This window comes from Lygodium microphyllum, chromosome 28 (assembly GCF_053477565.2).
Source record: "Lygodium microphyllum isolate KBCC chromosome 28, Lygodium_microphyllum_v1.1.10, whole genome shotgun sequence".
NCBI lineage: Eukaryota > Viridiplantae > Streptophyta > Polypodiopsida > Schizaeales > Lygodiaceae > Lygodium > Lygodium microphyllum.
The window spans coordinates 99,457,816-99,515,397 of record NC_141162.1 but is presented as its reverse complement, the minus strand read 5'-3'; the positions used below and the strand labels follow the sequence as shown (position 1 = coordinate 99,515,397).

The window sequence follows — 57,582 nt, the reverse complement described above, 5'->3', positions numbered from 1 at the left end:
AAGGACGCCAAAGATATGAGTGTTAATACTCGTATTGATGATGGTTATTTGCAAAGTCTTAAAGACTACCTTATTGGCCATGCCATTGATGAATTGTAGGCAGGTCTAGAGTATGACAATAAAGTTTATGCCTTCCATATGCATTTGAACCCAATTTAGGTACTCAAGCCTCCATACTATTGGGTTTTCCTTTCAGTTGTAACCAAGAATCCTCACTATGTTAAATGTGTCTTACAAGCTCAAGCTATTTGCCTTTGCTCAAGGATGTTGACTATGAATAGGAATCTTTTGAGAGCTATGGTTTTGAGGAAGTTTGGACTACAAAGGATATTTTACTACATCCTAGCAAGATATGCATCTATGGTGTTATGTAAGAGTCCTTTACTCAGATATTCAAGAAAATTGTGCTATTTTGTTTGAAGGAGTTACACATAGTTATAAGGTCGCATTTAGATTAATTTCAAAAGTTTTCTAAGGTTTTATTAGCTTTTGTTATCATGATCAGTCATGCCAAGCTAGTCTATGGGAGTGCAAATATTACCATCTTTTCACCATCTAAAAAAGCATGACTCGAATGATATTGCTTTCCCATTTTGAGTTAACTAGAAACGACTGAAGAGTTTTGCATAAGAACATGAAGCAAGTGAGCGTAGCCTTGTGAGTATTGCATAATGATGCCAACCATGGGGTCTATGTTTGGTGGGCTTGGTTAGCAACCTCCATAAAGAAAACTAGTTTAACTTATGGGGGATAATGTGGGGTACACTGGTACACTGCCAAACCCTAATGACATTCTAATTATGTAGATTGAATTTGACATTCTACTAAATTTTGGTTTTGTGGAGTTGCCTAATGTATTTTGTAAATAGTTCACAAAGTGCTTCTAGTCCCATATAAGTTATATATCCCTTTTATTTGGTAAACACACAATTATTTAATACAATTTAATTGTTGCATTAGAAAAAGGAGCTTGACCCACTTTAGAGTTGATGCTCATGGGATGCTCATGCAAGGGTATACATGAAGTCTTCATTGAGTTTATCATTGATGTCCCAAATCCCTTGTATTTAAGGGGTGATGTTTTCACTTGGTAGTTTCTATATAGAGGATCCATGTCCCTCCATGTACAATGATGTTATTTTTTGTTCATTCTCAAGGAGAAATGGGACAATCAATGTTAGGAGATCACCTATATCACATGCTCTCAAGCCTCTAATGCAAATGCCTCTATGTACTTTCAAAGTAATTATTAGACCCCCCCCCCCCCCCCTAAAGTAGGAGATTCCCTTGTTATTGATGGGCCTATATAGCTATACTGTTTATCCTTACCATCCATCCCTTTAGAGAGGAATGCATTACAATGCATTCCCTATGTAGGATTACAATGCATTCCTTATGTAGGCCACATTCTAAAAGACAAAATGTTGCCTTTAGGGGCACACTGAAGGATTGGGGCCACTTGTAACCTTTAAAGGAGAAGGAAACCACACTTCTCATTGAAGTTGGGTTAACACGACTATAGCGATATTATTTCTTTAAAAAATCGATAAAATTTAAAGCCAAATCTTTTGAACATTTCACAACTCTCGATTTTTAAAATTTCAAAAAGTTTTATGAATACACATTGCTTTAAAAAATGGCCATGATATTTAGAGTGTGATGTATTGTTTGGTTATCGTGAAGAAAATGAAAGAAGTGCACATGATTAAAGCAAGTGGCCACCACATGAAATGTATAACTAGAACATCGTAAATTGAATATAACGTGCACCTTTTTGCATTTAATACTCTGAGTAAGTCTCTTTTTGGTTTGAACTTTTAATGAGATTATAACATGGAGTACTTTGAATTGATTACCAATCACTTTTCAAGTCACACTAGTGGTCTAACAAAGATGAAACTGGTATATGCTTCTTAAATGTTTCCCACAACTAAGGATATGATCCACTTTCTCATTAGGAGGAGAATGGGAGCACTATGATTACCAATGTCATGTGATTTCAAGTGGGCGAACATATTTAGCCGCCTTCAATTGCTTACTTTGTTATTCGGTTTGTAGTAGAAACATATTTCTAGAAAAGAATATTTGGTAATTCCATGCTCCACAAGTTCATGGATCTCCTTTTATTGCGACTTTGTCCAATTGTTAGCTTACACCTCATCTTCTTGTTTGTTATCAATTAGCAAACCCCTAATTCTCATGATAGTAAGAAAGTGTCAATGCTTCATATATGGAGAAGCTTTGGGGTCTCATACCCCCCTCTATCATTAAGTAAGAATTGCTATAGCCCACTAGCTAAAACAATTTGGAATACAATGTGGATGAAAGACATACACACCTTGCCACTAGTGTAAGACCTTGTATACTCAATTTGCTTTTTGACAAGAGACTGTTTCCTAATTTGTGAACTTTTATAATTCTAATGTAGATGATGAATATCATTGTCAACAAGTCATCTAATCGCTCTAGCCTAGTTAGAATGTTCCATCTCCCAATTCATAATGTGTTGCTTTTATAACCATGTTTCTTTCTTACATTTGGTTTGAGACTCTACAACTACTCCCCCATTACTTGTCCAACGCTAAATGTTGGCATGCCTTTGCACTGAATTAAATGCTCATTGGATTGTGGACAAAATGAATAACAAGGCTACAAGTTATTACAATGGCTAGCTTCTAACTTGAAAATTCAGGGCACAATTACCTACATAGATTCTCTTGTCCTCCACCCAATGTGTTGGAGCGATGGCTTAAGTAATGACATCTTCACCAAACCCTCTTTGAGAATGCCTTCTTAGGTTTCGTCCATAACATTATGAACTTATGAACAATCACTTTTATCCAACTCATCATACCTATTTAGTTTGAATCTTGGTGATGTATATGCAAACATAAAAGTTTAAACAAAGCTAGAGGCAAGCTCCATGCTTCTTGAGTGATGATATGCAAGCAACGACACCCTTTGACATTCTACAAAAGTGGGATGCTGGGGAGCATGTTATATTAGGTTGAAAAACTTTATACAGATGAATTAAATAGAAAGCTTGTTATATTAGCTTGAGAAACTTTATATTGATGAACTTCAATAAAAAGAGAGACGATGGGCAACTTGTCCATTTAGATCGAAGAACTTTCTAACAATGCAATTCTTTAAAGAAAACAGAGCAGATCAAGTCCTTTTTCTATTGTGAACCCCTCGCGCACGGAGAAATACCACATGGTGAATAGATTATTATTATTTGGTAATGTGCATCATCATATTAAGATAAAAGTAAGTAAAAGTTACAACACCAAACGATGTGATGTGATGATGCTCACGCCTTACATTCGAGCTTCCTATGAAATAGCCAAAAAAATATCCAATTTTTAGCTTACTCTAAAAATACCACAAGGTGAATAGCTTTAGGAAAGATGGTTTTTAATACAATATTAAAGCATTTCTAAAAAAAAAAAAACAAGAGTACTGCCTTTCTCAAAAATATAATTTTTACTAAAATATTACAGCCTTTCTAGAAAAAAGAAAGATGGTTTTTTAATAAGGGGAGTGCTGATAGTACGAAAAAAGAAGTATATTTACGTGTGAACAGGGTTCGTAGTTTTTTTTTTTTTGTAAAGATGGGGTTTACCATGACGCAGACAAGAGATTGGGGGGGGGGGGGGGGGGTTGGGTGTGAGGATGGCTGCGTTTGGAGAGGCCGTCTGGTCGTACGCAGGATAAAAGAGGAAAAAGAGACAAAATCTATATAAACTAAAATCTAGATTTATCGGAATTGGAAGAATAACAAGGAGATAGGCTCTCTGTGTAGTATGTGTAGTGAGTGCTGCTGCCACATGCACAAAAAAGAAAAAAGAAAAAAAAGATTTGTGGTAAAATGCAGGAGAAATAGATTCTGTCTCTCGGCCACCAATTTTTCAACGCTTTTCTCTCTCTTTCCCGCGTCCATCGTACACTCTCTCTCAACACGTCATCACCTCTCACGAGTCACAAGGCCCCCCCTCTCTCTCTCCCCTTCACATTCCCCTCTTCTCTCTCTCATCAATAGCTTCTCTCACATCGGCTCCTCTCTCTCTCTCTCTCTCTCTCTCCCTCCGCCTTTCATCTTCATTCTTGCGCTTTTTGCTGCAGCACCTCCTCCCACTGATCCGCCCTTCCATCTCAGCCATCTCCTCGCCATTCACCACCATTCTCTCTCCTCCCTTCTTCTGGCACAAATCTCTCTCTCTCTCTCTCTCTCTCTCTCTCTCTCTGTGTCTGTGATCCTTACATTGTTCCATATCCCTCTCTTCCGTTTCCAGCCTCACGATCCCTCCTCCTCCGATCTCAAGCTTTCCTTCCATCCTCCTCGCAATCAACATTCGTCGGAGCCGTCTACCATTATGCCTCCCGGAAGATCGGATACCTTCATGTTGAACGAAGGTCAGTTTCTTAGCAGATCGCTCCACCACCTCCATCGCAGCGCGACCAATTGCGCCCTAGCCATTTCCGTGACTTCTCCATCCAGGTGAAACCGGCACGTCAGGAATTACCTCGCCGATTGCTCCCCCGCGCTTGGAAAATATGAAGGGGGATACACCGCTGGATTGCGCGGAGTTCCAGCTTACTCATTCACGAACTAGGTATGGTGCTCGTTATGCTTTCGACAGCAGCTTGTGAGGCTGTATATTGCACTGCATTGATCAGGGAGATTGAGCGACTGTTGCAAGAACGTGACGCCACTTGATCATTCTTTACCTTTTTCATTCTGACGATTGAGCGAGGCTTGTGGAATCAGTGGGTCATTGACTTGTAACCTCGATTGATGATTGGCTACTTTTGACATTGTGCACCGTTTCGGTTGGGGGGATCTGGAGGGATCTGCCTGCCATTTTTGCTTAGTCACCTAACAATAGTTTCTGTGAGCTTATTACTGGATTTATCCATCTGATTAGGTGCGAGCTCTACATATCAGCAAATGGCAAGTGTGAAAAGCTGGCGTCTGGCTCTCTCAAGCCTTTCATTGCTCACTTGCGAGCTGTAGAAATGCAAGTGGCTCGAGGAAATCCTGTCATCAGGTTGGAATGGCATCCTAATTCACTAAAGCATACTGGCGACACTTGGTTCACCAAGGGTACTCTTGAAAGGTTGGTGTTACTGCTATTTTGCATGCTATATATTTTTTGGCCAACCTTTTGAAATAAGCAATTGGCCAACCTTTTGAACATAATGCTTATTTTAACCAGCGTTGATAAAAGTTGTTTGGCTACACGGTTAACCAGGATCAGTTTCATGGTGTGAGTGCTCTATTCTTGTGTTTAGATTTGTACGCTTTGTGAGCACTCCTGAGGTGCTTGAACGGGTCAGGATAATTGAAGATGAACTATCTCAATTGGAACAAGTTCGCAGTACACTTGCCAAGACATTTTCACAGGTATTATCAAAGGATTTATGTACCTGCTCACTGTCATTTTGTTTAGGGAACTTATGAAGAGGTTGGCTTTGTATATAGAGTGTGGAGCAGTTCCCCACTGTCGATACTGTGCTTTCTCCAACTGGTATGCACTCCATCTTTTGTGCAAGGTGTTCCATTTTAAGAACTATAAGTTTGAGTTCAAGTGCCCCTTAAAAGGTTGCCTATGGTTTTTGTATTAAGACACAGATTTTGAGCCTTAGTTTTGCTCCTGTATGTATCTTGAACTTACAAACATCTGGAAATACCGAGTTGACATAATAGAGTGATAGCAGCACTTATGAACATTTGGAAATATCTAGTTGACATAATAGAGTGATAGCGGCACATTACATGGCTGCATTATCGTGTTGAAGAGGCAAGGGATGAGTGCTTTGATTTTCTGATGGCATGCCTTATATGGGATGATTTTCATTATTAAGAATGGTGATTGCTCAGTCATTGCCATGATATTGTTTCACAAAGCTTGTGCTTATTACAAGCTCCTTGAAACAATCGGTTCAATAAGTAACATAAACTTATTCAGGCATTTCACTCAAAAGCTGTGGATCCTTGGAACTCTTGCTACGATTACAGGTCTCGGATCTCCAATCCTTGACAGTGGTTGTCAAGCAGTTTATTGAGTTGTCTATTGACAATGGAGCTAGCCAACAGTATGAGCTTTTTTCCTTACTATGCAGCTGGCTTAGTTGCATTCAGGCTGACTTATGCATTGAAGGTGACAGTGTGTGCATGCATTTCTGCGTTTTTCCAATAGATGTAGATTCTCTGTAGAAATATATGGAAGTCTGCCTGATGCTCTGATGTACTACATTACATTGATGGTATTATTGAGGTCCCTTTTGTAAAATTACATCATGCAGCAAACAAAAACTAAGTAAAGAAAAGAGAGTACACAGCAAATTAGAGAAGAACCGAGATTTCTTTGATTCCAAGCAAAGTGATACAATGATGGCTCTGTCCACTTGTGTGCTTCCATGGCGAAGCTTAGATGGCGATCTAGATAGATTCTAGGTTAAGAGATTAGGCTTTTTGGATGAACTTTGACTAGGTAAATGGATAATCATTGTTCTGAGAGGGCTTCCTTTTATAGCCCACAAAATGCAAAGAAATAGTCAAACGAAGAAGATAAACACAGAGTGTAGACAATAACACAATGATAAACAGTAGAACTCAAAAGGTGACGAGTAACTTAGAGAGAATGTAAATGAATGATCAAACACACTATGTTAATGTCGAATACAGTGACCTTGAACCTCTAGGTCTTAGTTGGACCAGGCCAGAGATGAGTTACAGAGTGTGTTGTACTCTGAACACATCCTAAAATGGAGTAGGCAGCCTTAGGAAGCGATCAACTGCTGTAAATGCAGACAATGAAGTTTGGACAAGTTGAATCTGGCAATAGGCAGCAGGGCAGCCTGTTTGCGGTTGAAAATGCAGGGTGTGATTTCCTTTTATAGCCCACAATGAAATGTGGACAGGCTGAATTTGGCAATAGGCAGTAGGTGGCCTGCTTAGGGCTGAAAATGCAGTGTGTGACAGACAGAGCTGCCTCCTTGAGTGGCTGAATGAACCTTTTAGCTTAACACCCCCCGTTTCAAGTCCAAAATTAACCTAGGAGGGGCTGCAAGCATAGCTCAACATAGATTACCTCAAGGCATCCCAGCCAATGCAGCTAGGGCATTGGTCTAGGGGTGCACGATGGTTGCCCAAGAACTACCAAGAGCGATGGTTACCTTACTTTGGGAGTCCTAAGGGCAACCCCAAAAAGGCCAAGGCATTAGACAAAGGGTGCTTGGTGGTTGTTGACTGGCCTGTTAGGACTTGCAAAGGCGATGAAATTGCTTTGAGCTCTCTCTCACTTTTTTTTTTGGGTTAGGAAGAAGTTTTAAGGTGGGATAAATCTATGTCGATGGGGGGAAAACAATTGACAGTGAGAAGAGTGTGAGAATGTGATAGCACGACACCCAATGCAATAGTTTGAAGTGTAAGGTGCAAGTACAAAGTAGAACCCTTAAACCTTAGGGTTGTAAGAGGGTGTTCACACCTGAAGAGTGTAAAACACGATAAGAGCCCAAAACTGTGTGCCATAGACACATAAAATAAAATAAATAAAATTGGAGGGAAAAACCTATTGTACGGAGAGTAAAAAGAGCCCTAGTATCCTACTGAAGATAATTGATACTCCTTTGTGAGCGTAGGCATGAGTCAAACCCAACAAGCCCCCCTGGAGTGAAGAGTGATCAAGATACAAGGGCCATCCACCAAAGGAGATCAAATTTAAAGCATTGCGAAAGCTTCCAATTTGTCGCGAGGAAGAGCTTTGGTGAAGATGCCTGCCACATTACTGGTGGTAGGATAGTAGACAAGGCTAATATCACTTGCATGTAGCCTCTCTCTGACAAAATGATAGTGGATCTCAATGTGTTTCATGCGTGCATGAAACACTAGGTTCTGTGCCACTATAATGGCATTGTGACTGTCAATGAACAAAGGAGTAGGCTTTGTGACATATACATCCAAATTAGCCAACAAGTGTCTAAGCCATACGCATTCAACTGTGGTAGTGAAAGCTACCTTGTATTTAACTTCACATGACGATGTAGCAATAGTGGATTGTCTCTTTCTAAGCCAAGAGATACAAGATGAGCCAAGAAAGAAACAATTGCCACTAGTGGAGTGACGATAATCATAATCACTAGCCTAATCAAAATCACTATAAGCATGTAAGTGCAGTGGTCTGTAAGTATCGGAAAACACGCTTGGCAACTTGCCAATGTGACATGTGTGACTGATGCATGTATCTGCTTAGGGCTGAAACTGCAAACTGTATGTTTGGCCTTGTGTTGCATAAGTAAATAAGACATGCAACTGCTGGAGCATATGTATGGATATCAAACAAATCATTGTTATCATGCAATGACAGCTTCAGTCCAGGTACCATTGGTGTACGAATTGGCTTGCAATCCTATAAGCTAAACCTCTCAAGAAGTTTACCAATGTATCTAGACTGTGACAATCCAATGCCTCTAGCAGCATCATGAATGAACTGAATGCCCAAGTAATAGTGCAAAGGCCCCAAATCTGACATCTCAAAAGTTTGCTGCAAATTTTGTTTGAATGCTGAAATCTGATCAGCATGTGTCACTGTAAGCAAAATATTATCAACATATAGACATATGACCATAAAGGATCCCCCCTTTTTACATACGTAAAGGTTAGACTCTGATGAGCTATTTATGAACCCTTGGTTGAGTAAAAATGCATCAATTTTTGCATACCAAGCTCAAGGAGCTTGCTTCAAATCATATAAAGCCTTTTTTAGCTTATACACCAAGTGTTCAGATCCCACAACCGCAAAACCAATGGGCTGCTGTACATACACTTCTTCTTGAAGTTCCCCATGTAAAAATGCAGTCTTTATATCAAGTTGGTGCATAGTCCATCCATAATGGGCAGCCCAAAGCAACCATAGACCTAATGGTAGTCATGTGGGATGTAGAAGCAAATGTCTCCTCATGGTCAATGCCTTTCTTCTGTGCGTAGCCCTTGGTCACAAGCTTGGCCTTATATTTGTCAATGGTTCCATTTGAATTCCTTTTCAGCTTATAGACCCACTTTGTACCAATGGCTTTCTTCCCAACAGGCAAGGACACTAAATCCATGTTTAATTCTTTACGATGGAATCAAACTCAGCTTGCATTGCTGCTATCCAATGCACACCATGTTGTGCATCCTCAAAACATTCAAGCTCCTCATCATTAATTGTGTCTGTTGCCATACAAACTCCATGGTATGTGCACCATCATGCATATGAGCTTGCCTTCTAGTATGACCAGCAATAGGAGCATCCAAATGACTATCTTCCATAGTTTGCAAATACTATCTAGGCATTTGCCTGTCCTCTTGATTGTGTACAAGCTCTTGCTGAATTTCAAATTCAGCACCTTGTTGAGTATTCAGATCAGCCATGGGCTGGTTTTTTGCATTATCCAATGGAGTAGCTGGCTGAACATTAAGTTCACTTGCTGAAGCTCCAGCTATATCACCGAAAGAAATGGGCAACATCCCTTCGAATACATCATTGGCAGCTTGATATGTCTTAAAACCAGCAAGGGATAATTCTAATTTTTCATCAAAAACCACATCCCTACTGACAAATACCTTTTGAAATAGAATCATATAATCTATATCCTTTGCTCTCACTGTTGTACCCCACAAAAATGCATTTAACAACCTTGTTATCCGACTTCTTCTTGAATACCTTGGAAATGTGTGCATATGCAAGACACCCAAAAGTATGAAAATATCCAGCAAAGGGTTTCTGGCTGTTCCAAGCCTCAAAAGGTGTGACATTCTTTAATGCCTTGGTGGGGCACCTATTCAAGACATAGCAAGCACACGTAGTTGCTTCCATCCAAAAACTGTGTGGCAAGCTCTTTGCTTTCAGCATACATTTGGCTATCTCCATGAGTGACCGATTTTTCCTCTCTATAACCCCATTTTGCTGTGGAGTATAAGCAGTAGTATACTGATGAACAATGCCTTTCTATTTCAAAAAGGAATTCAGCATAGAAGGCATGTATTCCCTCCCTTTGCCTGAACGGAGAGTCTTTACCTTGCAGCTAGATTGATTTTCAGCAAGTGCTACAAAAGCCAAAAATGCATCATACACTTGTGACTTTTTCACCAAAGAGTAGACCCAACAAAAACGAGTAATGTCATCAATGAAAGTGACAAAATAGTAACAGCTACTTAATGACTTTGTTTGCATGGGGCCACATACATCTGAGTGTATAATTTGTAATGTGGCAGTTGCTTTAAAAGCAACATCACGGAGAAACGAAAAACGATGCATTTTTCCCAAAATACATTCCTCGCATGTATGCTCAAGAGGTCTCTCCAAGAGAGATAAACCATCAAGCATCTGTGTACGTTGCATAAGCATAAACCTACCATAGTTCAAACTTTACATTTCCTCTCCCTGCAAGCATGCCATAACTCCGCCTGTGACATAGTTGGAGTAAGAGTAGATGCTAGATAGACCGACTGATCAACTAAAAAAGAAGAAATAGATAACAAATTCTTCTTTATGCCTGCCACAAACAAGGCATCTTGCAAGCGGAGAATAGAGCCATCAATGGCTCTCAAGACAATCTCCCCAATGCCTCTAACAGGGTATGATGCATTATTGGCACACTATACAGACTTGCCAACCGGGGCTACAATAATAGAAGCAAAAAAATCTTTGCAAGATGTGATGTGCCTGGAAGCACCACTGTGAATAAACTGTATGCTCGCATCCTTAGTAGAGCTAAATGCTCTATCAGCCCAAGAAGAGTCATAATTGCATGTGTAAAAACAATAGTCCCTGTCAACAAAGGATATAGACTCAGTGGCAATAGAAGGTGCATCAGAAACAGACATCCTTGACTCCTCCTTCTCCTTGGCTATGTGCTTTCTACATTCAGTGATGCATCTTGGCTTTTTGCAATAGTGGCACTTGCCCTTTTTGGCTTGTGTGCCCCTGTGTTTCTTGCTACTCTATGAAGCACCTGATGTCCCAGCGCTTTGCGGAGCACTTTTAGCTTGGCTGCCCTTGCCCTTTTGCTGTGTCATAAAAGCTCTATTTTGGTCTATTTTACTGAAATTGCTCTATTTTGGCAAAATTGGCTTGTTCTATGCATAACAGAGAAAATACAGATGTGTGGTTGATGCTTTGAGCACAAAATTTTGGGGCTTTTGACTGTTCGTGTCAAATTTTATGCCCGTGGGTACATGTACAATAGAAATTGCAGCTAAAATTTGGGATTTCTCATGTAATGTGATGCATATGCCCTTGGAATAGCTGTAATCAGTTGGATAATGCTGTAGCACATGGTTTGGTGCTTCTGAAAATTTAATTACAGATCTGAAATCTGTGCTTCTACGTGGTCATTTATTGCTGGTTGGTACTTGTTTGTACCTTGGTTACTAGGGTGATAGTTTTGGGCCTGCATTTGTTGATTTTTTTTTTTGGTCACATTTGGGCTAAAAATCATGGCTAGCAACAATGATAGTAGTAATCTGATGCACATAAAGAAGCTTGAAGGAGCACATAACTTTGTAGTTTGGCAAAAGCAGTGCTACAATATCCTATTGCAAAAGAAGCAGGCAAAGCCTATCAAAACCAAAGGGGCAAAGTCAGCGGACATGGAATAGGAAGATTGGGATGAGTTAAATGAGCTTGCACGCTCAACCATCAAGCTATCGATTTCTGATGCCTTGCTGTTTAACATTGAAGGTTTGGATTCTGCATATGCTATATGGACTAGACTAGAAGAATTGTATGCACAAAAGAGTGCTGCAAGCAAAGTGTATTGGCTGAAAAAGCTTATGGATTTGTGTATGAAAGAGGGTACAGCAATGTCTACTCAGCTGAGTGAGTTTAACTTTATTTTTAGCCAGCTGGTTGCCTTGAAATTCATGATTGATGAGGAATTTAAGGCTACTTTCTTGCTTTGCACTCTACCAGAGAGTTGGGATACATTTAGGACTGCTATGAGCAATTCTAATGTGATCCTTTTGTACGCTAATGTAGAGAGTGCTCTACTCATGGAAGAAATGAATTGGTAGAACAATGCATCCAGTAAGTCTTCTAGTGCTTTGCATACTAGGGGCAGATCACAGCAGAAAGGCAAATATGATAGCAAGGGATGCAGTAAACCACGTGGCAAAGATTTTGAATGCCATCATTGTGGCAAGAAGGGTCACTTTAAACGTGACTGCTACAAATGGAAGAAAAATAATGGAAAAGGCAAGAAGATAGATGATAGCAAGGAAGAGAAGAAGGACAGTCAGCCTAAGAAGAGCAGTGTAAAAATTGAAGAGGTGAATGTAGTCACTCATGACAGTGATAGTGGGAGTGACGTACTCTTTGTCTCTTCACACTTTGGTACACATGCTTTACTTGCAGATACAGATGATGATATGCATACCTGGATTTTAGATTCAGGTGCTTCCTTTCATGTCACCTCTTATCGTGAGTGGTTCTCTGCCTATATAGGGGGTCGATATGGTGTTGTCCATCTTGGGGACAACCATGCATGTGAGATTGCAGGTATCGATAGTGTGCAGTTACAGTTTCAGCATGGCTCTGTCTTTATGTTTCAGCATGTACGGCATGTACCTCAGGTCAAGAAGAGCTTGATTAGCACATGGCAACTAGATGATGATGGTTTTCATACCACCTTTGGTGATGGAAAATGGAAGATCTGTAAGGGAGCTAGGGTTATTGCCAGAGGTTGCAAGAGTGATACTTTGTATCCACTTCATGTATCTAGTGTGCGTGACCATGTTGTTACCGTGACCGAGCAGCTAGGTGTTTCTTTGTGGCATGGCCGGTTGGGACACATGAGTCAAACATGAATGAAAGTGCTTTCTCGTTTGGATTACTTGCCTTGTCTTCATTATGCTGATTTTGAGCACTGTGATCATTGTATTTATGGCAAACATGCACAGACGTCTCATAAAAAGTCTCTTTCTTTGAAATCTTCTCCTCTAGAGTTAGTACATTTGGATGCATGTCAAATGCCGGATTATCTTTAGGAAGAAATATTTTGTCACCTTTGTCGATGATGCTACACGGAAGGTATGGGTTTACCCTATTCGTAGCAAGGATGAAGTGCTTAACAAGTTTAAAAAATTCTTGGCATTGGCTGAAAATCAGACAGATAAGATACTTAAGTGTCTTCTCTGATAATGGTGGGGAATATGTGTCCAAGGCCTTTCAGGCATTTTGTGACAGCAAAGGGATAAAGAGGAAGCTCACTGCCCCTCATAATCCGCCCCAAAATGGAGTTGCAGAGTGTATGAATCGGACCATATAGGATAAGGTCTGTACAATGTTGTCTCATGCTACATTACCCCATGGTCTTTGGGCAGAGGCTGTTATGACATTTGTTCACTTAATTAATCGGTTACCAACTAGGTCTTTGGGGGGGGGGGGGAGTTCCGCAAGAAGCGTGGTTGGGCAAGGCACCTTCATATGCTCATATGAAAGTGTTTGGCTGCGAGGCTTTTGTGCACATTCGTAAAGAAAAACACAACAAACTTGAGCCAAAGTCCTGTAAATGCATTTTCCTAGGATATGATGACGAGGTGAAATGGGGTATAAATTGTGGGATCCCGAGAAAAGGAAAGTAGTATGCAGCAATGACGTTATCTTCCGGGAAGATCGCATGCATAAACAGGCCGAAAAGGCTAAGGAGGTTTGTAGGGTTGTATTCCGGAAAGAAATACCTTTTGGACAACAAAATGTGCCTGTTGTACAGCAGCAAATACCTACTGTAAATGAACTTGTAAATGCAAAAAATAATGTTGGAAATGATCAGCTAGCTATTGCCCATGATAATGAGCCACTACATGTGCAGGAACAGGCAAGACAACAAGCTATTAATGTTGATTTGCAGGCTGAAATGCCAGGACAGCATGCTGAAAATGGAAATTTGCAGGAACAGGCAGCAAACAATGATCATTGGGTTAGGAGATCGTCTAGGTCTACTAGACAACATGATAGATTTGTTCTTGGTACAAATAATGTGGTTGAATATGTCATGTTGACACGCTGTGTTGAACCGTCTTGCTTTAAGGAAGCAATGGACAGACAGGACAGCAAGAAATGGTATAAAGCCATGTTGTGAGAAATGGAATCTCTTGAGAAAAATGACACTTGGGACTTGGTGTAGTTGCCTAAAGGGCAGAAAACACTTCCATGCAAATGGGTTTACAATATGAAGGTCACTTCTGGTTCCTCACCAAAGTACAAAGCAAGATTGGTTGCAAAGGGGTACAAGCAAGAGCATGGAATTGACTTTGATGAGATTTTCTCTCCTGTAGTCAAGATGACTACATTGAGAATCATTTTGGGCTTGGTTATAGTTGAAGATATGGAGCTCATACAGATGGATGAAAAGACTGCATTTTTACATGGTGATTTGCATGAGGACATATATATGAAGTAGCCTGAAGGGTTTGTTGAACAAGGGAAAGAAAAGATGGTACGTAAACTCAAAAGGAGTTTGTATGGGGTGAAACAAGCACCAAGAGAATGGTATCATAAGTTTGATAGAGCTGTCCACAAACTCAATGTAAAAAACTATCAAGTGGAGGTGATTGCTTGCATAAATAGTGCAGTAAATTGCAATTATAGCATGCTGAAAATGAAGTACAATAGTAAGAGATCAATGCCAAAGAGGGGCAATCACTGATACAAGACAAGCTGCAATTGCCAGGGAATAGCTCCAACTAGTAGTGGGGGAATGTGATTGGCACCAAGAGCTCTCAAAGGATCAATGTGTTAGACTGAGATACATCCCATAGGTATAACCATCATGCATAGAGTAGGTCTCAAGGATAATAGAAGAGATTAACCAAAGACAAAATGGACTGAGCAATGTAACGGAAGCTCAATACATAGCTAACCAAGATGCATATATCATTGACAACATTGTGACAGAGATAGGTGATGGTCTAAAATCAATGTGAGATTATCCCACTAAGCATCAATGGTGTATATAAAGCATAACGAGAGCATGTACATGCTACCAAGTCCCATGGTCTCATTGTAAGACCCTCAAGCTCAACTGCGTAACCAAATGCTCAATGTAACATCCAAGTGTCAAGCAATGATTCCTAGTGGAACAAAAGTCAAATGCTAGATGAGCAAACAAGGCTTAAAACATTGTGTGAAAGGCATCCATACATCTAAGATCCAAGTAGCATATATCCGGGAGTATCTGACCCAAGTAACTTGCAAAGCTTTTATTGTAGCATCCAATGACTATACATACTAATGAATGATGACCAATGTCAAGAGTCAAAGCTCCAATCTTAGCTTAAGAGCATGTAAAGAGCATAACCAAGCATGTAAGATCAATGGTATACCCGAGTGTAGCATCCAAAGTGCTCGGGAAACATCAACAAGCAATAGGCATGAAGTTTCTCTAATAAAATAGCATCCAACCCTGCTTATTACAACAATAAAAAACCTTTGTAAAATTGAGAAAATAAGTGCTCAAATCAGTCTCATAGCATTCCAATACATTGGCATCGCATCCGCAAATGAGCCGGCGTCAAATAGACATCTGGGGAAGCATAAGTGACCTCCAAACAATGAGGTAAGTGCTGTTTTGAACTATATCACTTCAAACTATCACAAACTATGAGTCAATGGCTGATCCTGGGAGCTTCATTAGAATCACAAGACCAATGTCGGGGAAGAGTCCACAAGGTTTCCAAGTGCCGGGAGCAGTGCCATCAGCTCAAGGATGGGCCTAAGAGTGTCAAGAAGTGGGCGGCAACAACATGCTCAATTCACGCTATTGCTGTTGCTCTTTTTGCTACTCTTGTTGATGGGAATGGGTTTGGGGACGCACCTCAGGGGACTTAGATAAGTTCAACCTTGGCCTGGAAGAAGCCAATACAAGTTGGATAAAGCAAGAGATCAAAGCTCACCTCGAATGGAAGAAGCCATGGCTGCCATTGAAACTGTGAGGTGAAGGTATCCTCCACAAGTGGCAGGTTGGGCTTGAGCTCTCGGGGAAGATGGCTCTGATAATAGCTAAAGAGAGTGAGCCCTAAAGTGGAAGCATGGAGCGGAAGCAAGAGCTATGGTGAGAGGAGCAAGAGCAAGAGAGAGAGTGGGAACTCCAGCAGTCACAATGTGTGACTGCCCTTTCCTTTATTCAAATGTCACTGAAAGAATAAAGAATGAAGTGATAGTGATAGGCGCTCGCCACTTGTAGTATACAGGTGTGTGGGTAACTAATATACGGTGCAGTTACTGCCATGACATGTATTTTTGAAACCTCACTTAACATGTGGATTAATTTTTAATCACATGATTAAGTAAAAGTTACACATGTGAGGTGCAACTGGGGCTAGAATAAATTTACTAGCCTGGGACCCGAGAAAATCATAGGATGTCAAAGGCAAAAAGTCTCTACAAGTTATGTTGCACAGATACTTGGTGGTATCTAGTGTCAATTGTTAGCCTAGGTCATTCATTTGGCCATAAGTGTTAGTTGGTGACACTAGAGATGTGGCGTTTAATGGTACCTAATGCCGATCTAATGGTCAAAGATGGCACAGAGAGGCTCGAGAGTGGAAGATACCTAGCCAATTTAATTATTGGCCAGTCAGATTATTTTTCTAGGACACCAAAATAATTATTAGATTAATTTTCAGTAATTAAAGGCTGAAAATTAATATTTAATGATGGATAAAGTTGGGAAAACCATTTGGGAAGGCTGCCATTTGGCAAATTTGCCCATACAGATTGGTAAAAGGCTGAAGAAGAGGAAAAACGAAATCATTCTTGCTGTAGCAAATGTGGAAGAGTTGTGAGCAGCCATGGCCAGCCTATTTTCAGCCATTGCAGCCAGCCACGAGTGAGTTTTGAGGAGACGATTGTAGATTCGGACCCTCCACAGTTGAGTGATTGCATCTAGGTACAAGGTGACAGCCGATTTGGATGTCTGAGTTGTAGGCGACAGCATTTAATGCTGTTGTGGCAGGGCAGCAGCTGCATTTGACTGATTTTCAGTCATTCTTCGCAACAAAACTCTGAATTTTCTCTCTCTACAGCCTTCTCTCTCATCTCCCAACCATTTCATAGCCTTGCTCCAAAGTTCTCAGCATTTGGACCCTTGAAGGCTGTGAAATTGCAAATTTCTTTGCTGTACAACAGAAATTAAGGTTTAGCAGCAGCCTCGCGTAATATCCCTGCCCCCTCTGTGCATAGAAACCCCCCTCCCCCCCCTCCCTTTCTCTAAAAATAAATAGAAATAATTGAAAATTTTTAATCCTCCCCCCTTGTCGTTGCCGAACAGGTGGCGAGGGGAGGAAGAAGGAGATGATGCCCATGAAGTTGAAGTGGAGGAAGACGATGATCACGACGATGATGAAGGAGAAGACGATAACGAAGATGAAGTTAAAGGCCCCACGAGATCGAAAGAGGGAATGGGAGAAGAGGATGCCATTGGACACGCTGGCACAGAGAGAGAGAGAGAGAGAGAGAGAGAGAGAGAGAGAGAGAGAGAGAGAGAGAGAATCTTCTAGGAGGCTCTCCTTCTCTTCCCCTCCTTAGAGGGTGACCACACGCAATTACCTTTTTTCCTCTTCTTTGTGAGCCAATCCCCCCCGATCGCAATAGAAGAGTCGCCTTGGCACACACTCTCTGATGAGAGAGAGAGAGAGAGAGAGAGAGAGAGAGAGAGAGAGAGGAGGCTCTCCTTCTCTTCCCCTCCTTAGAGGGTGACCACACGCAATTACCTTTTTTCCTCTTCTTTGTGAGCCAATCCCCCCCGATCGCAATAGAAGAGTCGCCTTGGCACACACTCTCTGATGAGAGAGAGAGAGAGAGAGAGAGAGAGAGAGAGAGAGAGAGAGAGAGAGAGAGAGAGAGAGAGAGAGAGAGAGAGAGAGAGATTCATAAGCTGAAAGTATGGCTCCAAAAGGAAGGATGACACGCACCAACGGTAATCCCGCATCCAACAATAGAGCCACTGGTCAGAGCGTTGCAGTTAATACAAATACAACGTTGGTAAGGATAATTCATCTCCGAATGCCCAAGTACTAATTTCCATCTCCTCTATTTATTGAGACATAGATTATATCGCTTTGGCACGCACATGAATATGAGTAGCTTGAAATTATTTTTCAATGGTTATGTGCTCGTAGGGAATCATAGGATAATTCTTTCCCATCAGGTTCACCATAACCATAAATGACCGTGCATAGATTTATGCATATGGTGCATTGAAATTTGCACAAATCCTTGTATAAGATAAAAACATTGAAAAAGGATAAAATCCCAAATATTCGCAAGATTGAGTCTTTAAAGTGCATGTATCAAGAGAAGTAAATTGCATCTAGATGCTATGCAACAAATTCATACATAGCATGAAAAGCATATAAGATTGTCGACTCTCTCTTCTTGCAAATTGGTAGTTATGCTTTCACCACATTGAAGGTATATGTTGCAGCTTGCACGCCCGATGGATTGCATGGTAAGCAATCTAGCCTAAAGGAAATTCATCCTAGAAACTATAGATCTTTGACCAAGCTCTTGCTAATATCATGAACTAATAGCTTATATTTAATAGATTGGGATCTTGATGATGTGCATAGTTAGTACAAACAATGATCATAAGGTTTAAAGCTAAGATGCCTTGAGATCCGTCTGATAACTACTATGTTTATCGATCCAATTCGGGGTTAGGCTAGATATAAACAACAACTCCAAGCCTCAAAGGCAAGTGGAGAGCCCAGGGATTGGGAAACCCTAAGTCAAAGGAAAGACCGATACTTTTATACTTGTTAGGAAGAATGTTGGGTTGTTGATCAATGTAAGTGATCAATAGAACCTACATCTTGTATAGTGTACGAGACCTTAACATATGCCTTAGCCGAAGGGAGTGTTAAGTAAATTTTACATAGAATCACTCTTAGATCCCAAGGGGGAGAGCGAATATGTGATGGAAATGTTATCGCATCTATTCTTGCATTGTTTTGAAAAATACAATTGGTTTTGTTGGTTGATCAGACAACATCCTAAATGCTTTTACATTCAGCTAATTGTTGGATTGTCGTCTGGATGATTATTCCAAGTGCTTGTGATTGATGGTAAATTCATGGCAGGGGTCTGTGATGACAAATTGCCATGAGGATAAATAAACGTTTTCTTGGAAGATGATATTAGGGCTGATTGCCTTGATTGTGCTTGATTCTTAAATGAATTAATTAATGAAAGGTTATTTGCACGGGTGGATCATCTCCAATATTGCATTGCGGATATACCTGAAAAGGGTACTGCTCGATTCATTGGCCGAAGGTTGAGTGGTTAAAAGGCCAACCACGGAAATAATGTTTTCACTCCTAGGCAGCTTGCGGGTCAGGTGGAGCTCGGGACACCCCTTGTCAAGTCTGGAACGGAGCTGAAGACCTCCGTGGCCCCAACGTCTGTGGCGTTGGAAGATCCTATTCTAGATAAAGGATGGAAATTGTGGTGCCATGTGATTTGGACCAAGTACTTCTGCAGGGTAGAAGTGACATATAAATTCTCCTGTATGGGCATGAGACAAAGATTAACTTGAAGATAAGTTAAGGAACTTGTTTGCTAAAAGGACTGCTTGCTCTGTATTCGTGTCTGTGCTATAAATTACACGAATGAACCTTGTTTCCTAAAAGGATTAATTAAAGAAGTTGATTTTAAATGTCACACATAATTTTGGTAGGACCTAATTAAATAACTAAAGAACGCCTATTGAGGCAAGCGGGTGGGTGGAATTCCCGACGGGTCAGTCCTACTGCAGGATGGTCCTAGAAAACTGGGAGGCTTCTCACAAGGTTTTACTGACGTCTGATCCTTAGGAATTGTTAGGTTAAAACCCTGATTCATGCCGTTTTAAGGAACCAGAATGGGACTATGCCCTACGGTACGGGTAGAGAGGTTGAGCGGCGCATCCCTCTCGTTTTCCATTCTCCTTGAACCAAGTGCGGCATGGATATGCTTCGGCTAAGTATCTTTGCGTGAAGTAGGATGTCCAGGACTCGATGCTAGAATGCTATCAGGAGACCTTGACCACTAGGAACCTAAATTTTAGGTCGATCCCAATGGGTTCGACTGTGAACGTTCTGTTGCGAGGCGGAATTGAGAAACCCTAGGCGACAAACCCCGTAACATTCCATGGGAGTGCTGGGCAATGGCGCTTAGATTCGTCTCTCAATGGAATGCTAAAAACGTACATGGACAACCGATAGGCGGGTACGGTACACCTCGGGAAGCGTGCCAAAAATTGGAAGCTCCAAGACTTGGATTTTTCAGGGTTGAAGGTGAATTTCATCTAAATTCAGGTGGAGGACTAGCCAGCCATTGAATTTGGGGAATTTCCATTGTCTATGAAGTGGATGAAGGCCAATTAAGTGTCCGAATCAAGGGGCAAATTAGATTGAAGACTTGTTGGTCACTTTGGACAGCAAGGGGAGTTTGGATTGCAAAGGGGATCGGGGGAATCCCATTGGAAATCAACTTATTCTTCAATAAAGCTAAATAAACATCGAACGGGGCGCCAATTTTGGGGCCAATCGGGTGTGCATTGTCCAAGATCAGTAGGTAAATTTGTATTTATTGTTTGCTGCCATAATTAAGTTGTTATCAGGGATTTACCACCCATCCACGGAAGGAAGGCTGATTTTAGGTACTGTCAGTGTAACTAATACACGGGCGGCTAGGCGCAGGTGCCTTTATCCCCAATATTCTTCACTGTCGTCATAACTCATCCTTTTGTGGGAGCTGCGAGATTGGTCATATGGAGCCATGATGGCTTTGGTTTCGTCGTTGACTGTCTGATGGTGATCATGTGGATATGCACACATGGTTTATTAGTCTTCAGCGGTGTTGATCTTGAGAAAGGTGACATGCTTGATTAATCTGGTAAAGTGGGGGAATGTGGAAGGTACAGTGTTAAAGGGTGGCATTCCCCCTAATGATGCACCAAGAGGTGGAGTGAATGCAGGGTAGATAGATTGTGGAATGGGGAATAAGAAAGTGTTAGGAGCGGAGATGGAAGATCCAACTCCTAGTGTACTTTGAACGGAAGTGGAATGTAATCCAAGATTTTGGAATGAAGATGTGAGTAGATTAGAATGTGGAGAAAATAGTGGTGGGATGGGAGGGAGTTGAGAAGTATGGTATACTTGCTCAAATGAAACGGATGGTAAAGATATATTTGATAAAGAATATTTGCTTTGAGAGCCTTCTCTATTAAAGTTAACATACTGAAAATCATTTGGATCCTACACAACAAAATAAGAAATAGGAGAGGGTTTTGGCTCATATGACTCAAAAGGGTTACAGAAACTTGACGTAAGGCTTAGCTAAGATAAAGGAGATGGATCGCTAGATGCGTCGAATGTCGTGGTCTCTCCAAGATCAGAGAGGTAGCCAATCTCACTAATCAGTTGAGACAGAGTAGTAGCACTTGTTGGAGAAGTGTAAACGGAATTGTACGTGATGCACAAATACTCCTCAAACTCTTTATTTGTAAGCTGACCAAAATGGGAAGAAGAAGATGGTAAAGGTGAAGGTGTGTCTATCTCCTCCTCAAGACCATAATACCTTCTCAGAGCCTCGAATGATGGAGAAACATAGTATATAGGATTCCTTGAAGAAGGTGCTTGAGACATTACGAGTCAGAATCGAGTCACGTGTGAGTCTTGCATAAAAATTGGCCTCCACAATCACTGTAGGATACTCTTTAGAAGAGCACCTGCTCTGATATAATGTGAAGATATGCTAGGGTTTGCATTGAGGAAACACAACATGTACAACCAAGATTTAAACACAAAGACTCAGACAGAGAGAACCAAAACTCAAACCCTAAATGCAAAATGCAAAAACTCAAAACTCAATTATAGAGACAAATACAGAGAGAAGAAACTCTGAAGTGAATGAATGCTGTAAATGAATGTAAGAGTGTATAGAATGCTCAAGGGCAGAACAATGAAGTGTCAAAGAGTAAAAGTGATTGGAGACAGATCTTGAGTGTTGTAACCACCGGTCGGAGATGAGAGAGTGCTGAATAATGAAGGACAGCAGGCTGGTCACCAAAACACAGTAGTTGGAGGCTGAAATCTGGTAAACATAGCAATGTATCACCAAAGAAGGCTGAAAACTAATCACCCGAGATAGAGAACCGTCAGGCTGCGATAGGAGGTGTTTGTTGACAATCTATTGGACAACAAAAACGCAGGTACTGTAGTAGTCGCCTGGTGGGAGAGATGGCAGCAGCCTGTCGCCTGGCACCAAATGCTGAAGACATAGGCTGATTAGGTGTTATGATGATGCATTAGATGGAGACTTCCAAAGAGTAGGGCAGTGGCTAAAAACAGGCTGCTTAGGGTTGGATAGTGATGGGCTCCAATTGGTGATGGTTGGATAGCAGATAGTAGGTGGTCGATGGTTGAAATTTGTATGGTAGAGTGAGAAACCTACACAAAAGGATGAAGATTGAATGGTGGGTAGTCCATCTATTTATAGATGCTGAAGGGTACCCCAAAAAATTAGGGTTTTGTGGGCCACTGAAACTCTCTCGAACTGCGTTACCAAATTTTTGTTTTCATTAATTAAGCGTGTTTTGGGGCTGCTTAAAAGTGCTAATCAGCTCTAAAGCATGTTTTAGCTCAACACACTCATGTTGGATGGGGTAACTTAGATTGTGGGCTGAGTATGTTGAGTCTCGATGCTTCACTATAGGCCATGGCATTACCTTCTACAGAGGATGGGTGCCTTGTGCTTTGTTCTACTATATAGGAGGCAGTTTGGCTTGGTTGGTTGTTGGTGGAGATTAGCTTTCAACAAACAGGACCCACTCGGTTGTGCGGATAACCAGAGTGCCCTAGCTCTGGCTAAGAACCCAATGTTTCACGCTTGCATGAAGGATATTGAGGTTTAGTACCATGTTGTTTGGGAGTAGATTGTGGATTTGGAGTTAGCAATGGTCCACTGGATCTCTTCACAAAGCCTTTGTCACAGGCTTCCATACTTCATCACATGAGGTCTTTGGGTCTTTAGATACTCCCCAAGATTTGAGAGGGGGTGTTAGCTGGCACTATATTTTTTGGTGCTCTCATTGACACCTTGGGCTCCGTGTAGGGACTGATGAGTCCACCTTTCTATTCAGCTTTTATTCAGAGTTCAGTGCAAAGTTTTTTCTCTTCCATTCTCTTCTTTCATTGCAATCTTTTTGTTATCTTGTCTCTTTGTGTTTGTGTTTTTCTTCTGTTGCGCACTCTCATAATATGTGTGCTTATCAAAAGACTGTGCATGAGGATATCCTTAGGTAGCTAATGGGATGGCTATGGGATGTGTCTGATTGAAGCAATATCAATCCACTAAGGTATATTTCTGCTTGGATATAAAGATCCCATCCCCATGATGGACATCTCCATGCCCAAGAAGTAAGAAAGTTGATTGAGATTGTGGTCATTTCAAATGTGGAGCAGAGCTGTGCCTTTATATCCGCAATGGTATTGGAATCTTAGCCAATGATCAATAGATCATCAACATAAAGAAGAATATAGTTGACCCCCTCTAAAGTGGTTTTGATGTACAAGTTCGGGTCAAAAGTGATAGAACGATGTCCATGAGATCTAAGAAAATTGTTCATTCTATGGAACCATGAAGGTGATGCCTTGCTCAACCCATAAAGGGCTTTCTAGAAATGAAACATCTTATTTTTGTGGTTTGGAGGAGAAAGCCCAAGAGATTCCTCCACGGCTCCTTCGCATAGACTTCCTTCTCCAAATAACCATTCAAAAAGGCGCTTTTGACGTCCATTTGATAGACATGCCTACCATGATGGGAGGCCAAGGCAATTAACAAATGGAATTATGTCAATTGCGCTATGGGCGCAAAGGTTTCCTCACAGTCAATGCCTTGTCTTTGTCGAAATCCTTGTACCACAAGGTGAGCCTTGTATTTATCCAAGGATCCATTAGCTTTCAATTTAGTTTGAAAGATCCATTTGGTTCCAAGGATCTTCTTATGCCCTAGATGATCCACTAAGTTTTAGGTTTCATTTTGGTCAATGCTCTAAAGCTCCTTTTCCATGGCCTCTCACCATTGGGGATGCTTTAGAGCCTCTTGCCAATTATTTGGCTTAGAGTGTACTTGGTAATTTTTTGTAAAGACAGATGCATATAGAGTAGTAGACATGAGCATAGCAAATTGTCTGTCCCTCTAAGACTATATTCGGTGGAAAGATCCCCCAAACCTATATGGTTTGCTAGTATTGACGAGGTAAGGGGCCCTTGGGAGGGGACATGGGAGTCCAAGACTTTGTAGGTGGATTAGGAGCTGAAAGAAAACAAGGCTCAAATGACATGGTCTCATGTAGTGTAGGTTGAGGGGTAGGCTTAAAGGTCTCGGCTAGTGCAGGGGGCTGGCCGCTGCACGATATTCCTCTCGTCAAACACAACATTTCTTCTTTGTAGGATGTGGTTCATTTTAGGATCAAATAACTAGTATACCATTGGAAGAGTAGTCTACAAAAATCAAGAGCTTTGCTTTGGGTGTGGACTTACTAATCTTGCCATTTGGAGTATACATGTGCATATGACTCCAAAAAGACTCGAAGATGAGAAATAGTAGGTTGAGTGTCATATAATGCCTTGAAGGGGATCTTACAAGGAATTTTTGCAATCAGGCACTGGGTTAGGATGCATATTGAAGTGTTAACAACCTCATACCATAGATGCTCATGGAGCTTGGTTGCGAACAACATGGAGTAAACCATGTTCATCAGAGTCTGGTTCCTATGCTCCATGACTCCGTTTTGAGAGGGGAAGTTGGTAGAGGTGAGCTAGCACTGAATGCCATACTCTTGTAAGAAACTAGAGAATTGGTGGGGGACAAACTCTCCACCATTGTTACTCCTCAATGTTCCAATACGGACACCCATTTGATTTTGCACTAATTGCACTAATTGCACCCATGTAGAGAAATATGAGAAGGCTTCAGATTTACCATTGAGAAAGACACCCACATATATCCCAAATAGTCATCCACTAATAGAATGAAGTATAATGCACCATTTTAAGGTTTGTTGTGGATGCCGTCCCACTAAGGCCAACTTGAATCAATGGAAGGGGTGGCTTAGCTCTATGTGTGGTCTATTGAGGCTATGGTGTGCAATGTTGTTTTCCCAATTGACGGGCTTTATAGATGTCCTTGGACAGTTTTAGGCATTGAAGACTCTCAATCATCAATGATGAGACAACTCATAAGTAGAGTCATACTCAAGGTGTTATAAGTGAAAGTGCCAAAGATGCACCTTGTTCGTAGGATTCCTAATAACAATTAGGCCGCATAGTCAATAGAATTCAGAGTCCTCAGTAGTTGGATGGGATTGAAATTGTGGCATCAAATAAAGGCCATTAGGTTACACTTCACTGCAAGCAATCACTAAACCAGACATGGCATCAAGTACCTCGACTGTGGTCACTGTAAATTGTAAAGAAAGCTGCTCTCCCCAAGCAGCAAAGCTGATGGACGGATAAAAGGTTCACCCCCATTAACTCGATGCTGCGCTTTGAGTTGCTACCAACATTACTGCTCCATCTAACTCGTAGGCCAGACCCACATACGTTATCTTTTCATTGTCCGGTCACATAGACCTCATTTGACATACAAGTTAGGACCTTTGCCCAATCAATGTCCGGGCTTAGAAATGGCTTCCCCTCATAATGGGGGCCTTACAACTTTGAGCACCATGGATTGTTTGGTGGCACCTTTCGTGGATGGGGCATTGAGCTTATTTGACAGTTTCTCTAGGTTGCCAAATAGAGTGGGTTTTGGTTTTGTTTGTTCAATATGCCTTGATCATTGAAGCACCTTTCCACATTGGTTCTTTATGTTTTGGGCATCCTTTTAAAACATTAAACACAATATTGTGAACTGAATTGTTGCAGTGGAAGAATAAATCACTTAAATGTGATTCAGTATGGGTTGTTTCTTAACAAATTCCTGTTTTTTAATGTTGATTGCAGGTTCTTATCATGGGAGAGATGTCAGATCTATGATGGTATGAATGCAAGGCTCTAGATGATGTTACACTGCAGTTTGACAAAGTTTTCCATTGCTGCTCTCTGTTTGCTGCATTTGTTTCTGGGCACGGGTTTTTCTAATTTTTGATTTTACGTAACAATTGACTGGTTGGGAATCCAATTACAAGACAAGGAGAAATTTAGTGGATGCTGACGAAAATGGAGCTGAGGCATCGAAGTGAGTGCTACTTTTGAAATGGTTTTGTGATTTTTATACCTGATGTCCATATGTAATGTTGTGTAAAATTTTTCATTAAACCATCATGCATGAAGGTAAAAATTAAGTCTTTTTGCAGAAGAGAGCTTTTGAGGGCCATGGATGTTCGACTGATTGCCTTGAGGCAGGAACAAAGTTTGGCTTTTTCTCGTGCTGTTGCAGCTGGCTTCGACAGCAGCAAGATGACTAATTTAATGGCTTTTTCTGAACATTTTGGTGCAGAACGTCTCGGGTATGTGAAACTATGTGAATGAGGCATTTTGCAATTTGGGTGTCTTTTTCTTGTGGGAAAATCACTAAAATTGCACATTATGTTTTTCTGTTAAGTCTCAAGTGGATCTATTTATCATATGCTCATGGCTTGAACAAGGGGCTTGTCTGTAGTGTTTGACCTGAGCTGCTCTTGCAACTATTCAATCAACTGACCTTTATATCTGTGTATGTATTGTCTTCCTTAGTGCTGCCTGTGTGCAATTCATCATGATATCCAGAAAGAGACAAACTTCACATGCAACTGTAGAGGTATTAGAGTTGCCCTCTGATGAGATTGGATCAAGTGGATCTGACATGTCATTGGCAAGTGGCAACGAAGTTAACTCAGCAGAAGAAGAACCAGAACCAGTTTCTCCTCGGTCCAGAAATTCTGTAACCTGGCCAAATAAACACGAAGGAAATTCTCCTTATGCCCGCATGAACATTGACAAGGGGGATCAAAAGGTGACTCCACAAGAAACATCTGCTAGTAATATTGGTTCCAGGACAAGGGGCAGCATGGATACAAGGAAACGGTGGGGTCCACCAGAGAGGCTTCAAATAAATTATTTGGAATCTGAAGTGTCCACCCTGGCAGAGCTTGGGGAGACAGAAGAGCCAGAAAGGGGATGCCGACCTCATCCGCATGCAGATAGTGTTCAAGACAGAGATGCTGGTAAGAAATTGCACTGCTAAGTTGACTTTGCAGTGTGGTTGAGTGTAGCATTATGTGATCTGCATCTTAAGTGCCAATATCTTTTAGAAATATGATAGCTAGGTTGTTACTCCCGCTTTTATTTTTCTAGTGGCTTAGTGAAGCATTTTTGAATGCAGCCGTAAATACACCGCAGGATGGAAAGCAATATCTGTCCAAGGGACACAATCAAGGGGATTATGTAAGTGCACCTGCTGGCAAAGGTGGTATGTTCTTTGCGCAACTACAGAAAATGGCACAGCAGGTAGAAGCAAGAAAGTCAGCTGGAGATTCAGATGGAAAAGTTCACTTTACTTCTGTAGGAATGAGTAATGATCTACCAAGGGTGTCTAGTACGTCCTCTCTATCACCAAAACCTTTGAGGAATTTTCCTGGGGTCAGCAATACTTTGATCAGCCAGGCTCCTGGAGATGATGACATTAATGAGCATCACATTCTAAAGCAAAGTTCAACTTCACCAGAAAGAAGGGCCTCATCATCAACTCAAAGACCTCAAGAACATAGCTCTCTGCTTATACATCCAACTTTGGTGTCTAGTCAGAATTCTGATCAATCTGATTCTCAAGATGGATCAAGTGTCAGTAAAGAGAGATTAGAAAAGGCTAGACAGAATGATAGCACTGACAGTCAAGTCAGCAAAGTTAGTGATAACCAAGAAGGTAACTCCTCAAGAAGGCTAAGTGTACAAGCTGCCATTAGTCTCTTTGAGAGCAAGAAGGTGAGTCCAACTGAGGCCAACACCAAAAAACTGGTCAAACAAGAAAGCCAGAAAAGTTTAACAGAAAACGGCAACTCTTCTGCAGCTGGAAAGGCTGTTTTGAGACGATGGAGTGCAATAGGTCTTCCTGTTTCAAGTGACAGTGGTGGGCATGAGAATGTAGCAAGTCCACAGAGTAAAGAGGAAGTAAAAAGTGTAGATAAGTGCAGTTCTACCAAGCAGGAGAAGGACTCCTCAACAACAAACAAGTCTACTTCTGAGATTCAAGATCAGCCTGTTACTGAAAACAAAGCACCACAAAGACAGGAAACATCTTCAACTGTATGTTTGCAATTGAATAATTCAAAGCAGCCAAAGCCTTTGGTTGCTAACCCTTCAAGTATGCCTCCTGGGGATTTTCAAAAGCAATTCAAAGCAGAGCTTGAGAAAAGCCTTGCCAGGGGACCAAGAAACACCAAGGAGGTACAATCTGAGGTGGACTCCGCAAAATTTGTCATGCCAACTGCGAAAGGATCATCAAAAAATGTGAAAGCTGATGTTCAAGGTAAAGACTTTCTTACCTCGAGTGGCAAGGCAGTAGACACGACTGGAAAAATGCAAGAAGAAATTGGAAACTGGAATGATCAAAGTACAAAGCAGGTACCAGCAGACACATCAGTCTCAAACAGGCCTTTGGTAGGTAACTCTACAAGTCAGAAGCAGGGTAATAATGACTCTGATACATCTGCTTCTAAGCCTGAACCCATTGTCAAAACTGATATGGTTAAGGCAGAGAAAAAGGTTGACGATAACAACCAATCTGCCACTAGTGCTGGGCCCCGAGAATTTCCTACTCCAATAGAACAAACTAATGCCAAAGAACCCTCCAACGGTTGGGATGCTTCAGTTGATTTTCACATGCAGGCACTAGTTAGGATCATTGATAACCATGATCCTGCTTTTTGTGATCAGGAATTCCTTCATGAACAGAAAGGAAGATTATATGAGCATTACCGACGGCTTAGAGATGATAGGTTGAGGGCAGTGCATCCTGCAAAGAAGGCAGAAAAAGAGGCTAAGCTTAAGGCTTTGAAGGACACTCTTGAGAAAAGGAAAGCAGAACTGGCAGCAAGAGCTCATAGAGAATCAATGAATAATAGGAGCTGGCTGTCTAAGGAGCAAATAAAAGTTGGCCAAGCTCAAAGGTCAGGCCTTAGCATAGCTCAAGGAGAGCAGGTATACATTCTGGGAATATGATATCTGCCTTCCAGCTTCATTATGTGATTGATGTCTATTCAACCATCATCTTGTTGTGTGATGGTTTTCACATTGTCTAATTAAACCAAGTGGTATGCAATATATAGGCAGATCCAGTAGCATGTGCCATTTCTACATTGCTGAGGGTATGATGAGTAACTTATATTGTTAATTTTCTAGAACTGAGAAGTGTGGTGTAAGTAATGAAGGTCTTGCCAAAAGTGCTTAAATATGTAATTTATTTGCCTTCCTCTTTCTTATTCACATGCTTCCATATTCTCTGTATGTTTACAAGTGAGAGGGAGGGAGGGGGAGGCCCAAATGACCTACGAAACTGTTGAGTTTGGAAATTTTCTATCCACATATTAGGGTGCCTTGGTTCCGATGAGCCATGTCTAGGCTGTTGCAAGTTAGTTATATTTGGCTCCAGTTCAGGTTGGACTGGCTCATCCTTAATGCATGTATATAGGTACCTGCACTTTGTACATGTCAGTTCCTCCATTTCAGCATTTTTGATCTATAGAGCTACTTTGGGATCATTTTGTGAGAACCATGTGGGCTAACAGAGAATGCACAACAGTTTACAAACAACACAACTAACATATGACTGCCAAATGTTCATAACATGATGAATGAATGAATGATACCATGCTCAACCAACAGCAATGTCGTTGGAGTGAATGCAGATGCTTGATGGAGATGTGGAAAAGAAGCCCTGACATCCCTATGTCTCTCTATAAGCAGGCTGGATGGGGGACTGATGGAGGAGTTGAGATGATGCCATGAAAAGCTGGACCGTATTGACCTCTAACAAATCCCTAATGTGAGCAGCTAGCCAATCTTGATGCTGAAGGATCCAGAATCAGAGGTGTAGACAGTCAAACACACCTGTTCTTGGCTGGTTTGATGATATGGTGGGCTGTGATAGCAATGCAGCAGCAGCATAGCTATGTCTTAATGATAGGTCTGTTGAGAAACCCACTTCTTCAATTCACACACTTCAGTTAGGTTTCGCACTGACAGCCCCAAAAAGGGCTGGTGTCCACATTTTGGCCACTTTTTTAGTGGGTGCCCACACAGTGGTGCGCCACCCTAGACAGCTTATGCCTATAAATAGGCAGTCACTTCATTCATTCTTCCCTCTGTCTTCAGTCATTTCCACTTTTACCTACGTTTTTCAGTCTGGAGGCCTTCTCCTTGCCTGACATCATCATCTCCAGCTTGGTGTCAGCATCCTAGCCTTTGGTGACAGTCTCCATCGCCTAGTATCACTGATTTCATCACTCGTCTATCACAGGGGCTGCTGGGATTTGTGTTTCTACAACTTGGCTCCTCCATCACTTGGCGTCACTTGTTTGTTACAGAGTTTGTTGGAACCTGCGTTTTGGCAGCCCATCTCATCCTCCATCATCTGCCGTCATCATTATCCAATTGGCATCACCATCTGGGCTACTCTCCTTGAATTTGACAGCTTCGACACTCTCGGATTTGCATTTTATTGCCCAGGTCACTCCCCAGTGTTAGAGGACTGCGGTTCGCTCCCTTGATAGTTGGTGATCATCTTCCACATCTTCGACGGCATCTGAGGACTGTGGTCCGCTCCCTCAACAATTGTCTTTCACCTTCCAGTGATTACTTCGATAGCCCACTGCCCTGAGGATTGCATTTCACTTCCTTCATTGTGCAGATTTCCCACAGGTGTTGTTGCCCGATTTAGATAGGACAATGCATTTATCTTTTGAGTTTTGGCTCTGTTGTATAAGCTTTTCTTCTCATAGCATGATTCATTGCATCATCATTGTGTTCTTGTGTTTTTGAGTTTCTCTTCTCTCTCAATGTTTGCCATACACACTCTGTGTTACCCCCTGTAAACCCTAGTATCTCTTTGCACCGTTGCTTATTTTTGACATGGTATCAGAGTGCAGGAGCTGAGAGAGCTAAGGACTGTGTTCATCAGAGAAGGCATAGATAGGTTGCGGGTTTGGTATCATCTATTGATTCCCCCCTTCATTTTTGCCGCATCACCAGAGTTTTTGCAGCCCGTCTCGTCCTCCATCATATGGCGTCATCTTTATCCACCTAGCATTATCATCTGGACTGCTCTCCCTGTGTTTGACAGCTTTGACACTCTTGGATTTGCGTTTTGCTGCCCGGGTTACTTCTCGGTATTAGAGGATTGCAATTTGCTCCCTTGATAGCTAGTGATGATCTTTTACATCTCCGACGGCATCAGACGACTGCGGTCCGCTCCCTTGACAACTGTCTTTCACCTTCTAGTGATTACTTTGATAGCCCACTGCTTGGAGGATTGCGTTGAACTTCCTTCACTGTGCAAATTCCCCGCAGGTGCTACTGCCTGATTCAGAGAGGAGAGTGCAATTATCTTTTGAGCTTCGGCTCCACTGTATCAACTTTTTTTTTCATAGCATGATTCAGTGCATCATCACTGTGTTCTTGAGTTTCTGAGTCTCTCTTCTCTCTTAGAGTTAACCGTATACACTCTGTGTTGCTCCCCGCAAACCCTATTGTCTCTTTGCATTGTCACTTATTTTTGACATGGTATTAGAGCGTAGGAGCTCAGAGAGCTAAAGACCTTGTTCATCAGAGAAGGCACAGACAAGTTGTGGGTTCAGCATCATCTACAGATTTCCCCCTTCATTTCTGCTGCATCACCAAGAGACAGAGATACCCTTCTCTTCCTCTTCTACCCACCCACCCTTTTACAGGTTGACACTTTGGTACTATGACTTCTACATAGGCGAATGGACATACCACTGGGTGCTTCTTTTTCAGCATCATGGGAAACCCCTCCACTTGCAGCCATGAACCTTTGCTCCCTACCCCACTAGAGTATATGTGTCTACCCTAGGTGCCCATTGTGCCATCTCTCCCTTTTGGGCCATAGAGTTTATTCTGCACGAGCTTTTAGATTTTTATGCTCAAGGCAATAAGACACATTCGATGCACACTAAGCCCTTTTGAGCAACAAGAGGATTGACTGGTACCACGGCCTCCTTGCGACCACTGCAGATTTGCCCCTTGATTGGGACAATCAATTGGCTTTCATCCGCTTTGATGGAGATGGAAAATGCCCCAAATTCAATTATTTGCTGATCCCTTCACTTGAATAGGCTAAAAACAGCTTCAGCCCTATTGAATCCAAGTCATGGAGCTTCCAATTTTTGGCACGATTCCCGAGGTTGCTGCTAAACCCTAATTTTTGTTGCAGATTAGGTTTTACAACAGAGAAATCTAAAATTTCTCAGCCTCTAGTGATCTCAATGCTGCAATCTTTGGAGCAAGGTTGTAGAAAGGCTGGGAGATGAGAGAGAATGTTGAGGAGAGAGAGGGCATTTTTGACAAGTGGAAGCCTTCCCAAATGGTTTTTCCAGCATTATCCATAATTAAATATTAATTTTCAGTTTTTAAATATAGAAAATTAATCTAATAATTATTTTGGTGCCGTGAAAAATAATGACTGGCCAGTAATTAAATTGGCTAGGCAACTTCCATTCCCGAATGTCTCTGGGCCATCTTTGACCATCAGATTGGCATTAGGTACCATTAAATGCCACTTCTCTTTGCCTTTGACATCCCGTGATTTCCTTGGGTCTTGGGCTCGTAAATTTACTCTAACCCTAGCTGCACCTCACTCGTGTAACATTTACTTAACCATGTGATTAAAAATTAATCCACATGTTAAGTGAGGTTTCAAAAATATATGTCCTCATGACACAAATTCTATTGTTCATCTCGTCTATCATTCCTTACTACAGGTTACCTTTTAGGTGAAAACCTTGGATCTCCGGAATTCTCTTGTTCATCATATCTCTTTTTGCTCCTCTTTCTTCCTCCCTTTTTGGGCCTCAGGGAGGTGTTGAGAAACCCACTTCTTTAGTTCACACACTTCATTTAGGGTTTTGCACTGACAGCCCCAAAAAGGGCTGGTGTCCATATTTTGGCCACTTTTTCAGTGGGCGCCCACACAACGGTGCACTACCCTAAATAGCTTATGCCTATAAATAGGCAGTCACTTCATTCATTCTTCCCTCTCTCTTTAGTCATTTTTCATCGCCCTAGTCAGCTTATACCTATAATTAGGCATAAGTTTCTAGATTTCCTCTCTCTCATAGAGGGGGATTCAAAGTGGGCTATACTCTCTTTGCTCTCAAAGGGGGCTTCTACTTGTTCGGCTTCATAGGGGGTCCTTGCACCTCCACACTTAGGGGAGCATCTCCTCATCATAAAGTAGTCACCTACCATTTACTCTTTTGGGATAGCTGTCCTTGGGCAGTCATTTCTCCTCTTGATACCGAGGATCTTTATAGACTGCCTAGATTGGGGCCTTGGAGGTTCAAGTGCGACTTGGTGATGAGGCCTTCGAATTCCTTCCAGCATGGAGTTAGGGAGTTAGTGGCTTCTCTCCCGAGGTGGAGTTAAGTTCTACCATTCATCCTGTCTACCATTCTTTACTACTACAGGTTACCTTTTAGGTGGAAATCTTGGATCTTCGAGATCCTCTTGTTCATGTATCTCTTTTCGCTTCTCTTTCTTCCTTCCTTTTTGGGCTTGAGAGGGGTTGTTGAGAAACCCACTTCTTTAGTTCATACAATTGATTTAGGGTTTCACACTGATAGCTCCAAAAAAGACTGGTGTCTACATTTTGGCCACTTTTTTAGTGGGCACCCACATAGCGGTGCACCACCCTAGACAACTTATGCCTATAAATAGACAGTCACTTCATTCATTCTTCCCTCTCTCTTCAGTCATTCTTCACCATCCTAGATAACTTATGTCTATAAATAGACAGTCACTTCATTCATTCTTCCCTCTCTCTTCAGTCATTCTTCACCACCTTCTTTGATCACCACTGCCACTTTTCTTCTTGCACTGCCCTCACACCCCTTCAGGAGGACATTGTGGTTTGTGGCTCGTGGCTGCCTTCACCCTTTATCTTTTGCTTCAGGCACCTTGTTCCATCATTAGACCTTGTGTTTGGAGCATCTTCCACTTGCGTCACCATCCTTTGCTTGGGATAAGCACCCTTCTCCTTTAGGTTCCACTTTCACCTGTGTCTTTCAGTTTGGAGGCCTTCTTCTTTGCTTGATGCCATCATCTCCAGCTTGGTGTCAGCATCCTAGCCTGTGATGATATTCTCTATCACCCAACGTTAGTGATTTCATCACTTGTCTATCATAGGGATTGCTAGGACTTGCGTTGTTGCAGCATGGCTCCTCCTCTATCACCTGGTGTCACTCATTTGTTTTTTATAGAGGCTATTGGGACTCGTGTTTTTGCAGCATGTTGTACCCTCCATCATCTAGCATCATCATTATCCACCTGGCATCAACATCTATGTTGCTCTCCCTGCATTTGACAGCTTCGACACTTTGGGATTTGCATTCTGCTGCCCAGGTAACTCCCCCGTATTGGAGGATTGCAGTTTGCTCCCTCGATAGTTGGTGATCATCTTTCACATCTCGGATGGCATCAAATGATTGTGATCCGCTCTCTCGACAGCTGTCTTTCACCTTCTAGTGATTACTTCGATAGCCCATTGCTCGGAGCATTGTGTTTCTCTTCCTTCACAGTGTAGATCTCCCACAAGTGTTGCCTCCTAATTTAGACAAGACAATGCGGTTATCTTTTGAGCTTCGGCTCCGTTGTATTATCTTTTCTTCTCATAGCAGGATTCATGCATCATCACCATGTTCTTCTTATGTTTCTAAGTTCCTCTTCTCTCTCAATGTTTACCGTACACCCTACTATCTCTTTGCACTATTGCTTATTTTTGACATGGTATTAGAGTATAGGAGCTTAGAGAGCTTAAGAACTTGTTCATCAGAGAAGGCACAGACAGGTTGTGGGGTTGGCATCATCTATTGATTTTTCCTTCATTTCTGGTGCATCCCTAGAGTTTTTGCAGCCCATCTCATCCTCTATCATCTGGCATCATCATTATCCACCTGGCATTAACATATGGGTTGCTCTCCCTGTGTTTGACAGCTTCAACACTTTGGGATTTGCATTTTGTTGCTCAAGTGACTCCTCGACATCAGAGGATTGTAATTCGCTCCCTTGACAGCTTGCGATCATCTTCCACACCTCCGATGTATTAGAGGACTATGCTCCGCTCCCTTGACATCTGTCTTTCACCTTCCAGTGATTACTTCAATAGCCTACTGCTCAAAGGGTTGCGTTTAGCTTCCTTCACTTTGCAGATTCCTATAGGTGCTTCTCCCTGATTCAGAGAGGAGAGTGTAGTTATCTTTTGAGTTTGGGCTCTGCTGTATCAGCTTTTCTTCTCATAGCATAATTCAATGCATCATCATTGTGTTCTTGTGTTTCTGAGTTTCTCTTCTCTCTCAGCGTTTGCCTATACACTTTGTGTTGTTTCTTGCAAACCCTATTGTCTCTCTGCACTATCGCTTATTTTTGACATGGTATTAGAGCGCAGGAGCTCAGAGAGCTAAAGACCTTGTCCATCTGAGAAGACATAGACAAGTTGTGGGTTCGGTATCATCAATAGATTTCCCCTTCATCTCTGCTAAAAAAGAAAGAAAAAGAAAAATGCTTGCTACCATGGACCTTTGCTTCCCACCCCACTAGAGTATATGTGTCTACCCCTAGGCACTTGTTGTGCCACCTCTCCCTTTTTTGGGCTACAGAGTTTATTTTGCATCGGCTTTTAGATTTTTATGCTCAAGGTAAATGCACTATGGAGGTTCCTTGCACTTTTTCTAGGGTTTCAAGCAAGCCACCTCAACCTGTTGGGTATTTGACTCACGCCTCATTTACGCCTACGCTCATATGGGAGTGTCGGTGATTAGTAGGACACTGGGGCACTTTTTACTCTCGGTAGGAGAGGTTTTTTCCCCCAGACTTAAGTCTTATTGTCGTATGTGCTTATGTTACACACTTATGGGCACTTAGTGTGTGTCGGGTGTGAACACCCCCTACAACCCTAAGGTTTAAGGGTTGTACTTTGTACTTTCTGGCTACACTCTTTCAGTCTATTCTCTTGGGTGTCGTGCTTTACTCTGTCTCTCTCACTCTCACACTGTCTACTGAACTCTCAACTGCACCTCGATCCTTCCATCTCACATTTGGTATCAGAGCAGTCTTTTGTCTACTATCTGAAGCCCCCGCCAGCTCTGCCCAGTCGACCAGTTCAGCAGCTCGTTTGCCCGCCAGAACCGCCTGATCCTGCTCGCCAGCCCCCGTCAGTTTCGCTCTAAACTGCCTGTGCAGTCGCCAGCTGGCCTGAGCGCCGCCTGCCTCCAGCACGTCCGCCAGCTGCAGGCGCAGTAGCCACCAGTCTGCAGGGCGACGCCAGCTCCAGCGCCGCCTGTCTACAGCGCCACCTGCCTGTGGCCGCCTGCCTGTGGCACGTCAGCAACCCGCCGTCCTGTTTGCCCGCTCCAACGACTGCCATGTCTGACCTGCGATCTGACGACTGCGCCACTCTGATCGTTCGCCTGCAGCGCGCAGAGACAGACGCCGCCTCCTGCTCAAGCACGTTTGCCTCCAGCCGCCAGCTCTGCTCCAGCCCCGTCCGCCTGCAATCCATGTCAGGTATTTTTTAACAAAAAATTTTATCCCTTTAGTCCAGAACAAAGTTCTGGAAGAGGAGGTTCATACGCAGCAGGCACAGCATACAGGATACAGGTGTGGGATAAATTTGATGCAAATTTCTGGACTTGTTCATCAGAAATTTTGGGGCTTTTATCTATTTTGAGGACAATTGCATATGAACTGCTGTTACAGTCACAGAAAGACTGTTTTGACAGAAATTTTGGCAGAAATTTTGGGGATTTTGTTATAACAGTGTTGCTGAGCACTGTTTGCACCTTGGGAAGTGTTCATTAAAAGACAGTTTTTGACAGAGTACGCCTTGCACATTAATTGCAGAAGTGTGCTTGCTGCAATTTCTGGAAATTTGTAGATTTCCAGTCCTTACTGCTTTGACATTGCTCATTTGTCTTTGGAAATTTGTCATCATGGCAAATTAGGGAGGTGATGTATTTACGTATGTATCCAAGGAAGACAGATTGGATGGAAACAATTACTCGCTATGGTCATTCATGATGAAGAATGTATTAGTGGCCAAGAATTTATGGGATTATGTCAGTGGAGAGGAAACTCGACCGGGAGTTGTAGCTTCCGTTACTCCTCCTCCTCAAGGAGCACGTGGACAACGGGGACCTCAGCCCGCTCCACCTCAGCCACTTCCTCCAAGCACTGCAGCTCAAAAAGCTTGGGATACAGGTGATGCACAGGCTTTGTCGCTGATTGCTCTGGCAGTTCAACAGTCCATCTTCCCTCACATTCGTTCAGCATCTTCTTCACGAGATGCATGGTTGACTTTGGAGCATACGTTTGCAGGAAAGAATGAGACTCGGATCTCTTTCTTGAAGAAAGAGTTAGAGACTTTGAATATGAATGAGGGTGATTCTATGCAGGATCACTTGAATAAGATTCAGGACTTGAGAGAGCAGCTCATGAATGTAGATGAGTACTTTTCGGATGCACAGTTGATATCCACCACCTTGAATTCCTTACCTCCTTCGTACTTGTCTTTTCATACTGCATTGAACCTCACCATGAGGATTGCCGAGCACCCACTCACTTTTATTCAGTTGGTTAGTTTGCTTCTAGAGGAGGAGCAAACAAGGAAAAATAGTGGTGTGGATGCTATAGTCTCTGAGCAGGCTTTTGTGGCAAGACAGAAAGGCAAAAATAGCAAGGTGAAAAATGCTCCAAAGAGTTCTGGCACTTCGGGCACATCGCAGAATCAGACACAAGGGGGGACGCAAGCTGAAAAGGGAAAATGTCATTATTGTAAGAAGCCAGGCCACTATATCACTGAGTGCAGGAAGCGCATTGCCAAAGAGAAGAAGAAGGAGTCAGGAATGTCTGTTTCTACTACTCCTTTAACTGCTAGTGAGTCCGCGTCTTTTGTTGTGGACAGGGACTATTGTTTTTACACTTGCAGTTATGACATCTCTTGGGCCGATAGAGCACTTAGCTCTACAGAGGATGCTGACACTTGGTTCTTTGACAGTGGTGCTTCTAGACATATTACATCTCGCAGAGATTTGTTTGCTTCAGTTAGTGTACCTCCCGTTGGGAAATCGGTACAGTGTGCCAATAATGCATCATACCCTGTTCGTGGTATTGGGGAGATTCAGCTTACAGCCATTGATGGCTCTATTCTCTGCCTGCAGGATGCTTTGTTTGTGTCTGGAATCAAGAAGAATTTGCTTTCTATTTCTTCTTTGGCATGTTGTGGTTTGCAGGTCACATTTGATGATGACCGTTGCATGGTTAGAGATAAAGAACGCATGACTTTGGTCTTGACAGGATCTTTGTGTCATGGTTTATATGAGTTGGATGCTCTTTCAGTAGATCAGTCGGCATACTTGACATCCACTCTTACTCCTGCTATGATACAGGCGGAGTTATGGCATGCTCGTTTGGGGCATGTAAACTTTGGCAGCTTGATACTTTTGCAGCGTACTCGGATGTTGGATGGCTTACCTCTCTTGGAGAGACCTCCTGAGCAGTTATGCGAGGGATGCATTTTGGGAAAAATGCATCGTTTCTCATTTCCCCGTGATGTTGCTTTCAGAGCAACAACTAGATTGCAGTTGGTGCATTCAGATGTTTGTGGGCCTATGCAAACAATGTCATTGGGCGGTTGTTACTATTTTGTGACATTCATTGATGACTTTACACGTTTTTGCTGGGTCTACTGTTTGAAAAAGAAGTTAGAAGTGTATGATGCATTTTTGGCTTTCAGTGCACTTGTTGAAAATCAATCTGGATGCAAAATTAAGACTCTCCGTTCGGACCCAGGGGGGGGATACATGTCCTCTATGCTGAATTCCTTTTTGAAGCAGAAAGGCATAGTCCATCAGTACACTACTGCCTATACTCCACAACAGAATGGGGTAGCAGAGAGGAAGAATCGGTCACTCATGGAGATGGCCAGATGTATGCTGAAGGCAAAGAGCTTGCCTCATAGTTATTGGATGGAAGCAGTCATGTGTGCTTGCCATATTTTGAACAGATGCCCTACCAAAGCCTTGAAGACCATCACACCTTTTGAGGCTTGGAACAGTCGTAAACCTTCTGTTGGCCACTTCTGTACCTTTGGGTGTCTTGCCTATGCCCATATTCCACAGGTACTTAGAAAAAAGTTGGACAACAAGGCTGTCAAGTGCATTTTTATGGGATATAGCAATGAGAGCAAAGGCTACAGACTCTATGATCCCGTTACAAAGAAGGTTTTTGTCAGCAGGGATGTTGTTTTTGATGAAAAATCAGAATTATCCTTGGCTGGTTTGGACACATATCAGGCTGCCCGTGATGTTTTTGAAGGGCTGCTGCCCATTACTTTTGGTGATTCAGTTGGAGCTTCAGAAAATGAACCTAATGTTCAGCCAGGTGCTCCTATGGAAAGTGCAGAAATTCAGCCATTGGCTGATCGGAATATTCAGCATAATGCTGAAACTGAAATTCAGCAAGAGCTTGCACACAGTCAGGAAGCTAGACAGTTACCTAGATGGTATTTGCAGACTATGCAAGATAGTCCTTTGGATGCACCCATGGCTGGTCGTACTAGAAGGCAAACTCGTTTGCATGATTCAGCACATACCATGGAGTTTGTTATGGGAGCAAGTACTTTTGATAATGAAGAGCCTGGATGTTATGAGGATGCACAACACAGTGCGCATTGGAAGGCAGCAATGCAAGCTGAATTAGATTCTATTACTAAGAATCAAACTTGGGATTTGGTGTCCTTGCCATTTGGGAAGAAAGCCATTGGAACGAAATGGGTCTACAAACTGAAAAGGAAAGCAGATGGATCTATTGATAAATACAAGGCACAGCTTGTAGCGAAAGGCTACGCACAGAAAAAGGGCATTGACTATGAGGAGACATTTGCTCCTACTTTCTGTATGAAGACCATCAGGTCTATGATTGCTTTGGCTGCACATTATGGTTGGACAGTGCATCAGCTAGATATCAAAACTGCATTTTTACATGGAGAACTTCAGGAGGAAGTTTATGTACAGCAGCCCATTGGTTTTGCAGTTGAAGGCTCAGAACATTTGGTATGTAAGCTCAAAAAGGCACTATATGGTTTGAAACAAGCTCCTAGAGCTTGGTATGCAAAAATAGATGCTTTCTTGCTTGGTCAGGGGTTTCTAAACAGCTCATCTAAGTCTACCCTTTACGTATGTAAAGAAGGGGGATCTATGCTGATTATATGTCTTTATGTTGATGACCTTTTGCTCACTGGAACACATGCTGATCAGATTTCAGCATTCAAACAAAATTTGCAGCAAACTTTTGACATCCAGTTCATACATTGTCACAACTCTATAGAAACAGAATTTGTATCCTTTTTCATTAATTTGTCTATATAATGATTTATTAAATTTATTTCCTTTACACTAATTAGATATAAAGAAAAGTGCATTGGAGCTGGCCACTGATGAGTGGTCACATGCTATGGTGGACCCACGTGGTGGGTTAGAGAAAAGATAGTTCACACTTCCACCTATATGGCCCAATTGGACGCCTGTGACTAGAACTCACGCATATCAGGGTTAGACTCGCACACAGAAAGGATTGATGCCTTGAAGTGTGGGCTAGCTCCACCAGAACAAACAGTTACAATCAACAAGATGGCATGATCATGAAATGCTTGTATAATGTGCATGTGTGGGCTGAAAGCTTGAAATGCACATTTCTTTGCATAGGAAAGTCACATGAAGATTCGGATACCATTTTTGCGATGTACACGGAAAAAGCTTTCATATGACACCCATATTGGGGGGTCCCTAAATTTTAGGAGATCCCTAAATTTTAGGAGGTCCCTAAATTTTAGGAGCCTCGAATTAGCCTAAAAATGCTAGTCCTAAAAAATAGGGATGTCATTCTAAAAATAGTAAGTTCTGTACTCTGACTGTGCTTACTAAATTTGGTTGTTTCTATTCTTGACAGTATTCAACCCAAGAAGGAAGGGCATAGAGAAGAGACAAGTGTCAAGACACTTGTCACACAAGTTTCCAAGTGTCCCACCACTTGTCACATCTCATGACATGTGGCTGGACACTTGTCTTGTGCTACTCCACTTTCCCCTTTTGTACTAGCTCTTCCCTCTCCTATAAATAAGAGCTCGTTTTTCTTCATTCAACATCATTTTTCTTTGCTGTAAACTCATGTACAGCACTCACAGATAGCCAAAAACTGGCCCCATCCATCCCTATCATCATTCCTCACTTCTCCATTATCAAATTCCTCCATATTCCCTCTTCTATCACTTCTGTTTTACAGGACAGCAAGCCTGTAAATTCATTATAGCACCTCTTTCTCGAGCTCTTTCTTCCATTTTAGCAACAAGAAGCAAGCCCTATCCATGTACTACTGTTCAACGATGGAGAAGGCTGATTTCTCCTTTTTCTTCTCTCATACTGTAAAGAAATCAGTTCTTCTCATTGCATAATAGATAATGCGTGTGTGTTTGTACATCTTTGCATGACCTTGTGAGAGTGAGAATTACTTGAGTGAGAATTACTTCTTCTCACTCTCAGGTTGATTGTAACTGAGCTCTTCCTTAAGGGACTTGGGTTGAGCAGAAATACATTCCTTCGGGGAAGGGGGGTGTTTGCCCATCTTCAACCCTCAATCTTGTCTCCATTACTTTTACATTTTCATGGCTGTAATTTTGTGAGTAATTTTCATTTTCAGCTTTAAGTGTTCATTCTCTTTTATATTAAATCTTGAAAACAAGCGAATATCATAATTGTTAAGCATACTACGTTGTTCGGGGCGTTTACAGTGGTATCAGAGCTTTGGCTCGGTCCTCACCCCCAACACTGGTAGTGCTTACAATTATAAGTTTGTTTGTTTTCAGCCCTTGCATTGAGTGCTTGAGCATATTTTTTTTCTTTTTCTTAAGAGTCTCAATGGATCAGTCGAGTGCTATACTTCAAGCCATTCAAAGTCTTAGAGAGGAGAATCAGCAAATTCATGAGCAACTTCTCAAACTAGAAAAAGTTGAGAATCCCAAAGAATTCAAGGAAAGAAGCCCATCTACTTCAAGACAAAGAAAGAGATCGCGTCGAAGCTCATCCTCTTCTTCAAAGTCCTCTGGCGCCTATTCTGATGGATCCTCTTCTAGTAACGAAGAGTCACACCCTTCTCGTGGAAGACCTCATCATCGTCAAAGGCGTCGACATTCTTCACCCTCGTCTCCATCTTCATCCCCATCAAGCACTTCATCATCTTTAACCTCAAGATCCGAGCATGGACGAAGGCATAAGAAGAAGAAGAAGACTAAGTCACTATCTCAACTTGAAAAGAAGATCAATCTCAGGGAACTCATTGACCATGCTGAGACATGGGAAATGGAGCACAATGGCAACAAATCATTCCAAAAGAATGATAACAAGAGAGTAGCTGACGATGAGGAGTATTCAGCCCCAAATGAAGGACAAAAACAGCGGCAAAAGCAGCCATCAAATCAAAAGAAGATAAAGCCCTATGCACCTCCTAATGCTCCTCAATTTCGCTCCAATCTATACCCACAAGCAAAGCAACTTTCCGAAGAAGAAAAGCAACGCTTCATGAAAGAAGGGAAGTGCTTTAAATGTGGACAAACAGGCCATATAGTGAAGCAATGTCCAAACAAGGGACAAAGCAAGGTTTCTGACAACAAGCCTAAGTCGCCAGTGAAAATCAATGCTATCAGTGATGTAGTTGCAAAGACAACTCACACTCCAGAGACGCGCAAATTATTAAAAGCTTGGGGACAGTTGCAAGGTAAGCAAGCACTATTCTTGATAGATCTTGGGGCGAATGAAAATATCATTTCCTTGCAATAAGCTAAAGAGCTTGGATTAAAGAATGAAGAGATGGACACTCCGGCAGAAGTTCGCTAAGCTTTAAATGCTGATGAAGGTGACACAGTGAAGACTGTGATATCCTACATTGGCAAGCTCAAGTTTCAAATTCAAGGCTACAGTGACGAAGATACCTTCTGTATCGGAGACCTTGATGGTTGCGATGTGATTCTTGGCATGCCCTGGAATCATAGAGTAGATTCAACCATCTTCTCTCAGAAAAAGAAGGTAGAACTCACCAACAAAGGCAAGAAGTACGAGATCCAAGCTGGAGTTTCTGGAGACACCATACCTATGGTAAGCCATATGCAAGTCTCTAGAGCAATTAAGGATTGTGTTCAATGTTGTTTGCTTTATGTCACTGATGTAAAAGATAATATGAATGCTGAAAACCAAGAGCGACTTCAGCTCTTGGAAAAGTATAAAGATTGTTTTTCGGAAGATCTTCCTTATCAGCTTCCCCCAGAAAGGCCAAAAGACCATCATATTGATATTATCACGAGCAGTTCTCCTCCTAATATAGCACCATACTGTGTGAGCCGTCCTCAACAAGAAGAAATCAGAAAGCAAGTCGAAGACCTACTCAACCGTGGGCTAATTAGGCCAAGTAGCTCACCATTTTGTTCACCGGTTCTTCTTGTTCAAAAGAAAGATGGCACATTCAGGATGTGCATTGATTATGATGAAAGTTGATTGAGGAATAGGGGTGCTTGGATAAATGTGGCCAGGTCCCAAGTCCCCCATTTATACAATGTTTTGACTCTTGAGCCATTTTTCCTACTGGATTAAGTTTCTAAATTTGCAGTTTTGGGGCTGTATGAGAACCGGAGAAATTAGCCAGTAGTTATAAGAGTAATTTAGGCTAAATCTTTGGTAGCTTAGCACACTTTACCTCATTCCATCATCATATCCATTCTTTCCTTGCTGTCGGCTCTACATGCACCTCTATTTCCATCATGGTGTTAGAGTGCAAGGCCTTTCCTTGCCATGGAGTCTTGATTGCTTGTTGTTTATGGGAGTGTTGCAGTCTGGATCTACATAGCTTATGATAAAAGTCTTCATAGCTGATCTTGTTTGCTGATGCAGCCACACTGAGTGCCTCCTAAGCCTCCAAGGGCCATTCATAGAAGCAGACCTGCATTTTGCAGATTTGCAGACCTTGCCTTGTTCATGGCAGCAGTTTTCAGACTGACCAAGTTCTCTGATAACCACTCCAGCCCATTTGAGTTCAGCAACATGCAGTCCAATGCAGACGACAGCAGCAAGCAATGCCATCTTAATCCTGCCTTTCTACAGTTCTCTCTGTCTGCTTCTGCAGTCTCTTTCTTTCTCCCTTTCTATCCTACCCCTTCCATTGTGCCAGCTATTCTACAGCTGAGGACTCTCGTCTCACTGCTGTATTTTGGGAGTGCATCACTTGGAGATCTGAGCTCCCACTGCACGTATGCTTTCTATTAGGGTAATTTAGTCTTGTAGCCCATCATGGTTGGCCCATTCACCAGGTGGATGTGGATGCGGGAGAGGGCCTTCTTGAATGGAGAGATTCTAGAAGAGGGTGGTGGAGGGTGACACAAACCTTAAACGATCCTAACAGTGGACAAAATCGGTACTCTGATAGTTCATTATATACCTTCATAAGAAGGAAATTACCATGTTGCTTAACAAAAGAAAGGGGTTGGGGTTTTTTTTCCTGCAAGAAGTGAAGATGGTTTTATGGTGTGTTAGGACTTGGGACGTTCTCATGCAGCAGCAGGGAATCAGTAAAGAACAGCTTATCAAAAAGAAAGAACTCTTAACATATTGTATCATCCAGCTATAGAATGAGATGTAAAGTGTTAAAACAGGATGCTAATGCTCCCTTAGAAGCCTTCTCAAACACTTCTGTTGGGTCGTCAGACCACGAAGACTCACAATCACAACACTGTAAATTGTTATTCTTTGTGATTTCCCTCCTTGTTAATGTATCATTTATACTAAGCATATGAGATGCCATGCTTAAATAGGGATTTGTTTTTATATAATATACTCCTGCAGCATTACTTAGAACAAAGGTCAGCTTACATGATAAACATAGATTTACTTATGTGCTTGACTTGTTCCATGTACTATCTGACAGGATGAGCAGGGAGATGACAATGCATGGATGGAACAAGATGGTCGTCGTTTGCAGATGCAGGAACAGCTTTATGACTGTCCATCTTCTCCTGCTTCCAAAACATATGTGTCAGGGGAAAAGCCAGAGTCTGCTAAGAAGACTGTTCCAACACTTCAAAAATGTGTAACAGCTCCACGCAGCACTATGCGTAGTGCAGCTATATCATCACCGAGAACGACATCGAAGAACACTTTGGTAGGCATACTAGGTCAACGAAAATCAGGAACAACAAGCCCTGCTATTGCATCAGATAACTCTGTTAGCAGGTCTGTTTCCAATGTCGCGGAGTGGAAGAAAGAGACAAGTAAGCTTAATTCTGGACGACCTGCAAGCTCTGCAAGAATTTATCCAAAGGCAAATGGAAATCTGCGTCCGGTTAGCAATAATACTCCTTTGGCTGAGAATGACAATAGCATAGAAAGTGGTATCTTACCTGCAGCAGGTCAAGAGGAGGAAAGGCAACAACAAAGGAAAAGTTATTCATCTGCTGTTGATCGAGCAGGTATCCCTTCACAGGGTGCACTTTCAGAATCACACACAGCTCAAGACCAAAAGTTTGTAGAATCATTGAGTGAAACTTGGAAGCGTACACCCATTTCTTCAAATAAGGAAGCAAATTATTTCACGCATGATGGCCGTAATCAAAACATTTCTGCTTTTCCAGACGGTTTTGGTTGTTCAGATGAAGAGGTTTCTTCAGATTCGATCATGAGCAGGGAGATGACTGGCAGTGATCACACAGGTAGAAGAGAAGCCTGTGAACTAGAAGGCTCTATGGAGTCTCAAAGGATTGATGGTTTACATGGTTCTCTTGAATGTGAAGAAAATCTGAGACCTGCTTTTTCTAAGGTCTATAGCACATCTGGTGATCGATCACCCAATGAAGGGGATCTTCAAGATGGTTTATTTGAGACCTCATTTTCTGTTCCACAGTATTCATTTGCTGGACTTTCAAGTTCAGGGCCCAAGAGTGGAACAGTGTCTGTGCCATTGTCACAGCTTGTTGCTCACAGAACCAATGAATCATCAGAACGGAGAATATCTGTAGGTGCCTCTGCAGCCTCTTTCCAGGAAACTTCACTTGCACAGCAGCGTGTAGTAGTGCCATTTTCTCTTGCAGCTGTTTCATCAACCAATTCTTCCACACAAACTGGCATTTTCTCTGGACGATTCAGTCCTCACGCAGCTACACCTTTGGAATCTCCATCAGATAGTCCTGCTTCATGGAACTCTTCACAAGCCTGCTTTAACGGAGAGAGTGATCTTCTTCGTGGCCAGAGACTGTTTGGTGGTTCTCAGAAATCAAACTCTACAGCCAAAGAACCAGCAAAAGGTTTCAAAAGGCTTCTGCATTTTGGGAGAAAAAGTCGTGCATCTGAAACAATTGCAATGGATTGTGTTTCTGCATCAACAACATCTGAAGGAGATGATGATGCAGAGGACGTTGTTAGACAATCATGTGATGATTCACTCACAAAAACAAGGTTGGTGGAGAGGGGTTTTGATGCTGGGGATCAATACCTTTTCCAAGATCATGGGGCAGGTAATTTTACAGCTGGTAATAATGAAAGTCTATACAGTTGTATCCATCGCAGGTAACTCACTGTTGACATTTTGTCCGATTTCAGTCAATTCTGTACGGAGCTCTATCCCAGCTCCTCCTGCAAATTTTAAGCTACGGGAAGACCATCTTTCTGGCAGCACGTTACTGAAAGGTAAATCACTTGTGTTTTTGCTGGTGCCTTTTGAATGCAAATTGTCATTTGTCCTCTTATCTGTATGGTTTTCTTGTTGGATATTCAGGGAAAGAAAGAATACAGCTGATTATGCCATATTGCTTGAAAATATGTGATAGTGACCTCGTGTCACCTGCATCTGGTATCACTTAGTCTGCTCAGAGATTTTGAAGTGTCCTGAATTTATCATTGATTGCATACAGCATCAGTGGTAAATACTCCTCCCAGGCACTTGATGATCCTGATAGAAGCATCAGATCATAGTAATCAGAGTTAAGTTTGAATCCTTTACATAAATCTTTTGTATGCACAAAGTAGTTTGACTCAACAGAGACCATTGTATTTTGTATTCATTGCACGAGCCTGCCAGGTCAATGTTTCTGCTACAGGGAAACCTTAAGGGAAAGAGTACATCAATGCCATTGCCTGAGATGCATATATGATTGTAACTAGTTGAGAAGTCACCTCAGCACAGACTGATCCTAAAATCATCCAATTAAGTATGCTCTCCAGTTGGGTGATGAGATCACCACTGCCAGAAGTTCTTGGGCTATAATTGGAATATCATGACTTTGGCCCTATGCCTCGCGACCCATTAAGATCAGGAGACACAAAACTAGATGCGAAAAGTGAACAGCTTCCAAATCATTGGGGGCAGCTCCATGTACTGAGAGAATGACCAAGCCCATTTAGGTATTCAGAGTCACATTGCTTGATTGAAAGGGCTCCTTTACTGGAGTTGGATATTCTGCAGCATGTAGGGCTTCTCCCTCGGGAGGATTTGGTCTTATGGCATATGGCAATTTCCTCCGTTACTGTGCCACCCACTTAGCTCATATGTGACTCTTGACTTTTTCAGTAATTAATAGTATTGTCCTTTATGAGAGAGAGAGAGAGAGAGAGAGAGAGAGAGAGAGAGAGAGAGAGAGAGAGAGAGAGAGAGAGAGAGAGAGAGAGAGAGAGAGAGAGAGAGAGAGAGAGAGAGAGAGAGAGAGAGAGAGAGAGAGAGAGAGAGAGAGAGAGAGAGAGAGAGAGAGAGAGAGAAAGAGAGAGAGAGAGGGTGATGGCGGGAGCGGGACCGAAACCCTGACACGCCATTGTCGCGTTTGTCGCCGCCGTCGCCTGACACGCCATCGCTTGTCTCCGCCGCCTCAGTTGCTTGTCTGCGCCGCGATAGTCGCCGTCGTCCGTGCTCGTCCGCCTGTGCTCGACGGTCGCCGTGCTCGCCCGCCTGTGCCCGTGCCCGTCAGTCGCCATCGCCGTTGTCCGTGCCCGTCCGAGAGAGAGAGCGAGAGGATCTGACGCGCCTCTCCTGACCCGCCGACGTGCTCCTCTGCCTCACGCGCTGCCTGCGTTCGCCCCTCGGACCCGCGTGGGGTCTGTTCGACCCTGCGGCTCGACTCCTGCCCCTGCCTATCTGCGAACAGCTGGTTGCTCTACAGTGCGCACCGCAGAGAGAGAGAGAGAGAGAGCTCGCCCTCTGCCTGGACGTTCCATTGCCCCCTGCCTGCTGCCCGCCCTGATCTGCCCGTTTTGCCACCAAGGGCCAGCAGCCAGTCACACCCAGGTTGCCACACAAAGCGCGCGACAGCGTGAGCCAGCAAAGGGAACGAGCCCTTCTCTGCCTGCGGACGTGCCTTCTCTGCACAGTGGCCGTCTGTTTCTGCGCACGCGCTTCCCAAGCTTCTTCGTCAGTCCCGTGCTGGGTCCGTTTTGCCTGAGAAAGAGGAAGAACGGCCTGTGCATTCCTGCCTCCCGTGAGATCTTCGTTCGGCCTTTGACCGGTGTACACAGTGATACACCATGGCTGGCTTGGACCTGGATTTTATAGACCAAACGGTGGCAGCGCTTGGTCTAGGCTCTGATACCGAGGAACTTGATGATATGGTTCTGTGCAATGAAGAGATGCCCACTGCTCCTGACTTTCGGCCTGCAGGCAAACGCACCAAGCACACTTCGGAGGAGTCAATGGATCATCAGGAATGTTCCTATGCTCAGGTTGCTTCAGACTCTGCAGACTCTCAGGATGTTGACTGGGAGCATTTGCTAGAGTTTGCCAACACTCTACTTGGCGATTATGTTCAACGTAATCAGGAAGCCTTTTCTGACTCTGCACCGGAAGATGTTTTGGAAGCCACTGTTGACCCCAAATCTGTCTTACGCTCCTTTTCAGTATTTTATGATCGTGCGGTGATACTCTTCTTCACTGGTAGAATCCCCCAGCTTTCCCGTATTCGCCAGTGGCTGCACAGTCTGCTACAAGGGGAATGTGTTGAAGAGATTTTTGTGGGGCCCCGAGGTTTTTTTGAGGTGTTGTTAAAATCTGAGATGCACCGTGTTGCTCTTCTGTCTAAACTGCCTCTGTTTCTTGATCGTCGTTTGGTCCATGTTGTACCATGGCGCCCAATGGCAGATTTTCAGCGCCTGCTACAACGGGAGTGCCGTGTATGGGTTGAAGTGGAAAATTGCCCGGCTGTTTATTGGCCACTGTTGAAGGACGCCATGGCTGCTGTGGGCACGGTTCTGGTCCCTCCAAGTTTAAGGGTAGTGAATCGTAATCGCTTATGTATGTTATGGGACACTACCAGGAAAAGGCCTGCGTGGTTACGTCTTAATTGCTCTGGCATGCATCCCTTTCACTTTCGTTTGAAATGGGGCAATTTTGCAGGACACTGCTTTTCCTGTGGAAAATTAGGGCATTTCATGGCCGAATGCCCAGAACAGCAACACACTTCAGATGCTGGGCATGTTGCGCTACCCATGGAAGATATGGTATATGATGTCCCATCGCAGGATGCTATTCACCCACCTAAAGCTCTGGATAAAGGTAAACAACAGGTTTCGGTTTTAGATTCCCATGGCACAGACTGGGTTGAAGTACGCGCAAAAAAAGGAAACAGGGTGGTTGCTGGCATGGAGAATTCTGTGCCTTCTGCGTCACAAGATTCCATGCGTACTTATATGCGCAGGAAAGAAATGTTGCCGTCGGAGCACTCTCCTCCTGCGATGGCTTCCTCTGCCCCCCATCCTCAGCCCACTCGGAGAGTGTATTCGGATCGTCCAAAGGGTCCACCAGCTAAGCTGGCTTTTGATACCAGAGGCAACGTCATTACCCCGTGGGATCGTCGTTATCCCCGCTCCATTCCCAAGCCAGCAGATATGCCGTCTACCTCCAAATCTAGTCCGCAGAACTCTTTTGCCATGTTGGCTGATTTCTTGGATGAGGGAGTCTTGGACATTCTCGCAGAAAAGGTCAAATCGAGGCAAGCTGTGCCTCGTATCTGATTTTCTTTTACAAAAAACACATGAAAATAGCCACTTGGAATGTGCGAGGAATCTGTTTTCGCCATAAGCAACATGCCATGTGGACTGTATCGCATGAGAATCAGTGGGATGTCTTGTGTGCTGTTGAACACAAGAGTCACGGTGAAGCTGGAAAAGTTGTAGATTGCCATGGCTTTCGTCTGTTCTATGCAGGGACACAGGCCATGCGTTATTCTGGTGTGCTCATGATTGTACACGAAAAATATCAACCTCTTCTTATTAAAAATGATGTGCATGGCCACTTTGTGGTGATTGAAATTTTATTCGATGGAGAAATCTTATGGTTACTTGGTCTCTATGCTCCGAATGATCCTTTATCGCGCCGGGAGCTTTGGCATACATTGCAGACTTCTTTGTCACTTGGCAGACGGGGCCTCTTCATGGGAGATTTCAATATGTGTGTGTTGATTCTTCGCAGTCCACATCGGAGCATTCGGTAATGGACGCGCCGGAAAGCCGTAGGTGGCATGAGTTGGCTCTTGCTGTTCTTAAGCAAGATCTCTGGTCCTGGCTGCACCCGTCTTCTACAGGGTTTACTTTCCATTCCGCTCAGTATGCAACAACATGGTCGCGGCTGGACTGCATATACATCATGCAGAATGATGATTTCCTCCCTGAGATGCTTGAAATGAAAGTGTTGCAGCAATATGCATTGTCGGACCATTTTCCTCTGCAGCTTGAGATGCTTGCACAACCCATTGCACCTTTTAAGCGATTTCTGGAGCGGCTCCCTTTGCGTTTTAACTCGTCTTATTTGAATCATGCAATCTTTCAGGGTTATATGCAGCAATTGATTGATAGATTCTTACTGGACTTCTCCTCTCAGGGCATTGCTTCGTTTGAACAATTGCTCTCTAATGTGCAGCGGGTTGCTCGGCAGTATGGAATCCATCATGCCTCTCTTTGTCGACAGCGTCGGCAAGCAGCGGAGGACTTGCTGGCTTTGGTCCGTTCTCTGCTGATGGACACTCCAGATGATGAATTTCTACTAGCACTGGCAATGCGTGTGGCTCATCTTATTCAAGAGTTTCAGTTGAAATCGTATCAGCAGGCCAAATTGCAGCATCTGACGGAGACTTTGCAAGATAATGCGTGTCAGACTCATAAGTTCTTTCGAGCCCTCCATGCCTCTCCTGCTAGAGAGAATATGACTAGACTTCTGGATGCAGACGGGCACCTGGTCCTTGATCTGCAGACTATTGTGCATATGTGTAGGAATTATTTCATCGACCTACTTTGGTTCCACTTCTCCACCTTCAGCCCAAACTACTCAGGCCCGTTTAGTTTTTTATGACCTGGTTCGTAATCAGGTTCTGCAGGACATGCAAGCCACTATGGAGTCAGATATTTGTGAGGTGGAGGTTATGGATGTTTTGTTACACTTACCCAAGGATAAAAGTCCTAGCTGGGATGGTTTCACCAATGAGTTCTTTGAGGTTTTTGCTACCCAATTGGCGAAACCATTGACGGCTTTGTTTCAGCAGGTGTGGGAAACGGGGATTATGCCTTCCTCATGGAAAAAAGGTCTTATTAAATTGCTTCCGAAGGTTCCTTCGCCGTCTATGTTGAAACATTGGCGCCCAATTTCTTTAATGGGTTCTATGTACAAAATCTTTTCCAAAGTAATGGCGAATCGGCTCCACAAGCATCTCCCTGCCATTGTGCATCCTCTTCAATATGGTTTCATTAAGGGCCGAAACATTCTGCACAATATATTAAATGCGCAACTGGCGATTGATTATGCACGGCATTCTAATCAGGAGGTCGTACTGATTCAATTGGACCTGGAAAAGGCTTTCGACTATCTGGACTGGTCTTTTGTTGCAGAGCTTATGTTTGCTATGGGCTTTGGTGATCGGATGTCTCGACTGATCTACATCATCAGTGCAGCGGCGTCTTCGAGAGTCATGTTGAATGGAGGCGTTACCGAGCCATTTGCCCTTCCCCGGTCTGTCAGACAGGGGTGCCCATTGAGCCCGCTCTTCTTTGCCCTTGCGACTCATCCGGTTCTTTCGATGTTATCTCATATGGCAGCTTCCACTTAGTTGGCTGGATTGTCGCTTCCTTCTGGACAACATTTCATTAGTCAATCCTTGGCTGATGACAGTTTTATGATTCTGCGGGCGGATAAGGATGACCTTCGCAAAGCATTGGGTGTTTGGGCTCTCTTTGGTCAGGCTTCCGGCCTTCGCATCAATGCGTTGAAATCAGCCATTCTCAGCTGCACGGAGTCGGATTTGCAGTCATTGAACTGGCAGGGTATCGTTGTGCCTCGTGGCTCCATTGCCAGGCATCTTGGCTACCCCTTGGGCGTTGATGTTCCCTCAAAGCAGCTTCTACAGTGGACTTCTCAGAAACTGGCAGCTAAGTTCCTGTATTGGAAGTCTTAGGCTTGGCCATTCCATGTTCGCCTCAAAGTAGCCCAGACAATTATGTTGCCGATGCTCACATATTTCTTGCCCTTGCTGCCCTGGACTACTACTACTCTGAATGCTCTGACTCAGTTTATTCGTTTCATGTTATGGAAGAAAGATTCCTTGCATGCAGGCATTTCCTGGATTTCTTGGTCGCATGCGTGCACCCCCAAACGCATGGGTGGAGGAGCTATTTTGGATGCCCAAACTCACATGCTGGCTCTCCGTTGGTCTCTTTTCCGCGCCATGTGCTCAGATCATCATCCGTGGGTCGTTATAGCCCATTATTTCCTAGAGGAGCATGGGCTTCGGCATGGCAATACCCAAATCCAGAGTTCGTGGTGGCATGTTCTTAATGCCGATTCCCGATTCTCTTGTTTCTCTTCATCACTGCTTACCCATTTGGTATGTTCCTGGAAACTGGTCCTCTGGAAGGCTCAGTGGCATCCGGCGGAGGATCGCTTAGTTGCTAATTCTTTTCAACTGGAATTGCTGGCAGTCTCGCGGTTACTTTCATGGAAAGGTAAACAAGAGCTTCGACCACAATTCAACCGTATGGCACGTTTGGGCTTAACTTCAGTCGCGGATGCCACCCTTGCCAGTCGCAATGTGTTAATATCATTTCGTACAGCCAGGAGGATCTTTAGGATCCCTCGTGGATACAGGCATTTATGGGAACAGCTTTTGATGGTGCTCCAGAGCAGACAACCCTTTCCTGCCCTTGCTTCGGATCGTCCTTGGCAAGATTGGGACTTTGAAGGCCGGCTGAGTTTAGGCAACGCTTCCGCTAACCAGGTCTATCATCTTCTGATTAAAGATCATCACTGGCTGGTCACTAAAGCTAATGCTCTATGGGGATTACGTAAATCCCGGTCATGGTGGAGGGCAACTGTGATGGAAGGGTGGCTGAACAAGACACCCTTCAAATATAAGGTCTTTCTTTGGAGGGTGATGATTGGGGGTCTTCCGCTTGCTTCGGCTCTTTCCAAGCGACGAATATCCAATGGCAACTGTTTCTTTTGCACCACCAGTGTCGAATCTGCCCGTCACCGATTTATTTCTTGCCCTATCGCTAAGAAAATATGGTCGTTCTTGTCAGCCGTTTGGAGAGCAGTGGTTGGTTTCTCGCTAAGGCCCTTCGATTGGGTCTTTGTGCAGCCCAAATACCCAACACCGGCACAGCCACATATGAAGCTCGTGTTTCACTTTCTTCGATATTGGGGCTGTTGGCATAACTGGACCATTCGGAATGCTTTTCTTTTTGATTCCGCCTGTAATGTTCAGCGGCATATTGCTAGGCTTAAGGGTCTCTTGTATTGGCAGATAGATCTTCTTCAACATTCTGACTTACTTTCCCGGGAGGACTTGCGTCCCTGGCATATGGCAATTTCCTCTATATCTTTTTGCCATGACCTTGTAACTCTCAGAACTAGAACCGTTTCACATGATGGCTTAGTGCCATCATGTATCTTGTAATCAAGTAAACTTGTACTTTTTTCGTAATTAATACAATTACCCTTTACGAAAAAGAGAGAGAGAGTTGAAGCACAAAGATACTCAATCATAAGTGAATAAATGAAAGTACATGATCAGATCTCGACATTGAATAATGACCAGATTGTTGTCGTAGAATGCACAAAATGACCATAACTAGAAAACTCTAGGACTATGTCCTAGCAAAACCTAGCCCTGGTTATGCTGGGTGTACTAATTGTCCTGATTGTCTCAAGTAACATTTTAATTAGCTAGGGCCCAAAAGGAGCAAAGGGCATCAATGGGTAGTCCATGAGATGGCCAACAATATGCTAGGCATGATACTAGGGATGCTCAAGGAGCAAAGGGCTATGATCTATTTGATAGTCACTATCGCACGTGGGAATAAGCTGAGGGATGGAGTGTGTCATACTTTGATGGATCTTGAGAGCAGCAAAACACCAATACTGGATGCCAGGTGGTGATGGAGAGGACCATTATGATGGCAGGAGGAGAGCCATGATGCAGTAGTTCATGCACAGCCAAGGCCCAATGCTGAGGAGATGCTGGGCAGCAGCAAAACACAAGTCTTTAGGCTGGAGCAGTCTGAATCAGTGCAGATATGCCTGGAGAGAGATGATCAGTCTTGAGAATGACTGCAGGGCTGGAAATGCAGCTGTCAAGAGGCAGGTTGGTGACAGCAGATGACTGAACAGCAGCAGCAGGGGCAGTATGACAGTACAGGAGGGCAGCATGCTGCACAGCATCATGGACAGCAGCAAATGATGTTGCTGCAGCAGGAGATGTTGATCAGAGGGCAGGACACCAAATGCTGAGGATGGGAATGAGGTGATGAAGGCAAAGGCTGATTGAGACCTAGTGAAGATGTGGGTTAACTGGGATGATTGTGGCAATGCCTGTTATTCCCTTTTTTAGAACCTTTTTGAGTTTTTGATTTAGCTCTTCTACCGGAACTTCAGAAATTCATATGTAATTTAATGTGATTAGGAATTCTTGCTGGGGCTGTATGAGAGCTGAAGGAACTGAGCCAATACTATGACTTTATCATTTTAGCTAATTTTGAGGCAGGCTTGACAAGCACTAGCTCATTTCACTTTGATCAATTTTGATTTAGTATCTTAGTTCAAGTTACCAATCTTCATAAGTTTGTGAGCTCAATCCATAGTGCAGCAGCCCATTTGAGATCTTTTGGGTTGATAACTCTGGTTGGATGATATGAAAGCCCTATGTTTAAATCCGTGATGATGTATTCCAAAGTACTGATGTACTCTTGTTAGTCTACAAGGTCATTTTGGCCTTTTGCAGATGTTATTGTGACTTTCTGTCTTTCTCCATTTCTCTAGCTATAGCAGATCTATTATTATCCTGCAATCTAGCCTCTAACCTTGAATTGACTGATTTAGTTTCTTGTACATTGTCCAGTGACTTCTCCATAGGGAATGCAATCTGGACTTGGTCGGTAACATGTTGATGGCTAAGTTAGTGTTTAGCCACACCAGAGGCATGGAGCAGTCGGTGCTTGCCCACTTCAGTTAGGGAGGTATGAGTTCCACATTGAACAATAATTGTGCTTAATAGATAGGCGAGGCAACTTGTGGCCTCTATAGGTCTTTACGAGTGCATGGTGAGCTTCTAAATCCTCATCACTTCTCAATGCTTCCTGAGTGGTTATAATACACTGCTTCAGCGTTACCTGAAACTTCAACTAGTGGCTCCAGACTTTGTCAAGAGTAATCCAGAAGCCCTTACAAAGTTTTGGTAGGCAATCAAGAAGCCTTGGAGCTAAACAGATGTATGTCCTAAACGATTTGCTCAATTTTTGTTCTTCTTGGCCACATGATCATTTCACAAGTACTTTGCGTTGCAAAGCTAGATTGGCAAGTTGCAGATAGATCTTCCTGAGGACAGTTCTCATGTCAATCTGACCAGGTGCAGGCAGTTGATAGTAGATAGACTAGCTAGTCGGACTCTGTTCTAACCATTAAATTGCCATTTACTCTCTGTTTTAGGGATTGCACCAATGATTGGTTCACAAACTTTAATTTGTTTTTTTGGAGCTTTAGGGTTCGCTGTTTCAGTATATCATGTGGACTTGATGCTGTATTATGTTTTGAACGTGATAAAAAGTCATTGCACTAAATGTTGTTTTCTGTTTAACTTCCAGCTCCAAGATCCTTCTTTTCACTGTCCTCCTTCCGCAGCAAAAATACAGAGGGAAAGTCACGATAAGGCCTGTCACAGTTAATTCGGGGCGGCAAACGCTGGAGAGGTCATGACTTTTAGTTTCAGGAGGTAATCAACATACTCTTTGTAGGTATAGAAACTGAGCTTTCTTGTAAACTGGCAAGGACTTTTTAATATCACATTGTGAATATGCACCTTTATTTGTAAAAGGTGCTACACATTCGATAGTATGTTGTTTCATTTGGAGCAGCATTTGCTCAAGAGTGAGTGGATCGCAATTATTCACAACCCCAAGTAGAGAGACTGAGGTTGGTTTGTAACTGTCTACGGCAGTCATATTACTTATAATTTTCTCAACAAGCAAAGAAGAGCATATAATTACCACTGTAATATTTGGTGCCAAATGTCATTCCATCATGTTAGATGAACTCAAGAGAGTCTGATAAATCAACTGCAAGAATGGTGCTGAGAACAACTAAGCACCTTGGCTGTGAGACTGATGATTGTTGCTCGCTTGTCATGAAAATTTACAGCTAACCTTGTTACCACCCTTCAAAGATCACTCTTCCGTGGTCCAAGAAGTAGCTATAAAAGCATATGAAGATCAGGAGAGTTTCTTTTTGCCCCAGTCACTACTTCCTTAGTTGGCTAACCTCCATTTCAAAGGCCACCGATCAGAAAACCTTAGATGCATAACAACATTAGACAGCAGCCGGCATGTCCCAGATTCCATGCCAAGTCGGTGACAGAAAAGAGTCTTTAAGTGACTGTTCACAATTTATACACTCCATTGAAGATTTTGGTAACATGCAGCATCGCTTCCGTTCGACGATACCACACTAAGGCATGTAGGCAACGAAGTAATCGAATCTCTCTGGGTGGGAACAACTCGATGAGGTGCCGGCTTAGCAACTGCTTCGAGAATCGTGGGTTTCCGTAAGAAGACGACGATCTGGCTCATTGGAGACATACGGCGTTCCTCGTCTTTAACTTCCAACAATTCTATTGATGGGCTTAATGCTGATCACGGGGGAATCATCGTGCTTGCAGGTTGGGCACATGACAGCTGACAGCGTCAAGATTGATCTTGTTCGCTGGAATGGGCGAGGTTAATTTCCTCATATTCTTC

At 42.9% G+C, this 57,582-nt stretch overlaps 1 protein-coding gene across 2 annotated transcripts; it reads left to right on the top strand.

The window, feature by feature from the left end:
- Positions 1-4,070: 4,070 nt before the first annotated feature.
- On the top strand, positions 4,071-56,813 carry LOC148011793 (uncharacterized). Of its 2 annotated transcripts, XR_015689328.1 has the most exons (13): positions 4,071-4,616; positions 4,929-5,120; positions 5,296-5,407; positions 5,486-5,531; positions 26,036-26,070; positions 26,221-26,270; positions 26,389-26,541; positions 26,768-27,237; positions 27,396-29,209; positions 45,263-46,844; positions 46,930-47,016; positions 55,692-55,809; positions 56,434-56,813. XR_015689328.1 is itself a non-coding variant. In XM_087670294.1 (12 exons), exons 1-12 carry the CDS (start codon positions 4,558-4,560, stop codon positions 56,496-56,498), a joined length of 4,665 nt encoding a protein of 1,554 aa, XP_087526420.1. In that variant the 5' UTR covers positions 4,072-4,557; the 3' UTR covers positions 56,499-56,813. The 2 variants fall into 2 exon arrangements, 1 of the variants encoding a protein (XP_087526420.1); XM_087670294.1 differs by lacking the exon at positions 55,692-55,809 and having other exon boundaries at positions 4,072-4,616.
- The last annotated feature ends 769 nt before the right edge of the window (positions 56,814-57,582 follow it).

Coding starts and splice junctions, on each gene's coding strand:
- LOC148011793 (XM_087670294.1), top strand. CDS start 4,558: ATGAAGGGGGATACACCGCTGGATTGCGCGGAGTTCCAGCTTACTCAT. Junction 26,071..26,220: donor GAGATGTCAGATCTATGATG/GTATGAATGCAA, acceptor TCCAATTACAAG/ACAAGGAGAAATTTAGTGGA. Junction 47,017..56,433: donor TGGCAGCACGTTACTGAAAG/GTAAATCACTTG, acceptor TTTAACTTCCAG/CTCCAAGATCCTTCTTTTCA.